This window comes from Schistocerca gregaria, chromosome 3 (assembly GCF_023897955.1).
Source record: "Schistocerca gregaria isolate iqSchGreg1 chromosome 3, iqSchGreg1.2, whole genome shotgun sequence".
Taxonomy (NCBI): Eukaryota; Metazoa; Arthropoda; class Insecta; order Orthoptera; family Acrididae; genus Schistocerca; species Schistocerca gregaria.
In genome coordinates this window covers 408,201,685-408,273,773 of record NC_064922.1, presented here as the reverse complement: position 1 = coordinate 408,273,773, position 72,089 = coordinate 408,201,685, and the positions used below count along the sequence as shown (strand labels likewise).

Sequence of the window (72,089 nt, the reverse complement as noted above, 5' to 3'; positions counted from 1 at the left end):
TTGGGTTTCTTTTCCCTCTTCCGGATTCCTCCAGAATTATCGCCTTCTGCAGTTTCTGCCTCCATAAACGAAAAAGGTGTTCCTGGTCTGCTAGAGGGTGGACAGAAGCTGCGATGGGCTCTGTCATTCAGTTCGCAAAAGCTGAAGAAGATGAAGTAAATATTACTAATCCTTTCTTTTTGAGTAAAATTATGGTCAGGCTTAAGTGGTGATCACCTTTTGTAGTAAATCTATTGACGAATTTATTGGTTACAACTTTGGTATTTGGTCGAGAGCATGGAGCACAATAGGATCCAGTAGTACAAAGTATGATGTATCAGGCAGCGTAACTTGCTGTGACAGTACGCTAGAGAGAGAGAGAGAGAGAGAGAGACAAAAATATTGTTTATTACTCTGTGGCGGTCAGTGCTCATATAATTATTCTTAGGATACAGAGCCTTTGTTCATGTTAAGAGTAATTTTACAAGAGCCATTTTTGTGATGTAAAAATCGACGCCATTGCGAGTTTTTGATTCACATTGTAAAATACACTCCTGGAAATGGAAAAAAGAACACATTGACACCGTTGTGTCAGACCCACCATACTTGCTCCGGACACTGCGAGAGGGCTGTACAAGCAATGATCACACGACGGCACAGCGGACACACCAGGAACCGCGGTGTTGGCCGTCGAATGGCGCTAGCTGCACAGCATTTGTGCACCGCCGCCGTCAGTGTCAGCCAGTCTGCCGTGGCATACGGAGCTCCATCGCAGTCTTTAACACTGGTAGCATGCCGTGACAGCGTGGACGTGAACCGTATGTGCAGTTGACGGACTTTGAGCGAGGGCGTATAGTAGGCATGCGGGAGGCCGGGTGGACGTACCGCCGAATTGCTCAACACGTGGGGCGTGAGGTCTCCACAGTACATCGATGTTGTCGCCAGTGGTCGGCGGAAGGTGCACGTGCCCGTCGACCTGGGACCGGACCGCAGCGACGCACGGATGCGCGCCAAGACCGTAGGATCCTACGCAGTGCTGTAGGGGACCGCACCGCCACTTCCCAGCAAATTAGGGACACTGTTGCTCCTGGGGTATCGGCGAGGACCATTCGCAACCGTCTCCATGAAGCTGGGCTACGGTCCCGTACACCGTTAGGCCGTCTTCCGCTCACGCCCCAACATCGTGCAGTCCGCCTCCAGTGGTGTCGCGACAGGCGTGAATGAAGGGACGAATGGAGACGTGTCGTCTTCAGCGATGAGAGTCGCTTCTGCCTTGGTGCCAATGATGGTCGTATGCGTGTTTGGCGCCGTGTAGGTGAGCGCCACAATCAGGACTGTATACGACCGAGGCACACAGGGCCAACACCCGGCATCATGTTGTGGGGAGCGATCTCCTACACTGGCCGTACACCTCTGGTGATCGTCGAGGGGACACTGAATAGTGCACGGTACATCCAAACCGTCATCGAACCCATCGTTCTACCATTCCTAGACCGGCAAGGGAACTTGCTGTTCCAACAGGACAATGCACGTCCGCATGTATCCCGTGCCACCTAACGTGCTCTAGAAGGTGTAAGTCAACTCCCCTGGCCAGCAAGATCTCCGGACCTGCCCCCATTGAGCATGTTTGGGACTGGATGAAGCGTCGTCTCACGCGGTCTGCACGTCCACCACGAACGCTGGTCCAACTGAGGCGCCAGGTGGAAATGGCGTGGGAAGCCGTTCCACAGGACTACATCCAGCATCTCTACGATCGTCTCCATGGGAGAATAGCAGCCTGCATTGCTGCGAAAGGTGGATATACACTGTACTAGTGCCGACATTGTGCATGCTCTGTTGCCTGTGTCTATGTGCCTGTGGTTCTGTCAGTGTGATCATGTGATGTATCTGACCCCAGGAATGTGTCAATAAAGTTTCCCCTTCCTGGGACAATGAATTCACGGTGTTCTTATTTCAATTTCCAGGAGTGTATATAGGGTTACTTTCTTGGGAATTGAAATAAGTGTAATGATCAAAATTATCGAGCCCATTTGTCCATTCATGAGGAAGAGAGGATAATTTTCGGAAAAATGTGTGTTACTCATATTGATTAAAAGTAAGATTATTAGTAAAAATATCCGTCAACGAAAAGGAAGCTTTTCGACAGCAGTCTGAAAAAATCGTTTTCGCTTTCACTCACCATGTCTATATTACAAGACTAACCTGGTATACGATTAGTCCATTTCAGTTGCACGTTGCTTAACTAACGGCTTCAAGGGGCAACAAAAATTTGATTTGCAGCTGTGCAACATAATTATTGAGCCAGTTTAAAGATTTAACATGCTCTCGCATTTCAATCGTTAAGAAATATAATTTTATGTTAAAAGTTTAACTCAGTAAAAGAGGTATTACAGTTACAAACTATGTATACTGTATGTCTTGAAGCACACTATCCATTTTCTTCCAGTATTTGGGAATGGAAGTGCTTCCAACAAACGCCAGTCAATTCAAAGATTTTCGAAACGTTATATCGGTGCTACAGTAAACAAAATAATGAAAAGGTTAAGGTTTGTTACTTACTACATTTTCACTGTTCGTATGCTAAAACTTCAGCATCAGGCACGACATTTTGGTTTTCACTACTTTACCACTAAATCTATTCTCAACAGATTATGCAGACAGTGTCCACACGCACCACTGAATGTACAAGCAAAATTATATCATTGTAAAACACATAGTCCAGGAGATATGATGTCATAGACACTGAGATGTGAGGAAAACTTGTTTCTGCTTAAAACGGGGCACAAATTACCAAGTGTTTGGTAACTATAAGAGCACTTACCGATTTCTGACAAAGTAAAACATAATTTCAAAGTTTTTCTATACAACTTCTTGCTTAAATGCTTAACGTCAAATATTTACAACTTTGAAACTGTTGTATACAAACGAATTCAATTCCTTAAGAAATCGGGGGTTTACACGGTGTTCCTAAACTATTCCTCTGTCTGTTACGTTTCTGACAATTATAGCTAGAAAACTAAATAACATTTAATGGTGACCTGTAAGATGTGCATTCATGCTGCGTCAAGTGAAAGGCTGGGTGTGATAGTTATTGCTTGAAAACGTGTTGATATTTGGGGCCTCTTTAGGTTTCATCATGCCACTCTGTTGAATTTTCCTCTCCTACCACACCATATACCTGTTGCACATCCTTCTCGTTCTTGATTTATATCCCTAATCGCAACGTTTGTTACTTAGTAACCATTTCTTTTGTTGACTCCGTAGGCTGTTAATGGAGAATATCTCACTTTAAGTGATTTTAGGATTCTTATTGAGGCAGTAGTTTATGTTCCCTGCTTATTTGTTATGTCATACCTGTTTAGAGATGGACATTTGTTAGAGCAAATATGGAGACTAATTTGATACGTAGATGAGATATTTATAGATATGTAAGGAAAGCACTACGTCTGTAAACTGGCCCTCCAACTTCAACCTGATTTTTAACTAATCCTAAATTATATGTCCGTTGTCACTTTATTCCCATATCTTTTAATTACTACTTTCAGAACACTTAGTGGTTGTTTCTGTCATAATGTAGCTTTACGTGACAGAGGTTCATTCAATTTAGTTTTATTAACTCAAGTAGCTACACATGCATCATACTGGAGTACGTCTATGCCAAAATTACCATATGACAGACTCACTTTTATTAAAATTTAGCATACGACTGCACACAATCCTTCATTCAAGCTCATTTGCGGTCATGTTAGGTTCTTCCTCTTTTCAGTACAAAATGTCTGCTTCTCTGCTTTAAAATTCATTAATCGTCACATGCACGCACGTAACTATGTGCGTATAGGACAAACGGATGCAATGTTGGTACTTGGATTTTCTTGCTCTTCTTAGTCCGTGGACGTGTGTCTATAAAACCATCATGTCGGTTATTAGAAGGAGCAACCATATCTTAGAACAAAGCGAAAATCATTTCCTTAGACTCGACACTGGGGCGGTGACGTCAATAGTATGGCATTCTGACTTGATAAAATAGCCTGATGGATTTTACTTCTTGTGTGAAACATTATCTCTGCATAAGAACGTTTAAATTTGGTTAAAGTAATCTTTCATAGTATTTTAAATCCCAGTAAGTACAATACCTCAATTTTCTTGCCAAATATTGTATACCAGTCGTATATTTTCAGCTTGTTTCTTCTATTACCTGTCCAATTGTTGTTTAAGATTCATTTGTCTTCGAATTCCCCTTGAGTTTTCCATACACCGACTTGCTTCACATATTCACTTTCACAAACTACTCCCTGAATTACATCCCATGTTAGCACTTTCCTTGGAGAATACTTTCTTCGTGGATATCAACCTACTTTTGAAATATTCCTTACAAAAGTCACAACGAGCAATTTGTTAGCTAATATAAAGATCACTTTCCAGCTACATTCTGCGACGACGTTACGGTCCAGCCCTTAATTCACACTGGTCTTCGACTGAAACTTCGGTACATTCAGTGCGGGATGTAAATGGATAAGCTAACGGTAAACGTATTCGTAACTCAATAAGAAGTAGTTTGATTACGAATTATAGTGTCAATGACTGTATTATTCTTCTCACGACAGAGACGAAGAAATAGCCAAGTTACATGTTCGTGAAGACAAGATAAAATGTATGGGAAAACTGAAGATGTAAGCATTGGTTAAGAATACTCTGTACTGTAGAATATCAACTGTATTGGAGAGAAATAAAGCACCTGAAAATTTAAAATATGTTCAGCTGAGGTAAAAGAATGTGGTGCATTTGGAAAAATCTTGGAGTACTGAAAACACAGTATATTAGCTAGGGTATATAAAGAATCAATAAGTTTTGGATGTGTGTTCAATACATTCCAATTGTATCTTAGTGGTTGCTAATATTACAGTAAAATAGTACTCCAAGTGATAGTAGTAGTAGTAGTTAGAGTACTAGTTTTGTTCATGCGTGAAACACTATTAGAAGAATATGGCCGTTGCAGCGGCGGGGTTAGGCTGATCCTTCTACAGAAATGACTTCGCATATTTCAGTAGTAATTCTTCTTCCGTGTTAGAAACGTATCAGTATTGCTCGACTGGACAAGCTGTAGTAGCACCATTAACATTAAATTATATAAAGATTAAAATACAGATTTTTGGTTTCAGGTTTACTGATCTATTAATTGAAAGGTAGTTTATGAGTGAAAACTTAGTTATATTGTCACTTGTTTGATACAAAAACACCGACAAGCCTGTGCTAGCCTTAAGTTACACTATGACACACAAACATAATCCTGTTCACTCGTAAAAGCCAGTTTATGGTATCTAACCCAACTTGTTAGAAAAATGATTACAAAACTGACTGTCTATGCCAGAATGCCAACTCAAATACCCCACAACTCGATCCCTTTGAACGTTCAGTTCTCGGTCTCGAATCGCACAGTACGCCTCGCGGATTTTAGTTAGTTTGAAAGTCACAGTTTGATTATATAATCGGTAATTTTTCGTGTTCATCTTACTCATTCGTTCGCGTTCACTTTGCGGCACTCTACAGTGAAGTTTAATTCACAATTTTGCAAAATTATTAAATCTACTAAGAGATCCTTACACAGGTGTCCTTACTTTGTCATGGTTGAGCTTCGAGCTGGACAGCAGACTTCATAAAACAATTCTTTAGTTAATAAAACAGATGTGAACGTACATCATGGCCAGTCTGATATCAGTACTAAATCTTGTAATCCCGCACCTGTTATCTTTGATCAGTTATAACTAAATTAGGGTTAGGAACAATGTATGAAAAGAACAAATTTATAGAACCTACAAATATCGAACTAACTTATTCTTTAAACAATACAGTTATCGTAAAACGTTTCTTGTTTCCCCAGTCCCATAAACAGGCTACTTGCACTTTACAGATTTCCGCTGAGAGTTGATTCGCTATATCTGTACACCCACGGCTCTTTTATTATATTATTTACCACTGACACATTCATTGACACTGATAATTAAACATATTAAATCAACAATAATTAATACAAGTCGTAATATTGCCAAAAGATAGGTATTGTTTTCAAAATATGTTGTTTTGAGCAGCTCCAAAGCTACGATTTTTCTGAAGCGGCGCAGGAACTTGATAGTGGCACCCCTGCACCCTTCCCCTCCGGAGTTCGAGACACGACGTCAGAAAAAAATCTAGTTTTCAGAAATACTTTCATTTTGTGGCTTACATCTTTCTAAAGAGCTTGATATACGAAACATATATGTTCGAGGAAATGTAAGACATCTCATTCGGTCTGACAAAGTGTGAGAAAGTGCAGTGCCACTCCTCTTCACACAGCAATCTTCTCCCTCACATCACTATATTTCGCTCTATGGAATTCACATGTGTCTACTTTGTAATGGAAGCCATCAAACCTATATTCAGGAAAGTGGAAATTTAAATGATTCTTCAGAAAAATCTTCATCCTTTATTAGCAAATAAATTGCCCTGTTGTGTGACACAAAACTAAATACAGCAAACTTAAAACTAGTAAAGACAAGATAAGTACAAGACAGTACACATTTCTTCAATCCTTAGGTACCAGCATTTTGTCTCTCTAATCTTGTTACAGCTTAACACGAGGTGCTTTCCTTTCTGCGAAAGAATCGGTTACCTCATCAAAGTTCCTCAAACGTTTTGCTACATGAAAACTCAAAATGTCGCTGTCTATTACTGAAAAACCTGTTAATACGAATAGTACCAAAGACTCGTGTGGCTTCAAGATGTGATTACATCTATTTTGTCCTTACTTCCTAGATGAAAGGAAATAGCTATTTCTAACATTGCAGCAGTTGTAACACACGCCAAATAAGCAAGGCTGCTTTGCCACAAATGATCATTTTTATATACATCATGTACATAAATAACACGACGGAATAAAGCTCACGAAGTACCAATATCAAATGCCTTCTAGACCTGCCTAAAGAAAAAAGCTTTACACGAGGTGCTTTCCTTTCTGCGAAAGAATCGGTTACCTCATCAAAGTTCCTCAAACGTTTTGCTACATGAAAACTCAAAATATCGCTGTCTAATACTGAAAAACCTGTTAATACGAATAGTACCAAAGACTCGTGTGGCTACAAGATGTGATTACATCTATTTTGTCCTTACTTCCTAGATAAAAGGAAATAGCCCTTTCTAACATTGCAGCAGTTGTAACACACGCCAAATAAGCAAGGCTGCTTTGCCACAAATGATCATTTCTATATACATCATGTACATAAATAACACGACTGAATATCAAATGCCTACTAGACCTGCCTAAAGAAAAAAGTGTTGTGTTAGATAGTAGTTTCACATTTCATTCATATGCTCCATTTTCTCAAGCAGGAATTCGAAATGTGGTAGCAGTATGAAATGTTTGCATAAATTAGAAATCGTCATATTCGTCTATAAAATTTGTGTGATTTTCCCGTATCTTCCCCATCCTCGTTCTAACAAATAATTTTCTCATCACTTATTCTGTAACTTTTCCTGCCACTGTCAAAATTTATTCTCTGGTTAATTTCAGTAACCCTGCCAGAGTCACCGCTTTAGTTTTCCCACGTTTATTCTCCGGTTAAACGTTATTACGTGTTCGCACGTGTTTTCGGCGCTCTTCCAAGAATAGAAGTTAAGCAGCTACTAGCGGGAGACTGTCAACTACGCTTAGTTGTGCAGTGATCTGGAGAAAATTTTCTACGAAATTTCAGTTTCTTCGATACTAGAAGATGGTATGTAATCTTGCTTACTTGTTATTCCTATTTTATTCGTTTATTTCCATTCTGGTAGTCAGAATCTATGGATATAGCTAATAATTATAATAGCGATTATCATTGAACACAAGCAACCACATAAACGAACAGCGATTGGCATTCATCAGTTCGGGTTCATTCCGCTCTGTTCTTATGGCCCTGTTCCCTTTTGTCTGCGGGATAGTTTTCTATTTCCAGATGTGACGGGTGTTTCCGTAGCAGAGACATCACGTACACTATGCACGCATTCAAAAATCAACTTACTATTCGTTCAGAAATCAACTTCCAATGGGTTCAAAAATGTTCAAATCCAGCAGGGATACGTTTCAAAATCATAGTAATAATCGATAGATTAACGTGCGCCGGGTGCTGGGCACCTTGTGAAACAACGTTTTTTTCTTCAAGAAAATAAATTTGGCACCCCCTGAAATTGCCGCCCGGGGCAGATAACCCGGTGTGAATGCGTCCTCTTCCCTCTGGATCCGGGCCTGGTTTTGTGTACTAGATTTTATAGTTCGTAAGGTGCTGACACCTCTCGGCCACAGCTGTTACTACATGAAACTGTTGCTGGGTCAGAGCTCACATCTGTCACGCTGGAACCATGACTCATGGTCTGTATCTATCAGCTCGCAACCGTGGTGCTGCAGCATGAGCAAAAAATTGACATTTCGAGAATGAGAAATATTGACAGCCGTGGTGGAACTATCGCGGGAAACGACAGAAAACCTAATTCAAGGTGGCCGGATGGAGACCAGCAAGGCCAGCCCGCTTGAAGCAATGCAGTCTCATTCGGTTTATTAATCATATACAATATTGCTCTGTATACTCATTCTTGCAAACACGTTATTTCATCATGTTAAAAGCTAGTGCTCGACTGTTCATTCATTTCTAAACACCAGTCACCATACACTGTACACAATATTATTTCTTGATGTAGGGAGCTGTGTAACACCATTCATTTCGACACCAATCACTGCAAACACTGAAAATACAGTATCACCTGCCACAGGAACGACGACGATTACGACTGGTTTTCAATACGCATACCTGAAGTTACCTTTCACTTGAGCGACAAATTTTAGTCAGCGTTCCTCTTTAATGAATGAGATTTTGAGCTCAGAAATAATATACGATGTTAAAAGTATCAATTGAAGCGCTTTAGTACTAGGGAAAAAAAAGATTAAAGCGAAAGTGTGTGGTCAAATGTCGAAAGAATCTATTATTATTATTATTAGTTACTTGTGCAGTAAATTCCTACCACTTGTTATTTAAGTAGTTGTTTACTGCAAAGAATCTTTTGCTTTCAACTTCCTTTTTCAATACATTTTTTCAGTTGGATCTTTAATGTGCTTAGGCAGTTTATTGTAGTCTATTCTTTGATAGAAAATGTCTTGAGTTTTACGTGTGTTATCTCTTGACAAAAGTAAGTTTAATCTAGGTCTTGTTCCAGAGCTGTTTATGCGGCAATTAAAGAAGTTGTTTTTGATATGCATAAATGACTGGTAAATAAACATACCTAGTTTAGTTAAAATCATCAACACTTCGAACAATAATTTTCAGTGATCTTAATGCTACTATTTCTGGTTATTATCCTTAAACCCGTTTTCTGAAATTGCACGACATTTTTGCTTTTATGTCCAAGAAATCACGTTCATAACGAAGAACTCAGCGTATGTATGTCTAGCACGTAACTAAAAGACACTGTCAGTACACACACTGTCAGTCATCTTTCTGCGTTCATGCCATTTTAACTGAGAATCAATACCGAAATTCTGTATTTGATACACAGTCTATACAGGTATCGTATAGATTCAGTTCAACTGTGTCAGTTGCTCTCTTCAAAATGAAATTCACGACATGTCTTTTCTATATCCTCAGCGTAAATTTATTGAATTTCGACCAATTTCAATCATTCCTCGAGAGTTCTATTTCCCTTTCCTGTTATTTCAGGAACAGTATTGTTCCTAATATGCTATCCCAAGGGACACCTACTACGTAAATGTGTTTAAGTTTTGACAAGTACTACTCTAAAACTTTAGTCTTATTTCAGGTTTCTGTTATTTCTACTCTTCGTACATTATCTGACGGGTACTATCGTAACTATTCATTACCTACGCCTCTTATTCCTAATAATTCCAGCCTGTTTAGAGGAATACGTTGTTTAACAGTATCAAAAGCCTTCGATGATATTGAGAAATACCTATAACACGCTCATCCCTGCAAAGAGCGTTGTGACCTACTTCAGTAATCCTACTGTAGCTGATTTTGTACATCTGTCACTTCAGAACCTAAATCTGTTGTGAGTGACTCATTTATTGTTTTTGTTTAGGAAATTTGTGTGTCATGTACGTGTTGATTGAGCGCATAGATTGATACCTCATCTAGAGTTGCAGACTTTTTTTTTAAGTTTTCGTATAGTTCTACTCACTTCATGCTCTGTGTTTGTTAATGACATCATTGTACTTAGGATTTTCTTATTTAGCAGTAATCATGTCTTTTTGGAGAATTTCTGTACGGTGTTTGGAAAACACTCCTTGACAAAGTTTACTGGCTAATATGGATCACTAACTACTTCATCCTCATGTTTGATTAGTCTGTTTGTCTGCACCTGTTCCTTCTTTTGCAACTTTAAGGCTGCTTTGCATTTATTCTTTGCATTGTAAATTATTGTGTCACTGCATGTTTCTTTGGCAGCAATCTGTACCCTCCCATAAATTTTTTGAACGTGTTGTAAAAAGTTTAAAAACATGCTTATATAAAGCTTTTCAAGAAACTGAGGTACATAGGAATCAGTACTGACTCTTTAATGCCAGATCTTAAACGTATGTTAGAGTGGGACATTTCCACTCATATGTGTACTTTTTTAAATGTTCGGTTTAAACATAAATGAGAATTTGTTACATTATTTTCCTTAAACTCTTAATCCCAGTTCTGGTTTGCTAATACTCTTGAAAAATCTTTTCTTTTGGCTTCCGATAATCTCTGCTGCAGTTTAGATATTTTTTTCTAACCTGATTTTACTGTTATAATTAAGAAAAGGTGATCAGAATGTCTGAGATCTTTTTTTAGCTACCTCATACATTCCCTGTCCATGTTTGTGGTCACCTGGTCCATTATAGGTGCTATTGCTGTAGTTACCCTTAACGTACTGTTGGCCAAGGAGCACACTACATAATTTTCAGTGGTGTTTATGAGTGTGCTAATTGACTCATCTGTGATAATTGTGTTTGAGGTCTCCAACAGAATCTTTTGAGGTGTGGTGCTGCACAAGAATGGTGAAGATTAGATGGGAGCATTACGTATCTAAGAAGAACAATTGAACAGAACTGGAAAGAAAAGAAATCTGTTACATAACTTGACTAAAAGAAGAGCCCGGTTGGTAGGACACATTCTGAGACATCAAGGAATCATCAGTTTAGTAGTGGAAGTTTGTGAGGAAAAATCTCAGAGGGAGACGAAGAGATAAATACAGTAACCAGGTTCAAATGTATGTAGGCTGCAGTAGTTATTCAGAAATGATGAGACCTCCACAGCACAGAATGGCGAGGAGAGCTGCAGCAAACTAGTCTTCGGACTGAAGAATACAACAGGAGCAACTAAACTCATATTTGTGTTAAGTTTTGTTGATGAGACTGTATCAAGAACATCATTTCGATCATTAAAAAAAGATGTCCATATTACCACTTGGTGATGGCTACACATACAAAATGTTTAACCTCTTATTAACGTTAATTAATTCAACAACTGATATTTCAAAGTGTTTGTCTGCATGAACTGTACAAAGGTCATATCTTGATTTGCACAGTGTTCCTCTGCTGACAGAAATGCATAACCCTTCACTCTGCAATGAAGGCCAACAGCAAAAAGTATGTCCTTTCATTCAGCAATAACACTACATGTGGTGTTCATGAGTATCAAAGATGTATGTGATACTTACTACAGTGTAGGTAACAGACTGGAGCTCATATTTGTACTGAGATATTTTATTTTTATTAATGGAATGTTTTCATGAAGGGCTGTTAAGTTTGTGAAATGTTCAAAATTACGTCACCCAATCGTTTAACCTTTCAGACACCTGCTTAGTGTGCACCTTGGCGTATAAGAACCTATTGAATGGATTTTTGAACTGTTGGAGACATTCTTTAGCCACTGGAACTCATCTAGATTTGCTGTAGAAAGAACTGCTTCTCCTATCCATGACAAGAAATATTTGAACACGTTTGAAACGACATTCACACCCTAGTATTTCATTAATGGTTGCTCCAGTTTTCCCGCCCCAGTGTTGGTTAGATACAGTCAGTGCTTACAGACACCACATTTATCCAAAGATCCGACTGGTGCAAACGAAATTTGCGCAACGTCATGCGCGGTTAGTGGTATTTACAACCCTGTATTAATTGACCTCATATCTCCAGTAAGGCCGATCATGACGCTGGAAAAGCTCGACAAATCGCACATCTGCACTCAAGTCAAGGAGGCTATCACGCCCACGTCATCATCTTCGCCATAAGCTCCATCTCTGTCGAAACTGTTTCTCGTTCCACCCTCTTTCCGCACATGGTACTTCTTTGTAAAATCCTTACTTAAAAGCCTAAGCAGTTTATTGCTTGATTTTCGCTCAGTTTGAATGCTCTGGTGGCCCCTACACTTCCACGCATCGCCCATGACTATTGGCTACTATCTAGCAGATGTACTTACTTATTCCTAATAATTTGCACAGTCCTAGGCTTCACTGTTGGATTGTGACGCCTTTTCCCCTTCCTGTCCGTAACTGAGGCTCTGGAAGTGGTGGATACATGTTCTTAGTGCTTATGATTAAATATTCAGATCAAGTTGTTTTTCTCTATCTCCCAGGCTTCCTACCGTCAGTCGTCAGCCATTCGCCTACTCTTGTCTCCCTACATCCAGATCAGTTCCTTCCTTGCTTCCTTCCTTCCTGCTCCTCTATAATGTTCCTGCTGCCTTCTCTGTAGTCCTAGAAGAGTGACTCTTCAGTCTTCGCACAGTTCTCCACACTACACCTACCCAATGAAAATATTTCCTGCAGGACGGACGAAAAAGTCTATTATTTACTAGAATTCGTGTCACAAAGATTGTTGAGCTAGGGTTTTCACTGGTTAAAGGGCGTAAAATATACGCCTATTTGGCGTCCATCTAACTAGGAACTGACACGAAATGTGGGCAAACATACGATGTACAAATATTTGGTTGCTGTTATATGGCGACTGTAGACACTGCTGAACTAGTTTCTGTATTGTTTCGACGTAATTTAAATAAAATTTTCAATGTTTATAAGAAGCAAAATTTCGGCCTAGGCTGCGGTTATCCAAGTTTCACAGATCAAGAGTTATTTTTAAGAAAACTGTAGGCCTACCAAAGAAGTGCTAAATATTCAACTTGCGTATCAAGAGCAGACACTAAAGCAATGGTGTAAAACAAAAAAAATATTAACATCATCCAATGCTGAATAACAACTACTTTTGCACAATATCTAACTGTGCGTATCATTCGGCAGTCATCTTGTAAGTTTTCATGTCAACGACGTGCAAGGATAAATACAGAAAAATATGAGTACCTTGCGTTTACAAATTTGTTGTTGCTTTGCAGCTGAAAAAAGTAAGAGTTCACAGCATTTCACACCAATTACTTGCAAATGACTCAAATTGGAGTTTAATGTTCGTTTGATAGAGTGCATCTTCCGATCGATGTGATTAATGGCAAAATTATGCTGAAGTAATAAACGTTACGCAGTTTGATCCCAAGCGACCTCAGTTCGTAACACCACCTCTATACCTAATCGATTCAATCATTTTTAACCACGAATGGGCCTAAGGTTGGGAAACAAGATAGTGCTTAAGAAATATACCGGGTGATTAAAAACTCAGTATAAATTTGAAAATTTAATAAACCACGGAATAACGTAGATAGAAAGGTAAAAATTGACGCGCATGCATGGAATGAGATGGGGTTTTATTAGAACAAAAAAAAAACCGAAGTTCACAAAATGTCCGACAGATGGCGCTGGACAGCAAAACGTCAGTGACTGCGCATGACAATCGTGTATACAAGGAGCTGTAATGAGAGAGAGAGAATCAGATGCGCAGCAGTCGCATCATGTTGATGTTACCTGAGACGGCGCTTTTAGTGAAGCTGTATTATCATAATAGGGAATGTGCTTGTTCAGCGTTACGATCCTATCGCCATAGGAAGGGGATTCGAACGGGTAAAGGTCCGTTGACAAATGCAGCTGTGGCGAGAATGAGTTCGAAGTTCGAAGCCACGGGTTGTTTAGACGATAGACCCCGTAGTGGCCGACCGAGCACAAGGCGTAATGCTCCTGAGACAGTTCAGGAAGAAATGGAGATTGTAGCGGGTTCGTCTGTCCACGGGGAAGTCAGCGCTCATGCAGTTGCCCGTCGCACCGGCATTCCATACATTACTGTTTGGTTGGCACTGAGGCGTACCCTCCGATGCTATCCGTACAAAATCCATCGGCATCATGTACTGTTACCTGGCGATTCAGTGAAGCGGAGGACATTTGCGGTGTGGGCGTTTCAAAAGATGTCGGAAGATGACGATTGGTTGAGTAACGTGTTGTGGACCGACGAAGCTCACTTCACGCTCCGAGGGTCTGTCAACGCCCACAGCTGCAGAATTTGGGCTACCGAAAATCCAAGAACTGTCGTGGAAACTCCATTGCACGACGAAAAAGTTACGGTATGGGTTGGATTTACCACATCTACCGTTATCGGGCCTTTTTCCTTCAAGGAAATGAGTGATTCTGGTTTTGAAACTGCTACCGTGACGGGTGAGAGGTACGCCGATATGTTACAGAATCGCATCATCCCCAGCCTGGCTGATAAACACCTACTGGAACGTTCGATGTTTATGGAGGATGGCGCTCCACCCCATATTGCTAGACGCGTGAAAGATCTCTTGCGCGCGTCGTTTGGTGATGATCGTGTGCTCAGCCGCCACTTTCGTCATGCTTGGCCTCCCAGGTCCCCATCTCAGTCCGTGCGATCACTGGCTTTGGGGCTACCTGAAGTCGCAAGTGTATCGTGATCGACCGACATGTCTAGGGATGCTGAAAGACAAATCCGACGCCAATGCCTCACCATAACTCCGGACATGGTTTACAGTGCTGCTCACAACATTATTCCTTGACTACAACTATTGTTGAGGAATGAAGGTGGACATATTGAGCATTTCCTGTAAAGAACATCATCTTTGCTTTGTCTTACTTTGTTATGCTAATTATTGCTATTCTGATCAGATGAACCGCCAAATGTCGGAAATTTTTTGAACTTTTGTATTTTTTTGGTTCTAATAAAACCCCATGTCATTCCATGCATGTGTGTCAATTTATACCTCTCTATCTACATTATTCCGTGATTTATTCAGTTTTCAAATTTATATTGACTTTTTGATCACCCAGTAAGAAAGAATTGCGGAGCAGCCTAATTGGCATCCATCCTAAATTCAAATATTAGGATAAGGTGGGGCTAAATGAATCATTTCAACATTTTAGGCCCAAAAGGGGAGTAAATATTTTATTATGCGTGTTAAATTGTAGTGGCGATTAGGCAATACTTACCGGTTTTGTACGACAAGGGTGCATCGCTTCAACGTATATTCTTCTTCATAGTGAATACAAAAATTAAAAATGTTGAAAGATCGGAAAAATTAAGATTCGTGGGACTGTTTGGATCGTAAATGGGAGTACGTGCATTATGGTAAACTATCATACTATTCTACAAATTATGGAAGATTACACTTTTTAACTGCTTCAGTAGCTGTCACATGCAGTTCCCACGGCGGAATACGCTATGACAAGCATACGCCTCAAAAATTTCGTGAAACCACAACTTGCAGTTATCAAACCTGATCCGTTCCGTTTTTCTTCACAGCTCTAGATTCGTAATATTTGATATTGCAGAAACCACAACGTAAGTTCCCTTGCTCCGACTTATCTTCAGGTGATGATGAGACTGAATCCTCTTCGGTATTTGAAGATTGCTCTTGAACATCCAGCGCATTTCCGCAACTCTTGCGCTGCTTTCTTTGGGAGTTTCTAAAATGAAATTTTCTCTTGCATCGTCTAAGACTGAGATGAAGTCGTGAAGTCAGATGGCAGTCTGAATGTTTCTCTCTATTAGCAAGTGTGGTACCGTTGAATCTCGTTAGGGTTGGTTAAACAGAAAAAAATGATGAACCTGATGTTGCTGAGCTCTGACTTAGTGAATTTCTTGAAGTAGTTGCAGGGCTTGAGTTTACTTCCGATTGTGAGTCAACATAGCGGAACACATCATTCAAGAATGTGGACGAAAGAAGGCATTTGTGCGATGGTATTTTAGTGGGACCGACTGGGAAAATTCCCGTGGACTTAGACACCTTCACAGCATTTCCTACATTAGCTCCACGTTTCCAGGTGACTTCCCAAACTAAATTTTGTAATAAATTGATTACTGTGTATAATTATCCTTCAAAAACACTTTAATCAGGAAGAAATAATTCGTATTGTATTCCTAATCAGAAAGCCCCACTGAACTGATGCAGATAGCCCCATAGATGTAGCTCGTTGTTATCTTGATCGACTTGTGCATGTTATGTAGCTAATCATCGAAAAGACTGTAACCAACATTCATGCGTTTGAACAACAGACCTTATTTTAAGCAGATTTGTTGGAACAGCAAATTTATACCGTGAGATTGTTTCGTAGTATAAAGCCTGAAGAAAAGCCCACAAGATCGCTCGATATTCTCGAGAATTGCTGAAATATTTTGTAGCTTTAGTTCCAGTTAGTTTTTTGACATTTGTACTACCCCTCTTAATGTGACATCATGACATGGTGATTATTTGTGATAGGAAACTAAAGACCGTAGTGGAGATATCGGCAGCGAATTGGCGCAGGCAAAAAAAGGTATTCTGACAAAAAACTTATACTGTTAGTGTGTACTGTTGTGGAGTTCATAAATATGTATTCGCAAAACAATAGATCTGTGTGGTAGCAGTACATTAATGTGTAAAAAAATTGGATAGGAAAGCAGTGAAGAAGCAACAAGACAGATTTGGAATAACGTGGTGTCAGTTCTTATAATATTTTAGCTCTCGCGGGGAGGTGGGTTAAGATGGAGATGGGGATTGTAATGGGCTGACACAGAAATAACCGAAAACGACAAATATTAGTGTTGAATCTACAGCATATTTACAAAACTAGGACAATAAATTAAAGTTGGAAGGAAACTAAAAAGAATAGGAGAGGAATAATGTATGTGAATCCATTACTTGAGCAAGACAAAGCGTACTGGAACTTCCGCTATAACATTCAGAAATCGCTATTGTCCTAGGGATGGGAAACTGACCCTAAAGGCGGAAGAATCAGCAGTGATCAACGGCATTAGGATGAAGAAGGCAGTGGAAACCACTGCATTGAGGAGAATTAACTTGTACCTACAAGACATGTGGTCTGTAATTGAAAAAGGGTCATGATGATCTCTCCATTGGCAAAAGATTCCAGAATAGTTCCTAATTTGGATTTCCGAGAGGGGACTGCCAAGGGGGACGTTACCATGAGAAAAAGATTATATAATCAACGGAAGGATAACGTTCTATGAATAGGGGCGTGGAATTTCAGAAGCTTGAACGTGGAAGGGAAACTAGAAAATCTGAAAAGGGAGATGCAAAGATTCAATAGTAGAGGTTAGTGAAGTGAAGTGGAAACAACACAAGGGCTTCTAGTCAGATGGGTATAGGGTAACGTTAACAGCAGCAGAAAATGGTACAACAGGAGTCATATTCGTTATGAATGGGAAGGTAGAGCGGAGAGTGTGTTACTGTGAACAGTTCAGTGATTGGGTTATTCTAATCAGAATCGACAGCAAACCAACACCGACAACGATAGATCAGCTATAGATGTCGACGTCGCAAGCTGAAGATGAAGAGATAAAGTGTGTGAGGATATTGAAAGGGTAAGACAGTATGTAAAGGGGGATGAAAATCTTATAGTCATTGGGGATTGGAGTGCAGTTATAGGGGAAGAAGTAGAAGAAAAGGTTACAGGAGAATATGGGCATGGAACAAAGAATGAGAGAGGAGAAAGAATAGTTGAGCTCTGTAACAGGTTTCAGCGAGTAATACCAGATACCCAGTTCAATAATCACGAGAGCAGGAGGTATACTTGGAAAAGGCCGGGTGATACGGGAAGATTTCAGTTATATTGCATCATGGTCAGACAGAGATTCCGATATCAAATACTGGATTGTAAGGAGTACCTAGAAGCAGACATAGATTCAGATCACAATATATTAGTGATGAAGAGTAGGCTGAAGTTTAAGACATTAGTCAGGAAAAATCAATACGCTGAGAAGTGGGATACGGAAGTACTATGCAATGACGAGATACAGTTGAAGTTCTCTAAGGCTATAGATACAGCAATAAGGAATGTCTCTTTAGGCTCAGTTTGATGTAAACAAATTGATATACTTTGCATATATCTTAACGTTATCCCCGCGTTATCTGCAGTTTGTTTGACAACTTTTGGCAGTCGGGGCGCGGTTATTAACATACACACATCTGACAACAGTGGATGTGCTCTGTTTAATGTATTTGACACATCTGTGTATTGCTGGTACTGTTATGGCTATTATTTCGATGTATTTCTGGTGAAATGGTGTGTCTTTCTTAGAGGTAAACATTATTTTGGTCTATCACGCTGGAGTCATTATAAAAAAAAATTTTCGCTTTATAATGTTTTTAATTTCACAGTTAACCTCCACATTCTCAATGGCAAGATGACAATGTGCAAAATGTAGTGGTTTTATAGTCCACTTATCCGATGGTATGAAACTGAATTAATGTCTTTTTAGGAATTACGTACGTTAATTATAAAGCTTCTAACATATTTATAACATATATCGATCTGAATATGACTATATAACTTTGCTGAAACTAGTAATCCGGATATATATCAACTGCGATCTGGGCAATTAGATTTCTATTTTGGAAGCCTTTTTTCGTATTTTATTATATTCATTACGAAAATAATACCACTGAGCTAGTCGAGCAATGGTGTCTAAATGCATCCGTTTTGCTCAATGACTGAAGAAGAGCAAAAAAAAAGTATGAAAGCGTCCCAAAACACATGACAGATGAAATGCGATCAGAGCCTCTCTCCGTAAGCGTTTACTGCCTGTGATAATGACCAGAGTGCACCATGTATATATTAGCTGCATATAGTCAACTCACAGCAACATTTCAGAAGGGAAGAGAATAAATGCGTTTTAAATATAGTGCAACAGTAGAATGCTGTAGCTTTGATATGTAAATCGATTAACTTGAGATATTGCGGCGGTAGGGAGGGGGGGGGGGGGGAGAAATTATGTGCCAACTTGTCTAAAAGCAGAGATCGCACGCAAGGAGAATGCATACTGAGCCTTCAAGTCAGCGTCAATTTGGTAACGGAGAGTGTAAAACTTGTACGGGGATACCAAGGGTACAGTGCAGTGAGCAAATCAAATGCGTGTAGGCTACAGTAGTATCACAGACATCAGGAAACATCCAAGAGATAGAGTAGCCTGGAGAGAGCATCAAACTTGTCTTCAGACTGAATACTGTAACAATAACAGGAGCGAAATATGGGAGAATTATGTGCAGCGGGCAGTTGTGTCTGCTGTAGTCTGCTGAACCAGAGAAGATTCGAATAAATAAAATGGCTTTGGGGCGACTTCCTCGCACGTCTATCGCGACCAAACAGGTAACGCAGTTCTGTTTACATTTTCTTGGCAGTGTGTCAGTCTTGCGATAGTGGACGTTCTCTTGTCAAATGGAGTGAACACTCCTGAGTACATTAGACGACAGCTGTATTCCATCTGGCGCTGACGTCTAGCTTTCACGGGAAGAACCACCAGGGTATTTTGATTTTCGTGCAAATTCTGCCCCTGAGGGCTCACAGATTATGTTTCCCGACATTTTATTGTCAACGTGCACACCCAGAAAATAAGAATTTAAGCTTTAAATACTCCCAATAGAGATACAAGTAAAGGATCCCGTATACAATGGTAATTTCAAACAATATGCACAACATTTTTTCGACAGTCCAAATTCTGTTCTGTGTACTTGCTAATTATGGAAATTACAGCGACATTCTTTCCTCTTGTTTTCAAATTTAACGCAACGTACACCGAAGCGCCAAAGAAAATGGTATAGGCATACGTATTCAAATAAAGAGATATTGTATATACAACCAGAACATAGCCCTGCGATCGGCAACGCCTGTATAAAAGATCGAGTGTCTGGCATAGTTATTAGATCTGTTACTGATGCTACAATGACAGGTTATCAAGATTTAAGTGAGTCTAAACCACGTGTTATAGTCGGCGCATGAGTGATGGGACACAACATCTCCGAGGTAGAGATGGAGTGGGAATTTTCCCATACGACCATTTCACGAGTGTGATGTGAATATCACGAATCCGGTAAAACATCAGATCTCCGACATCACTGCGGCCGGAAAAAGTCCTGGAGTGATGGAACCAACGACAACTGAAGAGAATCATTTAACGTGACAGGAGTGCAACCCTTCCCAACATTGCTGCGGATTTCAATGCTGGACCATCAACAAGTGTCAGCGTGCGAACCATCCAACGAAACATCATCGATATGGGCTTTCAGAGTCGAAGGCCCAGTCATGTACCGTTGAGGCCTGCAAGATACGAAGTTTTACGCCTCGCCTGGCCCCTTCAACACCGGCATTGGACTCTTGATCACTGGAAGAATACTGCCTGGTCGGACTAGTCTCATTTCAAGTTGTACCGAGCGGATGGACGTGTACGGGTATGGAGACAACCACATGAATCTGTGGAACCTGCATCTCAGCAGGGAATGTTAAAGCCGGAGGAGGCTCATTAATGGTGTGGGGCGTGTGCATTAGGAGTGATTCGGGACCCCTGCTACGTCTAGATATGACTCTGACAGGTGACACGTCCTTAAGCATCCTGTCTGATCAGCGGCATCCATTCATGTCAATTGTGCATCCCGACGGATTTGGGTGATTACAGCCGGACAATGCGACACCCGCACGTCCAGAACTGCTACACAGCCGCTCCAGGAACACTTTTCTGAGTTTAAACACTTCCGATAGTCACCAGGCACCCCAGACATGAACATTATTGAGCTCATCTGGAATGCCTTGCAACGTGCTGTTCAGAAGATTTACCTACCCCTCGTACTCTTAAGGATTTATGGACAGTCCTGCAGGACTAATGGTGTGTTTCCTTCAGCACTACTTCAGATATTAGTCGAGCCATGCCACGTCGTGTTGCGGCACTTCTGCTTACTCGCGTGGGCGCTACATGACATTAGGCAGGTGTACCAGTTTGTACTTCCACAAGTCTCGCTGTCACGGCTCTCCATGAAGACGGCTGCTGCACGTAACTTGCGTCTGAAGCAGCGGCTTGTATGAGTTCCTTTGGTGCGAGATGAAGATAGTGGCAAACATTCACAAGAAGTGCAGATGGTGGATGGGGATCACGCGCTCGATCTCAGTAGAGTTGGTGCTTGGGTAAACAGATTATCTGCTGCAAATGTGTACGTCAGTACGTGGGACCTCCCTCGCAGCGGCAGACCTAGAACTGCACACAATCTTCACAATGTGCAGCGTATTCACAATCTTATTTCGGCTGACAAACGCCTAACATTAACCGAAGTATCAGTGCGAGTGGTAATCGGAGAAGGGAGGGTGTGGAGAATATTGAGACAATTCAAGTTGAATAATTATTTAAATAAGTGTTTTTATGGTTCAAATGGCTCTGAGCACTATGGGACTTAACATCTGAGGACAACAGTCCCCTAGAACTTAGAACTACTTAAACATAACTAACCTAAAGACATCACACACATCACTGCCCGAGGCAGAATTCGAACCTGCGACCGTAGCGGTCACGCGGTTCCAGACTGAAGCGCCTAGAACCGCTCGGCCACTCCGGCCGGCAAGTGTTTTTGTGCACTGTTTATTTTTTTAAATCGGACTAAATAGCATAAAATAATTTCTCCTAACCCCATACTGATTCCCAGCCTCATACAAATAGCCCAGAAAATTTTTGCTTGTGATTTTTTAGTAGCTATGAAAATATTTGTGGGACTTGGGTGAAGAACGAGGGGATGAATGCAATACATAGGGCGATTCAGCTGCGCATGCTTTTTATGGAACGCAAAACACATTCAAATACAACACGGCAAATTTTCATATTCACTCCCTTACTAAGCAAAAACTATGCCTGCTACATGAAATATTAACAGGAAAGTTTTATAAGAAATAAAGTATAGTTAAATGTTGTCCTGGAATGTGCTCCTGCTGGCGGATGTAGTTCTGGGTTCATCAACAAAAATGGGCAAAAGTGACCTTCAACTGCGGTTTCCTTGAATAACTCGAAAACGGTGGCCTTTAGTGAAAACGTATCTTAGTGCCAAATTTATCTACATTAAACTTTCTACCAAAAGGCGCTGTTGTTTATCGACTACATACAAGCCATCAGTAGAGGTACCTAAAACAATCTGTATAACAGTAAGGAGGTGAACTACTCATGCATCACTTAGTAAATAGTGTAATAGTAAAAAATGACTCTGAGCACTATGGGACTTAACACCTACGGTCATCAGTCCCCTAGAACTTATAACTACATAAACATACCTAACCTAAGGACATCATACAACACCCAGCTATCACGACGCAGAGAAAATCCCTGACCCCGCCGGGAATCGAATCCGGGAACCCGGGCGCGGGAAGTGAGAACGCTACCTTACGACCACGAGCTGCGGACAGTGTAATAGTAAGGAGTGAACTATTTATGCATTGATTACACTGTGCAGTCACATTGATATGACCACCTGTCAAAGGTGACGTGAAGGTAGACAATCCGTGAGATTCTGGAAGGTACCGGTAGGTATGTAGGGCCGTGCCGACTGAAGTTCCTTGGCGACTGCGGCAGGTTTCTCGGCTGCGGACTCATGGCGCGAACAGCCCTATTGACGTTATTCCTCAGAGTCAAATGGTTAAAATGGCTCTGAGCACTATGCGACTTAACTTCTGAGGTCATCAGTCGCCTAGAACTTAGAACTAATTAAACCTGACTAACCTATCCAATCTGTATATTGAGCAAGCAGTAAAGGAAACAAAAGAAAAGTTCGGAGTAGGTATTAAAATCCACGGAGAAGAAATAAAAAGTTTGAGGTTCGCCGATGACATTGTAATTCTGTCAGAGACAGCAAAGGACTTGGAAGAGCAGTTGAACGCAATGGACAGTGTCTTGAAAGGAGGATATGAGATGAACATCAACAAAAGCAAAACAAGGATAATGGAATGTAGTAGAATTACGTCGGGTGATTCTGAGGGAATTAGATTAGGAAATGAGACACTTAAAGTAGTAAAGGAGTTTTGCTATTTGCGGAGCAAAATAACTGATGATGGTCGAAGTAGAGAGGGTATAAAATGTAGACTGGTAATGCTAGGGAAAGCGTTTCTGAAGAAGGGAAATTTGTTAACATCGAGTATAGATTTAAGTGTCTGGAAGTCGTTTCTGAAAGTATTTGTATGGAGTGTAGCCATATATGGAAGTGAAACATGGACGATAAATAGTTCAGACAGGAAAAGAACAGAAGCTTTCGAAATGTGGTGCTACAGAAGAATGCTGAAGATTGGATGGGTAGATCATGTAACTAATGGGGAGGTATTGAACAGAATTAGGGAGGAAAGGAGTTTGTGGGAGAACTTGACCAAAAGAAGGGATCGTTTGGTAGGACATGTTCTGAGGCATCAGGGGATCACCAGTTTAGTACTGGAGAGCAGCGTGGAGGGTAACAATCGTAGAGGGAGAGCAAGAGATGAATACACTAAGCAGATTCAGAAGGATGTAGGCTGCAGTAGGTACTGGGAGATGAAGAAGCTTGCACAGGATAGAGTAGCATGGAGAGCTGCATCAAACCAGTCTCAGGACTGAAGACCACAACAACTACAAACTACCTAAGGACATCACACACATCGATGCCCGAGGCAGGATTCGAACCTGCAACCGTAACCGTCACGCGGTTCCAGACTGAAGGCCCTAGAACCGTACGGCCACACCGGCTGGCTCCTCAGAATCAAGATTGGTTTTAACTCTGCCGAGCTCAGTTCTAGGCCGGTATGGTAAATCATAATGGTGTTCTTCGGACCATGCACGTACACTGCGAGCTGTGTGACGCACTGTGAAATGCCATGAAAACATTCCACAGACATAATGCTCCTGCCTTTGGCCTGGTTCTTTCTCACGATTGTTGCAGTGCCGTCTGTCCTCCGTTGGAGCGTGAAACGTGATGCATGACGAGAGGCTGGCCGTCGCCACTCAATGAACGTCCAGTTGCGATACTAGCGTGCACATTACAGCCTTCGTCGCCGATGATCAGCAGTCAGCATGGTTGCACCTCCCAGATGTCCGCGGCATACGCACATACACAGCAATGTTCGCTGAACGGTCGTTGAGGGCGCCCTGTTGGTAGCCCCTTGCTCATTTTGAGCGGTCACTTTCTAAACAGTTGCACGTCTGTTTGTCGGTTCACATCTCGCAGCTGCCGGCCGCTGTGGCCGAGCGTTTCTAGACGCTTCAGTCCGGAACCGCGCTGCTGCTACAGTCGTAGGTTCGAATCCTGCCTCGGGCATGGATTTGTGTGATGTCCTCAGGTTAGTAAGGTTTAAATAGTTCTAAGTCTAGTGGGCTGATGACGTCAGATGTTAAGTCCCATAGTGCTTAGAGCCTTTTGAACCATCTCGCAGCTTTCGTTCATCACTGTCGTCTATGGTCCGTGGTGCAACTCAGTTGCATCGGCACCGGTTTTTGGGCAGGGCCGTTTTGCCATGAAGAATATACTTCAACCACGGCGGCTCACGAACAGTTTACGAAATTAACCGTTTCGTAAATATTTCCACCCTTGGCCCAAAAACCATGATCATGGCATTTTAGAAGTCAGGTGAATTGCTCCGTTTCCTCTTTATGACAACGACTGTTTTTTTTCCTCGTTCCCCCGACACGCTTCATATAGTTTCCACCGTTAGTGCTGAAATCTGCTGTCTGTGTATACTTATTGCACATTGAGGTCAAACATAGGCGGTGGCCATATTAATGTGGCTTGATTATGTACTGTGTGAGCTCCATGTTTTCGTTTTAAATATTGCAAGTATCCACACAGATATTAAAAATACACAATCACAAATTTTCAGATTACATTAATACGGTAAAGAATATGTCTGGAGCTAGGAGAAATTATTTTATGCAATTTAGTCCGGCTTAAAAACGTTTAATTGAAAATTAATTTACACTTAAACAATTATTTTTTTGCGTTCTGATCTTGCGTGATAAACTTTACAAACGATTTCAAACATTTTGATGAGATTACAATAGAGATAAGTGATAGATTTCACGTTTATTTCAGTTTCTCTTCACCTTACTCAGCCAATATATTGCTTCCTCCTGTGTAACTTGTGAAGAGACTGTGAAGCTAAAAATTAGAGAGGGTTTTGAGCTTACTTGGCGGCTTACCAACAATTGTTCTTGCCACAAACCATACGTAACTGAAAATGGGAAAGTGGGAAATTTCTTCAGTTGTACACTCCATCGTTCATCAGACAAGGAAGTGAGTTAAACTGGTACTGTCATCCAGTTCTGAAGTACATCTGAAATTTCAGGTCTCTACCCCACGGGAAAATTGGTTTGGAATCAATTGCAAAATATCTACCAAACATTCAGACAGACAAGAAACCGAGCTAATAAAAACATGATAAAAACGTATGCGCCTAGTTGTTTACGAGAATGTTGACGGATAGCCACAAAGAAGCGAGGAAGACAGTGCGGAGAGAATTTGCGGAACAATAAGAGAATTCTGACGACTCCTTCAAGAACTATGAGGGGAGATGAAAGCTGACTGCATCACTTTGAACTACTGACGAAATGGCAAACGAAGGTGTTGCACCATGCCAACTCACCGAAGGAGAAGAAATTCAGAATTGCTCCTTCAGCAGTGAAAGTGATGGCTACGACCTTTCTTGATTCAGATGGACCGTGGTCATCAACATCACGCCATGATTATGTGGCAATCTTTAAAAGCTTCACGCTTGAACATGTCACGTACGATAACATCGGAGAAAAAGGATGTTTTGCTGTTGCACGATGACGTCTGGCCACATTCCACTGAGAGAATCATAGCTGAGATCACAAAGCTTGGATGGGCAACACTGAAGTACTCACCCCACAACAATGAGCTGGCATCGTGCGTTTACCGCCACTATGGTAAACTGAAGGAAGCAGATTTGAAGGCAGTTAAACAGTGCCTCAAAAACGTTTTGCTTCTGACTTCTACGTTGCAGATGTACAAGCCTGAGTTCTACGGTGGTGCAGGGCACCGTTAGTTGAAACGGGGGGTGGGGGGTGGGGATGGATTAAGTGAAAAAACGAACTTTTGCCTCTCAAGATCGTATCAGCATACTACAGAGTGCGGCGTGGCAACTTCTTGTTTGAAGCTCGCGCCACACAACGGCCGTTACTAATTGCGTTGTGTGGCTGAGCGCATTCGAAGGGGCGGGACCTAACTTTTCTTTTAAATAAAATATTTCTTTTACAGCGATTTTGAAGTGGAGCAGAGAGGTGGGCGCGTCCGCCGTGACGACTTACTTTTCCAGTGGCCGTTCGGTCATCGCAACCCAGCGTGAATTCAGGGCCTGCTGGCCGTATTCCTGATCGAAAAATCTCACATTGAGACGAATACTTCATAAAGACTTGAAATTTGCGAACGCTTAATCTAGCGACTTTTTTTCACGAAAACATGCATGTGAAGACTTAACAAAAACTTACCTTATGACGCCCTTGTGTTCTTCAGCGGGGAGGCACGTTTTCCTTTGTCTGGATGCGTGAGTAAACAAAATATGCGAAACTGGAGTGGCACGAACCCAACAGAAGTTCATGAGCAGCCTCACCATAAAGAACCTGTGAGCGCTTGCTGTGCATTACCCAAAATTGTCGTTATTGGCCTGTGCTTTACGTCCAGATGACTGACGAGTGTATTCCTGCCGAACTTGAAGAAATGGATTTGGAGGACGTCTGGTTCCAACAACTTGACGCCGCGGCTCACACGGGAAGAACGTCAATGATGATGTTAGGTTTGTGGAGCACTCAATTACGCGATCATCAGCGCCCATACGAAGTTTCAAATTTTACACAGTCTAGTATTTTCCACAGTCCAATAGAGCCACTGTCACGAATGATGACAACAAAAACACCCAGTCCCTGGGCAGAGAAAATCCCCAATCCGGCCGGGAATCAAACCCGGGACCCCGTGATCCAGAGGCAGCAACGCTAGCCACTAGACCACGAGCTGTGCACTAAGAACATCAATGAATCTCTTGCGAGAACTTTCCCGAGCGTCTCATCTCTTCGAGGGGCGATCTTCAATGGCAGCACGCTCGTCAGGTTTATGCCCCGTGCGACCTTTTCTTACGGGACTATCTTAAATCCTTGGTACGTACCAATCGTCCAGGGCCCCTGGACGGCCTGCGAAATACTTTTATTGCTGTTATTGTCAACATAGACATGCTGCACAAAGTGGACCGAAACTTCATATTTCGACTCTCAAAATGAACTGAGAAATTGAAGACCAATTTCAAGATATAATTTTCAAAATGTAATGGAATAAAACTTTAAATATACCCCTACGAAAAGAAAACAGATTTAAACTGATGTCTACTATATTTTCTGTTTATTGATTTTTAAAAATAAGGAAGTTCCTCCAGAGCATGCTGTATAAAAATATCAAAGATACAGAAAATAAAATTAATATTAAAAAGAAATCTGCTTTTCTTTTGGAGTGACCCTGATACGTATTTGCGATAATTTATACAGTTTATGAAAATCGCTGTTAAAAACTAGGAATCTTGACGTAAATATAGGATGAGCACATTATCTCGTTACTTTGGGCAACTACTTCTAATAGTATGTGTTGACGAGGCGCCAACTCATCTACAAGGACGTTATACTGCTCTTCGGACTCTGTGAGCTATTTACTGCTTGCAACTAACCTCAGAAGGGACATTCTGTAATTCACTGAACTAGTTCGAGACACTTCAGGGCAAATAATAGAGGGACTCAGCCTTCGTTTCGTCAACTAACATTCTTGCAGCTGTACGGCCAAATGACTGATCAGCTGAAGTTTGAAAGGCTTTTATTTGTTAGATGGTCGGCAGCGCTGGCAAGTGAGCGGTGGTTCGCTCACTTTGCCGGCCAGCCTCTCGGCCCGGCAGTGCCGGTAGCAACTTAAGCGACGATCCGCAGGCGTGGCCTTCCTCCTCACTCCAACAGTCACTCTGTGGTTCGGCGTGGACACTGGCGACCGTCAAGATTAGCGTTGCATCACCAACCTGCGCAGAAAAACAACCCTTCACTTTCAAATGATTACCGCTTACGTCATCTAACGAGCAAAACATGTGCACATCACGAAGTTAGTCACTATCCTTGAATGTCAACGACTGTATTTGATACAAATACAAAAATACGTGCCAAAATCGTTATAGTTTTAATTTTTCTGCTCGTTATACTTTCGGTTTCATAACAACCATGAAAAAACCTAACGAAAGGGTAACATTCTACGAATCGGGGCGTGGAACGTCTGAAATTTGAATGTGGTAGGTAACCCACAGTATGTGAAAAAGTAAATTTTAAAGCTCAATCAAGATAAAGTGGGACTCCGTGACGTCAAATGGGAGGAAGAGAAGGCAGTGCTCAGGTCGTTCTAGTATGATAATATCAATCTCACCAATAAATGGTACAACGGAAGTAATATTCGTTATTAATAGGAAGGTAGGATGGTGAACAAGTTACCGTGAACAGTTCAGCGATGTGGTTGTTCTCACCAGAATCGCCAGCTAACAAACACCGATAACAATATTTCAGGTATACAAGCCGACGTCCACGTAGAAGATGAAAAGATAGAGAAAGTATATGAGGATACTGAATGTGTAATTAAGTACGTGAAGGGTGATGAAAATCGGATAGTCGTGGGGGACTGGAATGCTGTTGCAGGAGAAGGAGTAGAAGGGTTACGGGAGAAGTGGGCTTAATAGTATGAACAAGAGAGGAGGAGGACTAATTGAGTTCTACAATAACATTCAACTAGTAATTGCTACTACTCTGTTCAAGAATTACAAGAGGAGGAGACCTGCTTGGAAAATCAGAGACATACAGAAAGGTTTCAGTTAGACTATATCATGGTGAGGCAGAGGTTGTGTAATCAGATAGTGGATTGCAACGCGTACCCAGGAGCAGATATATACTCAGACCAAAATTTAGTGGTGACGAACAGTATGATGGAGTTTAAGAGACTAGTCAGGAACAAGCACGGCACAAATTAATGGGACACGGAAGTATTAAGGAATGAAGAGATACGCTTGAAGTTCTCTGATGCTATAGATACTGCGATAAGGAAAAGCACAGTGGGCAGTTCAGTTGAAGAGGAATAGACATCTCTAAAAACAGAAGTTGGTAAGAAAAAAGTAGATAAAAGGAAGATAAATGTGAAGAAATCATGTGTAACACATGAAATACTTCAGTCGATCGATGAAAGAAGTAAAAAAAACGCCCAGGGAAATACAGAAATAGAGGATACATCAAAATGAATCATCCTCTTTGGCACGTCTGTATTTCTGAAACTATACAGCATATACAATGACTTTTGTTTTTTGATGAACGGGATACTTTAAAAATTTTTTTCATACCCCCCGCTCCCGAGACGCACGGGATGTCATTACGGTATTAAAATTGTTCCCACACTGCCGCGAGCAAATCTTGAGTTACAACTTCAAAAGTTGCTGTTGTGCGATGTCTCAATTCACGAATTGTTGTTGGTAATGGAGGCACTGAACAGAGTCTTTTATAAACCACTATAGGGAATAATCACATACAGTCAGGTCCGGTGACCTCGGAGGCCAGCAATGTAAGGCTGAATCATTTGGTCCAGTGCGACCGATCCATCGCCAGTAATCCTTTGACTTAAAAATTCCGGCACTTCCAGATGCCAGTGCGCCGGTAGGCCACCCTGTTGGTAAATGAAGTCGTTCGAATCAGTCTCCAACTGTGGGAAAAGAAAGTTCTCAAGCATATCGAGTTACGTGATTCCTATAACATCGTTCTCGGCAAAGAAAAATGGATCATAAATCTTACCCGGTGAAATTGCGCAAGACACGTTTCGGAGAGTCCTCTCATATTGTACAACTTCATATGGTTGTTTCGTACTCCATATTCTCACATTATCACGGTTCACCTTTCAATTTAAATGGAATGCTGCCTCGTCACTAAACACTAAGCGTGGAAGAAAACTGTCATCCTCCATCTCTCCAAGAAGAAAATTACACAAGTGTTATTTGTCACCTTCACGAAGAGCTTTCAGTAGCTGGATTTTATATGGTTTCATGAGTAAATGTCGACGCAACACACGCCAAAGGGACAACCGGGGTATGTTGAGCTGTTGATCTGCACGGCGAACGGATTTCTGCGGACTCCTTGTGAAACTATAGCGGATGCGTTCAACGTTTGTGTCAGACACTGGGGAACGGCCCGGCGATTTGTATCCACACAAACAACCTGGTTCTCAGAATTGTTCGTGTCAGCGTCTAATGCTCTGTGCAGTAGGTGGATCCACACCATACCTAGTAAGAAAGTCACGCTGAATAGTTATTAGTGGCCCGCACTGCGCAAAGCATGGAACATAAAACGCTTTCTGTTGTCCCGGCAATTTTTTACTTGAACTGAAGTGGGTGCAGACTGCTGCTGCGTATCGGGAACCACTTGAACTCGAGAGCTTGCTTTCTCCAACAGAATGTTGTTCACGCATGAATCTCAAATAACATAACAGTTATGATTTTTTAAAATCGGGTGATTTTTTTATACACCCTGTACAAGTCATTTAGGCATCAAATAAATAGAAAGTGCAGGGAAGTTAAGACAAAATGGCTGCATGAAAAAATATGATGAAATCGAACAAGTAATAATATTCGGAAGAACTGATTCAGCGTATAGAAAAGTCCAAACCACTTTCGCTAAAATTAAATAAAAGAATGGTAACATGAAGCGTGCAACCGGAATTCCACTGTCAAATGCAGAGGAGAGAGCGGATAGCTGGAATGAGTGAACTGAGGACCTCTGTGAGGGGAAGATGTTTCTGATGACATGATAAAAGAAACGGGAGTCAATATAGAATAGGTAAGGGATCCAGTATTTGAATCAGAATTTAGAAGGGTTTTGGAAGACTTAAGATCGAGTAAGGCGGACGGGATAGATAAAATTCCATCAGAATTTCAAAAATCATTGGGAAAAGTGGCAACAAAACGACTATTCACGTGGGTTTGTAGAATGTATGAGTCTGGCGATATATCACTTGACTTTGGAAAATTATCATCTACACAATTCCGAAGATTGCAGGAGCCAACAAGTGCGAGAATAATAGCACAATCAGCTTAACAGCTTACAGATCCAGGTTGTTAACAAGAATAATATACAGAAAAATGGAAAAGAAAGTTGAAGATGCGGTAGATGACGATCAGTTTGTCTTTAGGAAAGGATAGGGTGCCAGAGAGGCAATTCTGCAATTGCGGTTGATAATGAAAGCGATACTGGTAATGGAAGCGAGACCAAAGAAATATGAACACAAGGACATAGGATTTGTCGATATGGAAAAAACGTTGGGCAAAGCAGAATGGCGCGAGATGTTGGAAATATTGAAAAAAATAAGGGTGAGATACAGGGAAAGACGGGTAATATACAATAGGCACGAGAGCTAAGTGGGAACAACGAGAGTGGAAGGCCAAGAGTGTATTGCTCTATTTAAAAAGGATGTAAGACACGATTTTCGCCTCTACTCTATGTAACGAATAAACAATGACAAGAATAAAAGAAAAGTTTAAGAGCGTAATTAAAATTCAATGAGAAAGGATATCAGTGATAAGATTCGCTGATGACATTGCTTTACTCAGTTAAAAGTGAAGAAGAATTGCAGTATCTGCTCAATTCAATGAAGTCTAATAAGTACAGAAATTGGATTGAGAGTGAATCGAAGACAGACGAAAGTAATGACAGGGAACAGAAATGAGAACACCAAGAAGTTTAACATCAAGAAGTAGATATAATTAAGGTTCAAAAATGGTTCAAATGGCTCTGAGCACTATGGGACTTAACTTCTCAGGTCATCAGTCCCCTAGAACTTAGAACTACTTAAAACTAACTAACCTAAGTACATCAAACACATCCATGCCCGAGGCAGGATTCGAATCTGCGACCGTAGTGGTCGCGCGGTTGCAGACTGTAGTGCCTAGAATCGCTTGGCCACTACGGCCGGCATGAAATTAAGGACTGCTGCTATCTAGGCAGCAAAGTGATCTATGAATCCATGCCGAATGGAGCAAGTAGGGCAAAAAAGCAGTAGCAAGAAGGACATTCTTGGCGAAAAGAAGTCTGAAGGCTAGATTTGGGGAAGAAATTTCCGAGAATGTACGTTTGGAGAACATCATTGTATAGTAGTGAAACACGGACTGTGGGAAAATCGGAAAATAAGAGACTCGAAGCATCTGAGATTTGATGCTACAGAAGAGTGTTGAGAATTAGGTGGATTGACGAGGTAAGGAACGAGAAGTTTCTCCTCGTAATCGGCGAGGAAAGGAATATACGGAAAACACTGACAAGAAGAAGGGGAGCATGGTAGGACATATGTTAAAACATCACGGAGTAACTTCCATGGTGCTAGAGTGAGGTGCAGATGGTAAAGACTGTAGAGGGAATCAGAATTTGGAATACATCCAGCAAATGACTGAGGACGTAGGTTGCAAATCTACTTACAGCTAAGAGGTTGGCACAAGAGAGGAAATTGTGGCGGGCCATACCAAACCTGTCAGAAGAGTGACGACTCAAAAAAGAATATCAATCTATGTGTTGCATTATTGTGGAATGTCAGCGACTGTATTTAATATAAGTTTACAGTATCTGTTCATATCGCAATAACATTAATCTTGGTGTTCATTACTTGTTATTCTTACGGTTGTTGTTCTGGTTTTCAGTCCAAGGACTGGTTTGATGCAGCTCCCCACGCTACTCTGTTCTGTGCAAGCCTCTTCATCTCCGACCTGCAACTCACATCCTTCTGAATCTCCTTACTGTACTTATCTTTGTCTCCCTATACAATTTTTACGTCCCATACTTCTTTTCCAATATTAATTTGGTTATCGCTTGATGTCTCAGTATGTGTCCTATCAACCGCTGGTTCCCTTCTTCTAGCAGGTTGTGCCACAAACATCTTCCCTTCCCAGTTCTATTCAGTACCTGGACATTAGTTGCTTGATCTATTGTTTGCTCATGTACAGATTGAATATTATCGGGGAAAGGTTAAAACCCTGTCTCACTCCCTTTTCAACCATTGCTTCCCTTTCATGCCCCTCGACTCTTGTAACTATAGTCTTGTTTCCATACAAGTTGGAAATAACCTTTCGCTCCCTGCATTTTACCCCTACTATATTCAGAATTTTAAAGAGAGTATTTCGGTCAACATTGTTAAAAGTTTTCTCTAAGCCTACAAATGCAAGAAACGTAGGTTTGCCATTCCTTAACCCATCTGCCAGGATAAGTAGCACGGTCAGTACGGCCTCAAGTGTTCCTGCACTTCTCTGGAATCCAAACTGATCTTCCACAAGATTGTATTCTATCACTTTTTCTATCCCTCTACAAAAACCTCGAGTTTGTATTTTTGCACGGTTGCGAAAGTAAAACTTATAGTTCGGTAATATTCATACCTGTGAACACCTGATTTCTTTCGGTTGCATAATAATAATCATCATAACAATTTCAAATCCATTTGAATAGCCAACATGCGTAGTCAGTATATTATGACTTGGTGGTGTCCATCGCAGGCTGAGCAGGCAAAATCGGTAACCACCAATAAAATTAAAACAAATCCGTTTTAAAAGGATGCCTTTTATTTTTACCCACACTGATTGTCCTGCTCAATGGGTACAGGGAGCAGGAGAGAGAGGGAGAGAGACACACACACACAGAGAGAGAGAGAGAGAGAGAGAGAGAGAGAGAGAGAGAGAGCCTTCATTGATGGCAGTTAAAAATAAATGCAGCAGAGACCGCATCGTCATCCTAATTTTTCTGGCACAACATTTCATAAGATGTAATTTAGAAATTTTGCAATTATTTATAATTATTTGCAAGGTTAGGGGCGAGTGTGCTGAGACTTACACAAAAAAAATATTTCAAATGGCTCTGAGCACTATGCGACTCAACGTCTGAGGTCATCAGTCGCCTAGAACTTAGAACTAATTAAACGTAACTAGTCTAAGGACATCACACACATCCATGCCCGAGGAAGGATTCGAACCTGCGACAGTAGTGGTCGCTCGGCTCCAGACTGTAATGCCTAGAACCGCACGGCCACTCCGTCCGGCACTTACACAGAGAAAATGACATCTGTATACTAACTTAAAAAAAAGAAAATTCCTTTGTTGGATAGCTAGATACTGCGTTAGTTCTTTAAGAGTAATAACATAGACAAAATCCCTTCTTGAGTAGGTACAAGTTACAGGTCAAATACGGCAAATACTACAGTAATTCTTAAGGGTTAGTAACAGAGTTGCCATACCTAAAAGATAATACGAAGAACTTGTGAAACGCAAAAGAATTATTGTGGAACCTTCACTTTTGAATGCTGAAAAGTTCTGCAGACAGTAATATCTAGGACTAAATGATTAGGATAATAAATCTTCATAAAAGTTGTGTGATGCCTGCCTAAATCAGCCCAGAAAATGTCAGACCCTTGTTATTTTCAATTCCCGAAAAGTATACTGCAAAACTGAAAGGTGAGAAAGCGGTGCTTGAAATTTTTCTTAGTAGTTTAATCATTGCGATACAGCCCGTATGCGTGTATTATTGGTTAATACACACAGAAAGGAAAACCCCCATTAGAGATCAAAACAATATTTTTCCCAAAAACTGATTTTTCTGCCGAGATGGGCTACATATGGAACAGTGAGTTTTCGGTCACCATTTATTCGGCATCACGATGCCGCAGAAGATGATCTTCAAGTAAGCAGTGAGACCGTCATAGAAAGGAAATATTGTGCTCACCATGAACTACGGTCGTCACATCTGTCATGTCATTACCCTCAGGGACATATAGTGGGATTTTACATCCTGTAACAAGACCTGATTTCACACATTCCTTGTCAGTTTTATACAAGAGCTGTGTCGTCAGAGTAATTCATTCACTGTACGTGGTTTAGGAGAGGGAGTACTTGTGTCATGGAATTGTTTGTTTTGATTGTGTTGGAAATAAGAGAAGGTAGGGATAAGCTTCTCTCAAGGACTCTGGTAACTTTTAGTAAGTGCGACTCAGTTATGCACTGTCCGTCGGATAACAGCTGTATGTTAGTAGAGAGAATAAGGGAATTGAGACAATCCAAAGCGCTGTAAAAATTCATAAATCGTTCCTATTTCCAGAGTGCGCAGTAGGCCATACAGTGCACGATACCAGCAGTAAATCCAGCGCAACTTGTCTTGAACAGCCACTTTTTCTTAAAAGAAAAGGGGAATTCATTTTCGGCTACCCACCATTGGTAACTGGAGAAGGCCTAAGAATCTACGTACTGATGCGCAATATAAAGTACTTGCAGCAGCCTCGCCATTCAGGCACGTAGCTAAGTGTAAGTGAGAGGAGGAATGGATGGATGTGAAGAATAACATACGGCGGTCTGTAAAACCTTTATCGGGCTGTGAAGTACTTCGTTCCAGCCATTAAGGCGATACAAATGCCTTATCACTCGCTTTCTAATTGGACACTGGCCTCTAACGAATGAATTCGCATTTCAGAGAGCGGATTTGCCTGTGTGTGCTACTTTCATCGTGTCTGTACGTCACATTCTAGAAGAGAGCATCCAATTTTCTAACCAAAAGGCAGCCAGTAATCTGGCTGCGACATGTACCCTGATCTAGGTAAAGACGTATAGAGTCATACTATAAGGTAGCGGCTGGCACGCCGCAGCACTCAGTCGCTCACGCGATATGATTTAATATAAATTTAGATAACCGACATTTAAGTATTTTTATTCTTATTTGTTTGCAACGTACTCCGCCCGAAAAAAGTGAAACACCCAGAAGATATAGTTGGATCTCAAATTAACATCGTAAGTGTGCACACCAAAAAATGGTTCAGATGGCTCTGAGCACTATGGGACATCTACAGGTCATCAGTCCCCTAGAACTTAGAACTACTTAAACCTAACTAACCTAAGGACATCACACAACACCCAGCCATCACGAGGCAGAGAAAATCCCTGACCCCGCCGGGAATCGAACCCCGGGAATCCGGGCTTGGGAAGCGAGAACGCTACCGCACGACCACGAACTGCGGGCAAATGTGCACAGCATCAACAGGTATTGAGCTGCAAATCTCTTTGACAGACAGAGTTCATTAGTGTTGTTGCTGTTCAGTGTTGTTGGCAGACCCGGTGGTGTATAAAAGGCTCGTCAACAGCACCAGATGTTGAGTGATCACTGTGAAGGATACGGAGATGGCGCTAATTTTTGTCAGACAGCAGTATCACCACCTGACCGAGATTGAAAGGGGCCTCATTATACCCATCTGTCAGGCTGGTCGAATCATGCAATATCCAGATTTGTGGCACATTCGGCTGCGACAGTAGCCCGATGTTGGACTACATGGGAAGGTGAGGGCAGCATACTCGTCGTCAGAGTTCTGGTGGACCACGTGTGACAACCACGAGGAAGGATCGGCGTATTGTGCACCAAGACCATCGTAAACACTTCAAATCCTTACCTGCCTTCCGGAAACAAGTAACGGACTCCTTCCAAGGTTTTGTGTCATTCCGCACTATTGGTCGGAGACTGGCAGCAACTGGATTGTTTCTGCACTACCCGGATGATAATCGATGGCGAATATGGCAGCGACCTGGGAGAGGTCCCGTGTTTCCAGTGTTTTGGAGATGATCTGCTGTCTTACTCATGGTATTATTGTGTGGACGTCCATTGGAGAACATCTCACGTCAAGGGTGGTAGTGACTAAGGGAACTGTTCAAATGTGTGTGAAATCTTATGGGACTAAACTGCTAATGTCATCAGTCCCTAAGCTTACACACTACTTAACCTAAGTTGTCCTAAGGACAAACACACACACCCCTGCCCGAGGGAGGACTCGAACCGCCGCCGGGACCAGCCACACAGTCCATGACTGCAGCTCCTAAACCGCTCGGCTAATCCCGTGCGGCGACTGAGGGAGCTCTGACGCCATAACGGTAAGTGGCGGACGTCCTGCATCCTCATGTGTTACATCTCATGTGATGCAATTTTTCAGGAAGACAGAGTTCGGCAACACATGGCACGTCTCTCTGTGAACCGTATGAGGGATGTTGAGATACTATCGTTGCCGGCGAGATCCCCAGATCTGTCGTCGATAGAACATTTGTGGAAAATTTCGGTCGCCATCTCTGTGTCGGTACCAGAATACAGGATACCAAAGATCAAATCCAACAGTTGTGGTTCAGCTTGCCTCATTAGGGGGTACAAAGCTTATTTGACACCTTACCGACCGAATCAGTGCACGAATTCAAGCTAGAGAGGGTGCAAGATCATAGTGATAAATGAGATCACGTTATCAAGTTCCTTACAAATTTGATACTTTTTTCTGATCCTTGAAGCATTTTATTCTCTTCTTCCCTCGTAGGCGCTTCAACGTTTTTTGTCGGGTGGTGTAGTAAGGGGCACTATAATAAGAAGCTTTACTCTTTCAGAAGGTATAATTATTCCACGTTTTGTAGTTATCTTTAAATTTGATTCGTGTCTAAAGCTTTATGTTGCACGTGCTGTTTATAGCAGGATATATACTGCTAAAGCTTTGAGTGGTGCAGTAGTGTGTTATTTAATTAAAAGTCTGCCACTGTACGTACGTTTCACTTATGGTCTTGTACTTAACAGTCTTCTTTATAGATCGATGGGCTAAATCGCTCGCGTGGCACGTTCAGGCTGATTCAGCTGCCCCTTCCTATGTCATGTTATGCAAGCTGCAATTTTGTGTCTGGCTTTGAATAACCACGCGCAAATTTTCATCCTCTCTCGCTCGCTATTAGTCCTAAAGACAAAATGAATAGGACCTTCTTGTAGGAAATTGTATGTTAAATTTTGTGCTGGGTTGTTTTCACTGGAGGCCGCGGTTCTCGAGCTTTTCAAGAAAAACCTAATTTAGTGACCTTCAAGCACACGTCCAATCGACACTCATTCGTCACCAATCAAGATTTCTATTATGTTTCCCGTGGCACTTCCTCCTATCACTGTACACAACTTTTCGACCACACAAACTGGTCCCGACATTCGCTCTTTTCTCGTTTCGAATGACTAGTCGTGCATTTGTTGTGTTCTGAAATTGAGAGAAAGACTGCCTTTGTCTATTGGACAGATATTACAATGAACAAAGAAATGATGCGTACTATTTGAATTTATTTATTATGGAGAAACTCATTTCAAGTGCGAGGTCCACTTGTCGTCGCTTAACTGCGACGGTTTTGCGAGAAACCATGAGCCAGGTTCTTAAGCGCAGTAAAATCAATGCTCATAGGTTGGTCATATTTAGTTGAATGGTTGAGGGTACTTGTCTTCAACAAAGCTGCCAGTTGTCTGTAGGAATTCGTGCCAACATGAGACACGATTGGCAGCCGGTTGCCCTCAGTGCGCTGAGCCGCCGTTTCTTCTCGACATCTCGGACGAGTAAGCCCGGAAGCAAACAGAGTGCTCACTTCCTTCCCGATATGTCTGCTATTTCTCTGTCTGCGCTGCCTGTCTAAGCTGGAGCTCCCATGGCTCGGAAAACCACCCCGCACTTTTCCTGATCTCATCCTGAGGCATCTTTACTAGCTTAGATGTAGTGTTACAAGTAGGCCAGACCTTAAGTCTGTTTTTAAAGCATAAGGGGACACTGTATAGCCAGTACCCACATTAACCCCCGTCTGGGGATTCGAGACGCTGCCAGTATCGTCCATTCAAACTCAACGTGGACCGGCCAGGTCGAGCCCATCCGAAGGCAGGACGACATTGGGTTCACGGGCGACATAATAGCCACATATGCCAACGCATTCGTCTCAGGTGCCTCATCACCAACAAAACCCAAGGAAAGAGCCTGAAGGTTGTCAACCGTGCCCAGCGGAACTCATAGCTATTTCCAGGCACTCGTGCACAGGAGGCGCACTTCTTATTCTCCTGCTTCTATACAGCAAGGAATATAACATTAATCCAAACAGTCGATCGGTACTATTTATGCTCTACTGATACGCTGCTTCTTGTTTATGGTGCACTACAAAGTCAGCTCAGGCGTAACTAACGTTCTACATATGTGCCAACAGACTAGTTAGCCGACACTGGCTAATAAAGTTACATATACAGATACTATTCGCTTACGGTGTATCGATAATTTTTCCTTTTTGGACAGTCTGACTACAACAATGACACACAGTTTTCGTGCCAGCAGCGTTTCGCCTTTGTTCTCTGCGAGGCATCTTCAGTGGCGTGGAATATGTACATTTTTTTAGTATTTAATTTACACTTTGGGCGAATGTACCTATGGCTTATAAACAATTCTTGTGTTGGTTTTTGTTATGATGTAGTAATATTTTAAACTCTACTTACATGTTGCGTGGACTATTTTCTATACATTACGTTTCTGTTCCAGTTTTAGTGCCGTTCCTCTTGTTATAATTGCCACTTTCAGTTTTTTGCACACTTCTCAGCTCTAGCAACTGAACACTTGTTTTGATGAAATGTGGAAAAAACCCAAGTGGCAATTATATGAAGAGGAACGGCACCTAAACTGGAACAGAAACGTAATATGTAAAAAAATCATCCACTCAAGTTGCAAGTAGAATTTAAAATATTACATCACAACAAAAACCAACCACCAGAACTGTGTGTAACCTATAGGTACATTGCCCCAAAATGTAAACTAGATAGTAAAAATATGTACATATTCCAGGCCACTTAAGATACCTTGCAGAGAATAAAGGCGAAACGCTTATGGCAAGAAAATTGTTTTAGTCAGTTGTAGCCAGACGGTCCAAAAACTTAAAATTATCAATATACCGTAATATTACAAGCAACTGAGGAAGACGCGACTACCAAAGTTGAAGAGTATTCACTTACTCACAGAAGCACATAAGTAGAAAGTGCATCGCACTGAATTTTAAATACAGGAATGTGCTGAAAACTACAATCATGCCCATAAATTAAGGACAAATCTGATACAAGGTGAAACGACGATCTAGTGTGCGGTTTTCGGTTTTAAATCATCCCGGGGTATGACCAGGGATGCATTTGACCTGCGGTCGTCCCACAGTGGCGCTGACAGCGGTCCACACACACAGAGGTGTGTTGATGCATGTCAGAGCACGGTGCAGCGAGGAAGTTTGCAGACCTTTTCAGACGTGCTAATGGTGACAGTGTGCTGAAAATGGCTCAAAGAACACATATTGATGACGTTATGAGGGTTAGAATACTAGAGTGACTGGAGGCTGGCCAAAAACAGCAGGTCGCAGCACGGGTCCTCCGTTTGCCACAAAGTGCCCGCAGACGGCTACGGAGTACTGCAGGCAGCCTTGCTGGGGACCTTACCGCAGCCAGTGGAACAGTTGTCTCCAGACACACAGTCTACAGACAACTGCACAAGCATGGTTTAATCGCCCGGGGATCTGCAAGGTGCATTCCACTGACCCCTGGTTACTGAAGAACCTATAAAGCCTGGTGTCAAGATCACAGTACATGGTCATTGGAACAGTGGTATCAGGTTATGTTCACGGACGAGTCCAGGTATAGTCTGAACAGCGATTCTCGCCGAGTTTTCATCTGGCGTGAACAAGGAAATAGATACAAAACCCTTAATGTCCTAAAAGGGACCTGTATGGATGTCGTGGTTTGATGGTGTGGGGTGGGATTGTAATTGGTGCACGTGACCCCTGCATGTCTTTGACAGAGGAATTGTAACAAGTCAGGTGTATCCGGACGTCACTTTGCACCAGTAAGTCCGCCTTTTCAGGGGTGCAATGGTATCCACCTTCCTCGTGATGGATGATAACGCACGGCCCCACCGAACTGCCATTGTGGAGGAGTACCTTGAAACATGTCAGGCGAATGGATAGGCCTGACTTTTCTCCAGACCCAAACTCCATCGAACACGTCTGGGATGCTTTCGGTCGACGTATCGCTTCATGTATTGAAACCCCTAGGACACTTTAGGTGCTCCGACAGGCACTGGCGCAAGAATGGAAGGCTATACTCCAGCAGCTGTTCGACCACCTGATCGTAGTATTGCCAACCCGTTGTGCGGCCTGTGTACGTGTGCGTGGTGATTCAAATGTTCATTCATATAGGACAACTATCCAAGGAGTTCCTCCCAATAATATACAAACAGCAGACTCTGTACACAATTTATTAAATTGCCAGTACTAAACTCTTAAATAACAACAAATTCATAGAACTAAAAGACTTAGCAATTGGTTAAAGAGTGAGCTTTAAAAACAATAACTGCATATTGCCACCGTAAAATCAAGAACCTTTTACAATAGTGCTTTTAGAGTGAGCCTTACCACTAGAAATGCCCCCCCCCCCCCAAAAAAAAAACCGCTAAGAGCTCCCCGACATGCCTCCCACAACTGCCCATCACTTACGCACCTTGGTTATGTTCTGTAACACATGACAGATAATATCAACACAAGATAAAATTCAAAAATACAGTATAACATCCCGACAGCATATGATAACCACGGCGCCGTTAACTCGGGCGCTCTTAAAAAGTGCCAGAAGCCAACACACGCAAATATCAAACAATTATCGCTTCTTAAAACGAAACAATAAAAGCCAAGCGCACATGAATAGTCAAACCACAGTCTTGGAAGTGCCTTAACGACACCAAACGCGACTATTCCACCAAGTTAATAATAACACAGTAAAAAAAAAAAAAATACAGAACATACCACTAGATGCTGTTACACAACCAAGTTGACGAGATCGTGTTGTTCAGGTCCCAGAAGATCACATATACCAAGCAGCAGTAATTCACTATGTATATACTGTCCAAAACCGCCCTTCTTAGGCAGACTTTACCTAAAATATCGACTGCCAAATGTACCATACATTAACGCAACTCCAGGCAGGACTCCAGTTGAGCAAATAAATTAGTACTAACAAATATCGTAACGAGACACTCACAGCAAAAAGTTCCACATCACAAAAGTTCAGGAACCGCTGCTGGAGCTTCCAGGGGAAAATCTGAAGAGCCAACGGAGCCCACACCCTAACCTGCCAGACGACTCCAAAATTCAGCAACTAGTTGTCTCCGGGGCAGAGTATCACAGGACCCCACCGGACCTCCACATCAGAAAGGCAGGAAGAACAAGTACGCCGACTCCAATTAATCACCACCGCATGGACAGCACAGCGACGAGTCGCTTCCGCCCCAGACCACTCTGCTCGTATTGCGAGGCACAACAACCTTAGTGCTAGTCACTAGCAGGACAGGCAGAGCGAACTTCACGTTTCCGTGCAATACTCGGAAAACCAACTACCCTCTCGCTTTCCGCCGGCCACCGCAAACACACGACAGCTACGTCATAGCAAATCGCCACCGGAGCGCCACCCGCACCAGGACAGCGAACTATAATCGATTACAGTGCGTGCTCTGAACAAGATCACAGGATAGCGGCGCGCCCCATATCAGTGATCATATCCCATATTAATGTCGGTGTACATGCGCAGGAAACAGTGGCGTTTTGTAGTACATGTGTTTCGGGACGGTTTTCTCAGCTTATAACCAGTGCCGTGTTGTGTGTGTTCCCTGTGTGCCTATGATATCTGCACCAGTTCAGTGTAGTGCCACGTTGTGAGGCACCACATTTTGCAATTATCCTTAATTTATGAGCATGATTGTAGTACATCTGTATTTCTTATGTGAAAGCTCTTATAGCTTATTAAATGAAAGAAACGTTATTAACATTCTGCATCTTTAGTCTTCATGTCTAAATATTTATTTCTCAACATGGCCATCCTCGCGATGCCGTCATTGAGGAACGTTTGAGTTTGTTGACGGAGGTACTTCACCTCTGCTTCATCACTATCAAAGCGAAGACCTGTAATGTTTTCTTTAAGTTTTGGGAACAGATGAAAATCGGATAGGGCCAAGTCGGGACCTGTATGGAGGAAGATCGATGGCAACGAACCGAAGACGACGAATTTTTACAGATGTGGCAGCGCTCGTGCGTGGTCTGGCATTGTCATGCTGAAGGGGAGATGCTCCAGGTGTGGAAGAAGTCTTCAAATTCAAAACTCGATTACAGCACGCTGTGTCCGACTCAGGACTTACGTATATTCCACACCGCCATGTTATGTGCTACAACTCGGAGCCTTCTAGAGGCAGATTGCTGCAAATATGTAGATATGAAGAATAAAGATGTATAATTTTAATAATGTTCGTTTTATATGAGAAACTTGAATAATTTTCCCATAAAAATTCGGCAACATTACTTTCCGTCACGCCATCGGGTGTAGGGAACCACTAATACTGGCACTAAGTTTCAAGGTCACAGCTTGATTTTTTTCTAGGTGATGGTTAAAACTGTTTCTCATATTCCACATCAAAGAATGTCATTTCACTTAGGGTCCGAGGAAGGACAGCATCCTTCCGTTTTCCGTAAATATGTATTAAGTATTTTATTTTATTGTAAGTTTTAGATCCTTGACGATATCCACACTATGTATCAATGGGAAAAAGTATGTAATCTGATCGAGGCAGGCTTACCGTTCCAACGACCTGGTCCTCCAGCTCCGTGTTCTCGAGCAACGGTCGGCGCTGTGCGCTGACGCCCTCTGCAGGAAGCGGCGACAACGCCCTCTGCGCCTCTGTTGCACACAGAGGAACATCTTCTTCCTCTTCCTTAAGGTCCGAACAAAGGTGTAGTTTCAGGACTTGGTATTCCTGTGGGTGTTTTGTTCTCACAATTACGTTTTGATACACCAAAGAAACTGGAATAGGCATGCATATTCAAAATCAGAGATATGTAAACTGGCAGAATAAGGCGCTGCGGCCGGCAACCCACAGTCCATGACTGCAGCCCCTCAGACCGCCCGGCTAATCCCACGCGGCAGTGTCAGTTCCCTCCAGCACTACTTCAGATATTAGTCGAGTACATGCCACATCGTGTTGCGGAACTTCTGCGTACTCCTGGGGGCGCTACACGATATTAGCCACGTGTACCAGTTTTTTTGCCTTTTCAGTGTATATTGGTCAGTTATTATTTTCGTCCCCACAAATGGCCCAAAATCCATTTTGACCGAATCATGTTCGAAATCATAATTATTTTGATATTATCATAATGAATTTAGCCAGATATCTAATGATCAACAAATGTGCCCAAACATGGAAAGTTTTGGTTACACAGTGGTGGAAGGTTTTGTACAATATTGTGTAACTGATTGCTAGTTCCTTACTGTGTGTCTTGAACTAAAACAGAATTTCAGTCGTTGAACTGAGAGTACTGATTCAAAACACCTTTTGTATAATTTATGGAGATGCTTTTTAATTTTCCTTTGTGTTAATTCATCTCTCCGTAATCAGTCTTCAGAATGGTCTGATGCGGCCTGCCACCACTCTCTGTGCTGTCTTCATCTCAGTGAAGCATTTATACTCCTGATCCTCAAATATGTGATGGATATAATCCTATTGGAGTCATTCACTTCAGTGCTTGCCTAATGAGTCTCCCTCTTGCTCCATGGCAGCAATTCCCGAATACCTTAACAGGTGTGCTGTTTTCTATCCCTTAATATACCCTGTCTTTTCAATACATTCCTTTCCTTTTTATTTCTTATCTTTACATTAAGCTTAATTTTATACATACTTCTGTAACATCAGTGGGACTGATGGGCACTGGACATCGGGAGGAAGACGGTTCAAACCCGTCTCCGGCCATCCTGATTTGGATTTTCTGTGATTTCCTTAAGTCGTTTCAGGCAAATGCCGCGATGGTTCCTTTGAAAGGGCTCCGCAGATTTCTTTCCCAGTCCTTCCCTAATCCGAGCTTGTGCTCTGTCTCTAATGACCTCTTTGTCGACAGGACGTTAAACACTAATCTTCTCCTCCCCCTGTAACATCAAATCTCAGACTCTCTGATACTATTCCATTCTAATTTTCTCACAGCCCATGATTCACTTTCACGAATCGAAGTGTTTCAGGCTTATGTACTTGGAGTTTTCGTGTTCAAATTCCTGTCTGTGTCATCCAGCACATATTATTTTGTTTCCAAGGTAACGGTATTCGTTCTTTTAGTCTGCTACGTCTTCCCTAATTTTTTTGTTATATTTATTGTTAATTTCATTTCAGTTGCAACCTATTGCTTTCGCTTTTACTTATTTTCATCTCGATTTTATTTACTCACTCCTATAATTCTTTGTCATTTTTACTAAGGACAGTAATGTTATTAGCTAATCTTATCATGGCGTCCTTTCATCCTGAATTTTAGTCTCTCTACTGAATATTTCTTCTTCGATGCATGGGCTGAAGAGAAGAGGTGGAAGATTGCAGACGTTTCTTACAGCTTTCTTAAGACGAACAGTTTTCTATTGGAATCCCATGCTGATTGTTCCTTCTTGCTTCATTTCATTTTGTATATTACGTAGCTTTCCCTGTAAACTATTCCTATTTTGTTAGAATCCCACACTTTTTTCAGCATTTTACGTTGTCTGGTTCTTTCTAGATTGACAGGTACTCCGAAAATGATTTGTTCATCATTATTACTGTCCTCCGTTATCAAGCCTCTGTGATGTCTTCACCTTTCTTGAAGCCAAATTGTTCGTAACCTAACAGGAATTTCTTGCCATGTTCCCATTACTTATTTCAACAGCAACGTGGATGCGTGAACTGCCAAACTGATTGTGAGAAAGTTCTCACATCTCTTTGGCTTTCGGACTGTGTATGGTGTTGAATAGTTGTTTAGTTGCCCCTTTCCCAATGTCCTTGAAAATTTGGAACGAATCTCAGTTATTTGTTCTGCTTTGTTTGATGCTAAAACTCTGTAGCAATCGATATCCCATGTCTTCGAAATCGATATCATTTCTTCGACTATCAGGTCGGCAGACAGTTCTTCCCCTTACATAGACACATTCAGTGTACGCATAGACATCAAACTACGTGCTGCCAGTCTTATAAATAAAAGGGACAGCAATAGGGATAATGAAGAGAAGGAATGGAGTAAGAAGGAAGGAAAGCAAGGAACCGACAGCATGCGTACTCTAGACAAAGAAGACTTAAAGATGAGCAGACTTTTAAATTCAGAACAAGTTGAAGTGTAACGAATTCGATGTGTCACAACACTTAACGAGATATAGTAGAGGAAGGAACTAATAAAGGAAATTTATGAAAATGCTGAAATGAAAGGAGAACCTGCAGATAATAACAGGCGTTATGCAAAGAATATAAACGTTGGGGGATATGACATGAGAAAAGGCGCAAGTTTATGGTCGGAAACACGGCCTGTTTACGAAACGTATGAAAACTCTGAAGGATGTACATCTTTAGATCATAGTAGTAAAACAGCTGGGTAGGCACCTTCATCCATATTCAGCTTAGTGTCAACAATTTGGCTGCAAACACAGAGGAACTGCAGACATTACTTGACGTCTTCATTAAGCGGAGGTAGAAGACACTCGATTTCGAGCATCTGCGCAAATAGGCTGTGACGACACACGACAGATTTGTATACTATCACGAATTAGAATGATCACATACAGGGTGTTTCAAAAATGACCGGTATATTTGAAACGGCAATACAAACTAAACGAGCAGCTATAGAAATACACCCTTTGAGTTGCAATATGCTTGGGACAACAGTACATTTTCAGGCAGACAAACTTTCGAAATTACAGTAGTTACAATTGTCAACAACAGATGGCGCTGCGGTCTGGGAAACTCTATAGTACGATATTTTCCACATATACACCATGCGTAGCAATAATATGGTGTAGTCTCTGAATGAAATTACCCGAAACCTTTGACAACGTGTCTGGCGGAATGGCTTCACATGCAGATGAGATGTACTGCTTCAGCTGTTCAATTGTTTCTGGATTCTGGCGGTACACCTGGTCTTTCAAGTGTCCCCACAGAAAGAAGTCACAGGGGTTCATGTCTGGCGAATAGCGAGGCCAATCCACGCCGCCTCCTGTATGTTTCGGATAGCCCAAAGCAATCACACGATCATCGAAATATTCATTCAGGAAATTAAAGACGTCGGCCGTGCAATGTGGCCAGGCTCCATCTTGCATAAACCACGAGGTGTTCGCAGTGTCGTCTAAGGCAGTTTGTACCGCCACAAATTCACGAAGAATGTCCAGATAGCGTGATGCAGTAATCGTTTCGGATCTGAAAAATGGGCCAATGATTCCTTAGGAAGAAATGGCGGCCCAGACCAGTACTTTTTGAGGATGCAGGGACGGTGGGACTGCAACATGAGGCTTTTCGGTTCCCCATATGCGCCAGTTCTGTTTATTGACGAAGCCGTCCAGGTAAAAATAAGCTTCGTCAGTAAACCAAATGCTGCCCACATGCATATCGCCGTCATCAATCCTGTGCACTATATCGTTAGCGAATGTATCTCGTGCAGCAATGGTAGCGGCGCTGAGGGGTTGCCGCGTTTGAATTTTGTATGGATAGAGGTGTAAACTCTGGCGCATGAGACGATACGTGGACGTTGGCGTCATTTGGACCGCAGCTGCAACACGGCGAACGGAAACCCGAGGCCGCTGTTGGATCACCTGCTGCACTAGCTGCGCGTTGCCCTCTGTGGTTGCTGTACACGGTCGCCCTACCTTTCCAGCACGTTCATCCGTCACGTTCCCAGTCCGTTGAAATATATCAAACAGATCCTTTATTGTATCGCTTTTCGGTCCTTTGGTTACATTAAACCTTCGTTGAAAACTTCGTCTTCTTGCAACAACACTGTGTTCTAGGCGGTGGAATTCCAACACCAGAAAAATCCTCTGTTCTAAGGAATAAATCATGTTGTCCACAGCACACTTGCACGTTGTGAACAGCACACAGCAGAAAGACGACGTACAGAATGGCGCACCCACAGACTGCGTTGTCTTCTATATCTTTCACATCACTTGCAGCGCCATCTGTTGTTGAAAATTGTAACTACTGTAATTTCGAAAGTCTGTCCGCCTGAAAATGTACTGTTGTCCCAAGCATATTGCAACAAATGGTGTATTTCTATCGCTGCTCGTTTAGTTTTAATTGCCGTTTCAAATATACAGGTCATTTTTGAAACACCCTGTACCTATGTGCACAATAGGTTCTCGTAGCATTCACATACAGTGTGGTTGTAATTAAACTTTCTATACATGAGCTACTGTGGACGGAAAATTATCTGTCGTATGACTACCAAATTTCATTGGAATGATGTTCAGCTTGTTCGTTGCAGGATTTGCGTTGTTAATAGTGTTAGGGTAACGAGCTGCCTTAGGGTTGCAGTACTGGTACGGCGCCGTAGAGTTGAAACGCAAGCATGAGTGTGCATTAAAGTCGGAGACAACCCAGTCTGGCGGGTCGAGTGTATGAGCTCCTAGAGCCAGGAAGGTGAAAACAGCACAAGCGCTTCGGCGAGCACAGAGAAGTGTACTTCTGCGCCTGACAGGTGCATGTAGAACAACACGGATTGAGGAACATCTAGTGATATTGAAGATACTTCCAGTGGACATGTCCCAAGAAAAAGGTGCACAATATTGGCTCAAAAAAGGCGAACACAATAATACAAAGGAGATACTAAGCACAAGAGCCACATCAAATAAGAAAATAAAGGCAACCATTGACTGAGAATATAAAAAAAAATCTGTGACTGGGCATAAACAGGGAAGCGAATCTACCAGTTGGGTCTAACGCAAAAGAAATATCAAGAACATCACACTTTCTTTTGACCAAAGGTGCTACACACTGCCTGTCATGACATGGTCCATTTCCCAGCTACATAGCGAAAATACGCCTGTTCATCAAAGATACTTTGGGATGTGAAGCAATAGGCACCCAGTACCTTATCGTCTGGGAGTGTACCATTAGACAAGACGTTACAGACCGGGATAGGAAAGTCTTTGGTAATCCACCAGCCTATACAAAATAGGGAATGAGGAGCTGCCACAGACCTTGGACTTGCTAACATTCATAATATCAGCTTACAAACTTCTAGTGTACATGGCAGAGAGACAACCGAGGAGAGGCCATACATCATATCAACGAGAAGTACTAAGGCATAACATCCACGTACGATCAATCTTACGGAATCAGCCAGGAGATGACCTTCGGGGAGAACCAGAAAGTATTTCCCTTAGACCCTGAAAGTCATGTCCCACTCCAAACATCTTGGGTAGCTTGACAGCGCAGCCCCTGTGAATCTTGAGCAGTGCTGCAGCACGCCAGCGTAACCATACAGATAAAACGAGGAAATATAGTTTGATTCTGAAAACAAGAACAGCAGTGTAATATAGTGCTGTGTAACGTTACGTGGTATAGTATTGTAGTCTAGAATGACAAGTCACCAAATTAATTCTCCAGCAATGCAGTGTAGTACAGTAGAGCAGTAGTATATGCCTTCCGGATTCCAGATGAACCTATCTCTATGTATTAGGTGACCAAAGGATGGTATATAGGTTTTTAAAACCACTTTTATTACTTTTAAGTAGATATTTTACGGAGATTTTTCTTTTTCTCAGCATCACAATGCTTAATTATAGTAAGAAATTTGAAATTGTCTTAACATATTGTATACACTGATGAGCCAAAACATTATGACCACATGCTAATTAGCTTGTTTGTGCGTTTTTGGAACGAAGTACATCACTCTGCGTATCTCATCTGACAGTTTGCTGGTAGGCTTGCAGAGATACGTGGCACTAGATGTCTACGCACAGGTCATGTAATTCATGCAAAAAACAGGTCAGTGATTTGCGTACGTGGTGATGCCGCCTGATAGAAACCCAGATAGGTTACATAGGATTTACATCAGGCGAGTTTGGTAGCCGAGACATCAACGTGAGGGCACTACAATGCTCTTCAAACCACTTAGTAGGGTTTTGGCTCCGAGGTATGGACAATAATACTGCCGAAAGATTACATCGCCATCGGGGATGCAAGTTGTTCGCATCTGTCAACGTGTCTTCGATTACTATCACAGGTCCCATGCAGTCGCAGGAGAATGTCTCCCATAGCAAAACCGCTCCCACCAGCCTGCGGCCGTGGCGAGCTGGACGTTTTGATCCGCCATTCACCTAGATGACGGCGTTTATGGAGACGACCATGCACCTAGTATAACAAAAATGCGTTTCAACAGAAAAGCAGACAGGTTTCCATTGGTCGACGGTCTAATCCCGTGCCTATTGCAATCATAATTGACGATGTCGTTGGGTTAACATGTAAACACATAAGGGTAGTCTGCTGCGGAGCTCCATGTTCAACAATGTACTATGATCGGTGTGCTCCGAAACACATGTGCGTGCACCAGTATTGTGCTCTTTCGGCAGAGATGCCACAGGTAACCATATATCCCACCTTACAAAGCAGACAAGCCACCGAGCCCCACGTTCTGTGAAAAGTCGTGGAGAAACCTCCATTTTGTGCACAGTGATAGTTCAGTGTCCTTCTACTTCTTTCCGTAGAAGCTCACTACGTAGCACGTGAAAACTCGACCATTTTTTCAGTTGTCGAGATACTCGTTCACACGCACTGACTAATAGAAATCTGCCCTTTGACAAAGTCGCTTATCTCAATGGATTTCCCCATTTTCAACCCAAAACTTCGCTAAGGTGATCCCCCCGTGTCATTTTCAACATTTGGTCGGTTGTCGTATCGATAAAAATCAAGTAAAAGAAAATAGAAAGTAAATAAAATTAAAAAGAAAAATATTTCTAGGAATACCAGTTTCACGTTTGTTCCGCATCTCCAGCGTGTTGCAAGTTAAATGGCGAGCGGTGTACGTTACCCTGTTGCTCACCTTTTCGAATGCATGTACAATGTCAGCGTCATCTTTGATCTCCATAGCGTAAACGACATCTTCTTTCTTTCCGTTCCTTGCACACTGGAGGCAGAACATGCCGACTAGTCTTCTAAACTGCGAAGAGAAAGAAAAATTCGTTATGTGTTGTTCATAGCTCCTATATTAATCTAACGAAATTGCTGCGTTTAAAATGTTGGCCGGTAGGTAATCACTGAGGCTGGAACTAAATCCCATGAAAAACACTTACTTTCGTCAGTAACGGTATGTAAAGAAAGTTCTTGCAGTAAAAAAAGCTGCAGTAGAGTCGTATTTCTGGAAAATGTGAATATTAGTCCACAAATAACATCTTTTATTATCCGGCGGAAACAACACCGTTTACTAGCAAAATGCTATATATTTAAGAAAATACATAAGAATAGAAATCATTGATTCCAGGGAAGTGGGACTATGGAGTATTATAATGAAAAAATAAGAATACAAATACACTCCTGGAAATGGAAAAAAGAACACATTGACACCGGTGTGTCAGACCCACCATACTTGCTCCGGACACTGCGAGATGGCTGTACAAGCAATGATCACACGCACGGCACAGCGGACACACCAGGAACCGCGGTGTTGGCCGTCGAATGGCGCTAGCTGCGCAGCATTTGTGCACCACCGCTGTCAGTGTCAGCCAGTTTGCCGTGGCATACGGAGCTCCATCGCAGTCTTTAACACTGGTAGCATGCCGCGACAGCGTGGACGTGAACCGTATGTGCAGTTGACGGACTTTGAGCGAGGGCGTATAGTGGGCATGCGGGAGGCCGGGTGGAGGTACCGCCGAATTGCTCAACACGTGGGGCGTGAGGTCTCCACAGTACATCGATGTTGTCGCCAGTGGTCGGCGGAAGGTGCACGTGCCCGTCGACCTGGGACCGGACCGCAGCGACGCACGGATGCACGCCAAGACCGTAGGATCCTACGCAGTGCCGTAGGGGACCGCACCGCCACTTCCCAGCAAATTAGGGACACTGTTGCTCCTGGGGTATCGGCGAGGACCATTCGCAACCGTCTCCATGAAGCTGGGCTACGGTCCCGCACACCGTTAGGCCGTCTTCCGCTCACGCCCCAACATCGTGTAGCCCGCCTCCAGTGGTGTCGCGACAGGCGTGAATGTAGGGACGAATGGAGACGTGTCGTCTTCAGTGATGAGAGTCGCTTCTGCCTTGGTGCCAATGATGGTCGTATGCGTGTTTGGCGCCGTGCAGGTGAGCGCCACAATCAGGACTGCATACGACCGAGGAACACAGGGCCAACACCCGGCATCATGGTGTGGGGAGCGATCTGCTACACTGGCCGTCATCGAACCCATCGTTCTACCATTTCTAGACCGGCAAGGGAACTTGCTGTTCCAACAGGACAATGCACGTCCGCATGTATCCCGTGCCACCCAACATGCTCTAGAAGGTGTAAGTCAACTACCCTGGCCAGCAAGATCTCCGGATCTGTCCCCCATTGAGCATGTTTGGGACTGGATGAAGCGTCGTCTCACGCGGTCTGCACGTCCAGCTCGAACGCTGGTCCAACTGAGGCTCCAGGTGGAAATGGCATGGCAAGCCGTTCCACAGGACTACATCCAGTATCTCTACGATCGTGTCCATGGGATAATAGCAGCCTGCATTGCTGCGAAAGGTGGATATACACTGTACTAGTGCCGACATTGTGCATGCTCTGTTGCCTGTGTCTATGTGCCTGTGGTTCTGTCAGTGTGATCATGTGATGTATCTGACCCCAGGAATGTGTCAATAAAGTTTCCTCTTCCTGGGACAATGAATTCACGGTGTTCTTATTTCAATTTCCAGGAGTGTAGTTAACGGAACAGTACAGAGTGTGGCTTGGTGATCCATTGTAAACATTAATGGAGATACTGAAATGCTATTGAAGGAGACACGGGAATTTGCCGGTATAAGGTGCTCGCAAGTCACTTGCTGCCCTCTGACCTGATGTTGGGGACTTACTTCAACCTACTAACAGCGTCGGTGTCGAATAGTAATTGGATGAGGAAAAACTGCCTCTGATTAACGGACTGACACACCGATTGGAGGAGTGCACACTGGCCGTCAGCATACGTAGCAATCATTGTCTACTACTACCTGAAATAGGCTACATTTCGAACCTCTCTGGTAAAACTGAGTTCAAAGGAAAATAACTCTGAAATATCTGCAGACAAAGTTGTAGGAAACAGCGACTTCAAAAATCAGAAGTTACAACCACTAAGACATCAGTCGAGTCTAAAGAAGAAGGTGCGGAAAAGCAGACAGAGAGGCGAATGGTGGGAAGGCTCATGATGGGGATTACGGAGATGTGGAGGAGGAGGAAGTATAAGAAGATGAAGATATTTCCAAAGAAAAAGGGGAATTAAAATGATAAGAGGAAGAAGATGAGGGTAAAGGAGAGAAAGAAGACGGAGAAGATGAGGAGAATGGATACACGTCTTACATAATCCACAAGGCTTGCATACAGAACTCTACTTCTCATCTACGTGGATAATCTGCAAATCACATTTAAGTGCCTGGCGGAGGGTTCATCGAACCACTTTCAAAATTCTCTCTTATTCCAATCTCGTATACCGCGCGGAAAGAACAAACACCTATATCTTTCCGTACGAGCTCTGTTTTCCCTTATTTTGTCGTGGTGATCGTTCTCGCTATGTAGGACAGTGTCAACAAAATATTTACGTATTCAGAGGACAAAGTTGTTGATTGCAATTTCGTGAGAAGATTCCGTCGCAACGAAAAATTTCCTTCTATTAATGATATCCAGCCCAAATACTGTATGATTTCAGTGCACTTTCTCCCATATTTCGAGATAATACGAAACGTGCTGCCCTCCTTTGAACTTTTTCGGTGTACTCCGCCATTCCTATCGGGTAAACATCTGAGATCATCAGTCAACTAGAACGTACAACTACTTGAACCTAACTAACCTAAGGACATCACACACATTCATGACCGAGGCAGGATTCGAACCTGCGACCGTAGCGGTCGCGCGGTTCCAGACTGAAACGCCTAGAACTGTTCGGCCGGCCGTGTTCCATCCAGTTTAAGTTGTTCGTAATTATAATTCCTAGGTATTTAGTTGAATTTTAGATTTGATTGATTTATCGTGTAAAGGAAGTTTAACGAATTCCGTTTAGCACTCATGTGGATGACCTCACTCTTTTCGTTATTTAGGGTCAACTGCCAATTTTCGCACCATTCAGATTTCTTTTATAAATCATTTTGCAATTTGTTTTGATCTTCTGATGACTTTATTAGGCGATAAATGATAGCGTCATCTGCAAACAACGTACGTCGGCAGCTCAGATTGTCTCCCAAATTGTTTAAATAGATAAAGAACAGGAAAGGGCATATAAAACTCCCTTGGGGAACGCCAGAAACCACTTCCGTTTTACTCGATGACTTTCCGTCAATTATTACGAACTGTGACCTATTTGACAGGAAATGACAAATCCAGTCACATAACTGAGACAATATCCCATAAGCACGCAATTTCACTACAAATCGCTTGTGTGGTAGAGTTTCAAAAGCCTTCCGGAAATCCAGAGATACGGAATCGATCTGAAATCAGTTGGCACTCAACGCTTCATGCGAATAAAGTGCTAGTCGTGTTTCACAAATACAATACTTTCTAAAACCATGTTGACTGTGTGTTAAAAGACCGTTTTCTTCGAGTAAATTCACAATGTTCGAACACAATATACACTCCTGGAAATGGAAAAAAGAACACATTGACACCGGTGTGTCAGACCCACCATACTTGCTCCGGACACTGCGAGAGGGCTGTACAAGCAATGATCACACGCACGGCACAGCGGACACACCAGGAACCGCGGTGTTGGCCGTCGAATGGCGCTAGCTGCGCAGCATTTGTGCACCGCCGCCGTCAGTGTCAGCCAGTTTGCCGTGGCATACGGAGTTCCATCGCAGTATTTAACACTGGTAGCATGCCGCGACAGCGTGGACGTGAACCGTATGTGCAGTTGACGGACTTTGAGCGAGGGCGTATAGTGGGCATGCGGGAGTCCGGGTGGACGTACCGCCGAATTGCTCAACACGTGGGGCGTGAGGTCTCCACAGTACATCGATGTTGTCGCCAGTGGTCGGCGGAAGGTGCACGTGCCCGTCGACCTGGGACCGGACTGCAGCGACGCACGGATGCACGCCAAGACCATAGGATCCTACGCAGTGCCGTAGGGGACCGCACCGCCACTTCTCAGCAAATTAGGGACACTGTTGCTCCTGGGGTATCGGCGAGGACGATTCGCAACCGTCTCCATGAAGCTGGGCTACGGTCCCGCACACCGTTAGGCCGTCTTCCGCTCACGCCCCAACATCGTGCAGCCCGCCTCCAGTGGTGTCGCGACAGGCGTGAATGGAGGGACGAATGGAGACGTGCCGTCTTCAGCGATGAGAGTCGCTTCTGCCTTGGTGCCAATGATGGTCGTATGCGTGTTTGGCGCCGTGCAGGTGAGCGCCACAATCAGGACAGCATACGACCGAGGCACACAGGGCCAACATCCGGCATCATGGTGTGTGGAGCGATCTCCTACACTGGCCGTACACCTCTGGTGATCGTCGAGGGGACACTGAATAGTGCACGGTACATCCAAACCGTCATCGAAACCATCGTTCTACCATTCCTAGACCGGCAAGGGAACTTGCTGTTCCAACAGGACAATGCACGTCCGCATGTATCCCGTGCCACCCAACGTGCTCTAGAAAGTGTAAGTCAACTACCCTGGCCAGCAAGATCTCCGGATCTGTCCCCCATTGAGCATGTTTGGGACTGGATGAAGCGTCGTCTCACGCGCTCTGCACGTCCAGCACGAACGCTGGTCCAACTGAGGCGCCAGGAGAAATAGCATGGCAAGCCGTTCCACAGGACTACATCCAGCATCTCTACGATCGTCTCGATGGGAGAATAGCAGCCTGCATTGCTGCGAAAGGTGGATATACACTGTACTAGTGCCGACATTGTGCATGCTCTGTTGCCTGTGTCTATGTGCCTGTGCTTCTGTCAGTGTGATCATGTGATGTATCTGACCCCAGGAATGTGTCAATAAAGTTTCCCCTTCCTGGGACAATGAATTCACGGTGTTCTTATTTCAATTTCCAGGAGTGTATGTTCCAAAATCCTGCTGCATATCGGCGTTAATGATATGGGCCTGTAGTTAAGTGAATTACTCCTACTACCTTTCTTGAATATTGGTGTGACCTGTGCAACTTTCCAGTATTTGGGTACGGATCTTTCGTCGAGCCAACTGTTGTATATGATTGTTAAATATGGAGCTAATGCATCAGCATACTCCGAAAGAAACCTAACTGGTGTACAGTCTGGACCAGAAGACTTGCTTTTATTAAGTGATTTAAGTTGCTTCGCTACTCCGAGGATATTTCCTTCTACGTTACTCCTGGAACTGTGGAGTAAAAACATTCAGATCGGTTTGAAAGATTTAGATGAGTCATCACATCCTTTTTTCTTTCTGATTAACCATCAAAATAACAACTCCGAAGAGTGAAACTCTATAGTGTATGCTATTTTAGTAGGAAATGCCTTGGCTGATACACCATGGAATTAAGATAAAAGCTCGTATCTGGAAAGTAAGAAGCAGAAGGTTGTCCCCGAATATCAGCTAACATGAAGGAGATCAGAATCTGACTTTTGTCTTGTGAAAAAGGATGGTGAGGAAGGGGAGGGGGCCTACAGTAGTTTTCTGTGCTACGCCATTGGGATTAATTGGTATATATCAACTAATGAAGACGGATAATTCACAGAATTTTCTCGTTTTAGATGACACAAGTCCTTTCTGAAAGACGTGCAGTGCAATGTAAGCGAGTGGGTTGGTCAATGGCAGCAACACGTGGCTTTCAGGGACCAGATCAACGAGTAAACAAAATGCTACACGTACAGTTACTAGCTCGGAAACCTTGTAAAAGTTAAATCGTACTATCGCAAGGTTTTCAAATAACCAGTGAAGTCGTGATTTTAGATTCTAAGGAGTGAGATTAGACGAAGATCTTCTTTGGAAATACATCGTTGAAGGTCTTGTGCAGAATCTGAATGATTCACTACAAGGTTAATATACAATGCAGCTAACCCTGAAACACAGAAGCTTCTTTACTTTGCTTGGTCTTACTCTATGACTTCGTATGTCTGTGCTGTCACTACGAATATTATTAGTATAAAAAAGAGTGATGGGGCAGGTCCACGAGGTTAGGGTAGGCTCTTGTTCCGCTGTCAGGGAACTATAATTCCACCACCTCGGTACACATAGTCCACCATGGGATTTGTTGTTGTTGACAATGGTTTCTCATTCACAAGGAATTGCTACATTCATTAATAAACAATCAAAGGAAAAACAATGTGCACTTCGGTGACATATCGTCAAGCATTGCTTTATTCAGCAAGTTTCGTTTTTAACAGCATTCCAGCAGAACGAAAAAAATTGCGTGAAAAACCGCAAGTCTTCAGATGTAAGCTCAATGATTTAGTTGTGGCACTCTCCTTCTATTCTCGCGCTTTTGAGAAATTTTCCCTTTAATGTGTTGTTTAGTTGTTTACACTCTAACAATTCTTCTCGGTGTCTGTTAAGACTTTACCAACTTTCTAATCAGTGTTCTGTAAACTATTTACAAGGTAGTTCCAAGTAACGTTGGCTCACATAGTCCCACAGTACCTGATAAATAAATAAAAAAAAATACTCAAGATACTGCTGGGGCGTTTTACCCAGTACATAAATAAGAAAAACATGAATTGTGCCCTGTTTTAATATAGTCTTACAATTTTATTTCTGTGTCACTTTATCCGTGGTGCATTACATGATACATTTAACCTGTGTTCACTCTTTATCTCGCAATCTTGAAGCGTAATTGGATTAGGGATTGTCAATATTGCCGAACTGTCAGAGTAATAGCACATGATTGCAAAATACTAACATGAATTGGTGATCAAGAATGGAAAAACTGGTAGAAACCTACCTCCGGGAAGATTAGTTTGGATTCCAGAGAAATGAAGAATCACTCAAGGAAATACTGGTTCTACAGCTTATCTTAGAAGGTAAGTTAAGGAAAGGCAAACTTATGTTTGTAGCAGTTGTAGACTTAAGGGAAATTTTTGACAATGTTGCCTGGAATACTCTCTTCGAAATTCTGAAGGTAGTAGGTGTAAAAAAATGGTTCAAATGGCCATGAGCACTATGGGACTTAACATCTGTGGTCATCAGTCCCCTAGAACTTAGAACTACTTAAACCTAACTAACCTAAGGACATCACAGATATCCATGCCCGAGGCAGGATTCGAATCTGCGACCGTAGCGGTCGCGCGGTTGCAGACTGAAGCGCCAGAACCGCACGGCCACACCGACCGGCAGTAGGTGTAAAATGCAGGGGGCGAAGGCTGTTTACAACTTGTGCTGAAACCAGATACAGTTATAAGTGTGCAGAGGCATGAAAGGGGGGCAGTGGTTGAGAAGGGAGTCAGGCAGTGTAAGGCATCTGGATTATAAGGACCTTACAAGAGCTTGATCCATAATGACAGTAAGATACAGCATGACATCCTCAGATAAGAACTTTATATCAACAAAAAGCAATTGCAGTAATCTCATGTATCGAAAGCTAACACAACAATATCTACCAATAAGTGGACAGGGGCATGCATAAATAAGTTAAAGTGAAAGGAAATTTGGAGACAAACCGAGCAGGTGGTTAATGGCATTGGAAAACCCCACTTAACAGGAGACCAGCGAGCTTCAATGCAGAAAGGGATAAGGCCTGAACACTACATTATTCCTTTTAACCAAAATACAGTCGGGACTGAGGGTAAGTGGCTGGACAGCTGTATGAGGGATAATCGGCGACCTGGCAAGAAAAATAAAGTTCATCTCTAATGAGACAGCGATTGGCTGAACCCATACGGGGCGATGCCGATGTTACACGGTGGAGAGATATCCGTTAAAGGAAAGCATTTTAAGAACTAAAATTTCTAGAAATCTCTCTCATCCCGCAGCAGACCGCACAAGTGTGTGGTAACTAGTGAGGGTGTTGAGAGCTCTGCTTCTGTGAAGTGTGGACGATATGCTTCACGTATAGTTGTGACAGACAGCAAAAAAGGTAGTTGATTGTTACTCAGGGAATTTTTGTGGGCAAAGAAATTGTGCACATTGCTCCAACCCTTAGCGAGTGTGCAATAGCCATTATTTCGCCTAGGGAGAAATTAACGTCGTGTGGAATGCAGGAAAGTTGAGACTGAGTGAATTCAGTCAAGGTCAGAGAAGGGAATTAGCATTTCAGATCCAGCATGGAGACAACACCTTTTCAGATCATACTTGGTAAAGTACCATCGCGCATTAGGCCATAGTAAATGTTGAGTTGAGATTTTGCTCACTCCTGTTTGCGCACGCTTTGACCATCGAATACCAAAAGCTAGGTTACTAATCTAACCTAACATTGAGTATATGGGAGGTTTTCACTGGTTTAAAAAATAAACTCAGTGCATTGACCAGCTACACCATCAGAGATGTAAGTTAGCTGATGAAGATTGTTAATCATTTTCTCCTGTGATAAAATTTTTCACATGGAGAGATGACGATTTAAGAATCGCCAGTTCAATATGTCCAAGAGTTAAATATTTTATTATTGAGTGTTGGAGGCAACTGAACATGATTGTTGTGTATCACTTGCCCTGAAAGCACAGTGATAAATTATATATAGATTGAAAAAGAGAATAGCTGTTTTGCCTTTCTAGAATAGATCCCAGACTTTCACTTTTATTAATTTATGCGTTCTAGTTACGTGACAGTAGCATTTCTAATTATACCTAACATTTGCTGCCTTACAGGGCCAGATTCATATTTACATAGAATGTCTATTTAACACCGTGGGCTTGACAAGACAGGCCAGCCGGTGTGGCCAAGCTGTTCTAGGCACTTCAGTCTGGAACTGCATGACTGCTACAGTCGCAGGTTCTAATACTGCCTCGGGCATGGATGTATGTGATGTCCTTAGGTTAGTTAGGTTTAAGTTATAGGGGACTGATGACCTCAGATGTTGGATCCCATAGTCCTCACAGCCATTTGAACCAGTTTTGAGAAGACACTTGCGATGTTTTGTCCGTTTGTGCACTTTTCACAAATGGCGATCCTGCCAGGATTCGAAATTACAGGATTCTGATAGATTGAGGCTTTTCTTTTGGTAGGTACAAAACACATAATCCTCCCAAATAATAAGCTGACGCAAAGTGGTAAAAACATAAATGTAAATGTGACTCAACTGTTTAGGAAGTGTAGATAGAATTGTATTCATGTATTTCTTGTTTGCTGGCCCAACACATCGTTAAATTGGGTTGTGTTGAGTTCTGACTCAACTCCAGTAACCAAAATTCTATATCAAAGACGAGGAAATGGGTTCAGATATTGAATATTGGACCATGGATGATATTTTGGAGTAGAATCTAGTCATATGATCAGATGTTAACGCTTAGTCAGGTTTGGAAAATTCACGAACCGCAACGCTTAGTGGAATGTTCAAAAATGGCAGAGAATAATAGATTAAGACAAAGGGAAGTCATGGAAGATCTTGTTAGGATCGAGTTGGACATGCAACAGGTATATCAGCGTGAACAACATGAGACAGAACACGTAGAAATACCGAATGAGACCGAAAATGCAACACATTATGTTCAATATGGTCCATACAATGGACACGAGAACAGTGTGCCTAATGAATCAGACGCTGAGTTTGTAGATAGTAATTTTCAGCATATTGAACCAGACGTAATCATATTGGATGAGGCGGGTTTGCTATTGCATGAAAGAACGGGTGTTAGTGCTCCCACACTATGTTCGGATGTTCGGAAACGATGGGAACGCTTCATGAAAAACGAGATAGGTAACGGTTACATCAGATGGCAACTAGCGAAAATGGTGTAGATGAAAACGCCAAAATATTTGGAATGTTGCAGCGTTTATTACAACAATCTCAGGAATCAGAAAAGCGAATAGAAGGGCGCATAACACAAGGGTAAAAAGAATTTGATGGGCCCACAACACTGGAGTTGAAAGAAACTAACAATACAACACAAAAACCTCGTGATAATATTAAAGGCCAATTAGATAAAATGCGAACTGAAGCTAAGGAAGTGCAAGGAACTAGAACCGGTGAAAAGGGCATTCATTCCTGGGCAAGAGAAGTGTACTAGTATCAAACACATATCTTTATCTGAGAGTGTACGTTTGTATCACAGCTTTTGGTGGTAATGAGACATGGTCCGTGGGGTAACCGGAAAAAAGGGAATAGAAACTTACGTGGTGCTGCAGAAGAACATTGAAAATTAGGTAGACCTATAAAGTAAGGAATGAGGAGATTCTCCCCAGAATCAGTGATGAAATGAATATATGGAACACAGTGACAAGAAGAAGGGAGGGCATGATAGGACATCTCCTGAGACATCAGGCCACAGCTTCGACGGTAGTGCAAGAATTTGTAGAGGGTAAAAACTGTAGAGGCAGAAAGAAACTGGAATGTATCCAACAAATAATTGAGGATGAACGTCGCAACTGCTGCTCTAAGATGAAAAGGTTGACGCAGGGGAGGAATTCGTACTGGACCATATCAGACTAGTGAGAGAACTGAAAGTAAACAAGAGATTGGAATACATTTAGAGAATAACTGAGGACGTACGTTGCAAGTGCTACTCTGAGATGAAAACGTTGTCACATGAGAAGAATTCGTGATGGGTCACATGTCAAATCAAATCAGTCAGAAGTTGGCGAAAAAAAAAAAATCACAAAGACCCAGATATAACATACCCCTTACAATGAACTTCTGTGAGCTTTGTATACAGCGTGCTTGATTACTTTTGTATATTTCAACATCTTTTTTATAATTTCCACTAGTGATAAACCTTTTGGTGTACCCAATGGTCTGATGATGAATGGAGTGATCAAAACTAATCACCGTTAAGTATATGCAACTGTGACAAGAAACTGAAATAAATAATAAAATACAGTTGCTCGTCTTTTATGCCAGTGCAAAGGGCAGATTGTTATAGACCAATGCCTGAAAACATGCATCTCGCAAACGGCGTAACTGGTCGGCTGTTTGTGTGCTACAGCTGTAAGCATCTACAGAAAGGGATTGAATGACGTTGAAACCACTAGTAGATGCCAAGGTGTTGCGATAGACGCCTCATCACAGAACTTGGAGGTCGGACGCTTGCCCGCTCTGTGAAGAAGGATAGACAGCTATCTAAGGCAGATCTAAAAACAAAGTGAAATGCCGCTGCTTGCGTGTTTCGTCGCACGCCGTTCAGCATGCATTGTTGAAGATGGGGCGCAGCAGTAGATGATCCTGACTTGTTCTCACGCTGCCCCAACGATGGCGTCAATTACGAGCCGAATAGGCAAGAGCACCGTAAGTACAATCGCATCGAGACCGGACTCTGGATCAATGGAAACCTGTCGTCTGGTTGGATGAATCACCTTTATTCGTATGTAAATCAGGTACTTGGTCGTGTATGGACAAGCCGTCATCCAAGAGAACGACTGCTCGAAACATGCACAGACTATAGTCTGCTACTATCTTTCGTCACTAATACTGTAGGTACAAAAATTGATGCTGTAATTTTAATTTAGTTGTGTTTTATTTGCATTAATTACGTATTTTTTACCTATAAATCTCTTGGAAAAGTCGAGACAATATACTGGCAAAGAAAACAGGACACAAATTCGTGTCTCCCTGATTGCAACGTAGCTCTCAGAAGGTCAGAATATTTCGGAATTTGCCGTACAAGAACTACTTACGTTTGAAACTGCTCAATAACCTACACTGCACTTTTTTGGAAGGATAATTACGGCTTACGCGATCATTATTTTAAATTTTAATCTATCAAAAATCTAAAGTAAATGTGAAAAATAAACCTTAAAGGTTGTCTTTTTTAGTGTGTATTACTCTTTAAGATATAAAGGGTGAAAAAAAAAAGTTTCCGTTCCAAGCTCACAGTATCCCCTTGCCTATTTGTCTGTGCTTATAGCCCCGTATAGGAGTAGTCCTGGTTGAATACAGGGTGCAGCAACGCCATCAAACCGAAGCTTTTTGATGGCTCGCATATATCAAACATACATGTTCTAGTAAAGTCTCACCGAGCGAGGTGGCGCAGTGGTTAGACACTGGACTCGCATTCGGGAGGACGACAGTTCAATCCCGCGTCCGGCCATCCTGATTTAGGTTTTCCGTGATTTCCCTAAATCGCTCCAGGAAAATGCCGGGATGGTTCCCTTGAAAGGGCACGGCCGACTTCCTTCCCTAATCCGATGAGACCGATGACCTAGCTGTCTGGTCTCCTTCCCCAGTGTGGCTGATTTTCTAGGGCAGAATTCTTCTAAGACACCATGACAGCTGCGGTTTACGTGAACATTATTCCAGATCACCTGAATTTCTTCACGCTTTATCTCTTCCATAACCGTGTTCGCATCTTCCAGCAAGATAGCTGTAAATGTCACAGTGCCTGAATCATGCTACAATAGTTTGGAAAACGTTATAGTGAACTTATGTTGATGTCTTGGCTACCAGATTTGTTCGATCGGGTCAGAACCCTACGGGACACATTTGGGACACTGTCGGGTGCCTGTTCCATGCCAACAAACCAACGACTAATAATTCACGGGAGACTGCATAACCTGTGTATAGAAATCTACTGCCTAATACCTTCTAAAACCTAACAAGGACGTCTTGAATCTGTGTCACTGAGGATCGCTGCATCACTGTTTTATGGCCTTCCATAGAGAGATCAATATGCTACTAAGCAACACAACATAACGTTTCGGCTTTCACGTGATAGAGCACAGCAATCAGTCGTCCTTTCCTTTCAGGTTTAATTAGGCAAATTTTGATATTTGCTAGTGCCTAGTGATTATCAATGCGCTAATTCACAGTATCAATGCATGTCTCAGAACGTTAGTCCAAACAACAGGGAAGTGACGTACTAGGACATACATTGATGCTACAAAGCAGTGCATTGATAATGGCTAGGCACTAGCCGAAATATAGATCTGCCTAATACAATTGAAAGCAAAGGACGACTCACAGCTATGCTCTGTCATTTGAAAGTCTTATCACAGTCGTTTAGTGCATCCACATTCGTAATGTAAGGTAACTTATGACGTTTAGGGTTACGAATTTATGTATGAGGGTTGTCCAGAAAGTACGTTACGATCGGTCGCGAAATGGAAACCACTGGGAAAATCCGGTAAAGCTTTGCTCAGGTGTGTTAGGCAGTGTCTCTCGAAGCTGGAGAGGCGACTATGTAGGGACGTATATGGAAGGTGTGCCTGTTGTTGTTGTTGTTGTGGTCTTCAATCCTGAGACTGGTTTGATGCAGCTCTCCATGCTACTCTATCCTGTGCAAGCTTCTTCATCTCCCAGTACCTACTTCAACCTACATCCTTCTGAATCTGCTTAGTGTAGTCATCTCTTGGTCTCCCTCTACGATTTTTACCCTCCACGCTGCCCTCCAATTCTAAATTGGTGATCCCTTGATGCCTCAGAACATATCCTACCAACCGATCCCTTCTTCTGGTCAAGTTGTGCCACAAACTTCTCTTCTCCCCATCCTATTCAATACTTCCTCATTAGTTATGTGATCTACCCATCTAATCTTCAGCATTCTTCTGTAGCACCACATTTTGAAAGCTTCTATTCTCTTCTTGTCCAAACTATTTATCGTCCATGTTTCACTTCCATACATGGCTACACTCCATACAAATACTTTCAGAAATGTCTTCCTGACACATAAATCTATACTCGATGTTAACAAATTTCTCTTCTTCAGAAACGCTTTCCTTGCCATTGCCAGTCTACATTTTATATCCTCCCCAAATAGCAAAACTCCTTTTCTACTTTAAGTGTCTCATTTCCTAATCTAATTCCCTCAGCATCACCCGACTTAATTTGACTACATTCCATTATCCTCGTTTTGCTTTTGTTGATGTTCATCTTATATCCTCCTTTCAAGACACTATCCATTCCGTTCAACTGCTATTCCAAGTCCTTTGCTGTCTCTGACAGAATTACGATGTCATCGGCGAACCTCAAAGTTTTTATTTCTTCTCCATGGATTTTAATACCTACTCCAAATTTTTCTTTTCTTTCCTTTGCTGCTTGCTCAATATACAGATTGAATAACATCGGGGAGAGACTACAACCCTGTCTCACTCCCTACCCCAACAACTGCTTCCCTTTCGTGTCCCTCAACTCTTATAATTGCCATCTGGTTTCTGTACAAATTGTAAATAGCCTTTCGCTCCCTGTATTTTACCCCTGCCACCTTCACAATTTGAAAGAGAGTTTTGCAGTCACCATTGTCAAAAGCTTTCTCTAAGTCTACACATGCTAGAAACGTAGGTTTGCCCTTCCTTAATCTAGCTTTTAAGATAAGTCGTAGGGTCAGTATTGCCTCACGTGTTCCAACATTTCTACGGAATCCAAACTGATCTTCCCCGAGGTCGTCTTCTACTAGTTTTTCCATTCGTCTGTAAAGAATTCGCGTTAGTATTTTGCAGTGACTTATTAAACTGATAGTTCGGTAATTTTCACATCTGTCAACGCCTGCTTTCTTTGGGACTGGAATTATTATATTCTTCTTGAAGTCTGAGGGTAGTTCGCCTGTACCTAACTGTTGCAAATAAAAAGTTTCTGGTTTTCACTGTGGTTTCCATTTCGCAACCTATCGGTACTTACTTTCCGGACCACCCTCGTACTGTTGCAGCGCTAAGCTACATATCCAAACTCGCCGCCATATGTTTCGCATTCACTGGTTATAAAGCGCAACGTTGGTTGCGCCTGACGGAAAGGCAGCTACCTTACTTCAAGACTACAGTGGGTTTCCTCATAGAAAATGCACAGGCGTACCTCCATGGTTTTGGAAATAATAGTAAGGCGTCCTCACTAATAATTCGTGGATATCTGTGTACATGGACTTGCCCGCTCGTACTGAAACATGGCTGTGCATGTTCTGTTATATTGCAAAGCTATAATAACAATGAATGGCTTGAGGTCTGTGCTTCATGGATTGATTTCTCACCTCACGTAGATACAGTGTCACAGTATTTTTAACTCGCTGTGCTTAAATTCACAAGTAGCAGCTTTCAGAATCCCTCACGATTTTGATTTGGGCTGCCAGTGATTTTCTTAATTTTCTTGAGAGAATATTCGAATAGTTTCTTTAAAACGGTGGCTTCTAGGAGTAGACTGTCTCCGTGGTCTGTTGGAATTGTAGACGACATTTTACACTCTTTCCTTCTACATATCTTCGAAACCGGTGGAGTTAGTTTGAGTAACACATTTGGTAACGTGTTGGCCAACAAAACTGTAAGGCTTTTCACGGACGATGCTGTTGGTCGCCAGAAGACAGTAACGAAACACAAGAAGACCGAAGGTGAGTCGATGATTAGTGCACGGACTGTCCGTTGACCCTCAACGTGAGTAAAGAATTTGACGCAGTGCTCATAAAGGCGAAGTAATCCATTAGCAGTTCACATCTTGAGGAGGTTTATTGTTTAAGTTCTGTGAGTTTTAAAAACAGTCGGACAACAAATTACTTCCTGACACACACACGCTTCGTGAAGTGACTACGACGGGAAAATGAAAGAAATTCGAGCTTTACGGTGCTGTGCTTTTCTCAGAGGCAAAACGTGAGTGGAGCAGGAAAGAGGGATATCAGAGTACAACAACATGTACGATCTTCCACCCACCATAGAGTAATTGGCAGAGTGTAGTTCTAGATCTAGATACAAACATAAAGTTCTGAGGTGACAATCCTATTACAGTTCATACTGAGGCGTTACTTTCGTTTTGCCTCAGGTTACAGTAGGAACTAATTATGTTTTCTATAAGTTTTCATTGTTTGCTAGCAGCTTTAATACTTCGCTGGGTGAAAGGAATATTTGTCGCATTTGTTTATTTTTCATCATTTCAAAAAGAGGTCACACGATGTTTACATGTAGCTCATTGCTCCAGCCTGTATGAGTGTGCATGGGTATGAATGGAAGTCAAACGTAGCGGGAGCATGGACAAAAGGGAACAGTTTAAGGGAAAAGCAGTCATTGACAACATTACAAGAATAACGGCAGGCAGGCCATAGCAGCAGGCAAAGATGAAAACAGGCACGAGGGTAGGTTACAAAATTGGTGCGGGTGTGAGGTGAGTCTCCCCACCACCGCGTCTGAATAGGAACGTTTGTCGGATTTTGGCGAGTGGAGAGCACTGCGGGGCCAGCCATGAGACGGACCGGACGCTGGAGAACAGCAGCTCGCACATTTGGTGAGATAGAAATGAGGTAATATGGCTAAAAATTAACGACAGGGTATGCTCATAGCACACATTCAACACACCTTCATCGGTGCAGGTTACGGTTTTAATTTATTTGCAATAGTTTTCTCTGTAATGTGTTTGTGAAATTTTGCTTTGTGGTAGTGAGCATACAACAGGAATCATCAGTTCATGTAGCTGTTTCCCGAGTTATAAGCTTTACTTTTAGCTCAATGAGTGCAGATTGCGTATCGAATGGTAGATCGAGAAACTTCTGTCGCGACATTTAATTATTTTTGGTACTTTCTTTGTGAGTTCAGTTCGCACTTCATTTTGGCGCCAATAGTACATCATTTTTGTCCAGAATATTTTCTCTGATAGAGGTTATCTACCTTCAGCAGTGGCTTACCTTAAATTTGTAGTGGTGTAATTCATGCATGACGATAAGTGAGTCCTAATGAATGAATGACGATTTTTCCGTTAAGGACGGTGTGGCACACTTACGTATTTTTTGTGTTATTACGAAATTATGTGTCATATGTCTTTTGCGTTATTATGAAATTATGTGTCATATATGAAATTATTCGTGTAGCGTTTTCGTTTTGTCATTGTCCTACCCATGAGAGGAAACGCTGAAGTTTTGTAACTAAAGACAAATTGCAATGTGTCGGCTTCTAAAGTTTTCATCGAAGTAGAAAATAAATCTATTAAATGAGAGTCAGCATTTCAGTTAAGAAATAGTCCCCCAGTCACCTGGCACATGAAACGTGTAGGACGTATCTTATTCAGTCCGATTTTCTAAAGTTAATGAAAGACAGAAATAATCTGAAATGTGAATTTTGATAGGCTACCAGCTGCTATAGGACGGCTTTGTGTTAAACCACCCCAGAATGCGTTATCTTAGACAAACTCGATCCAGTTTCCGTTGTTCACATTTCTAATATATATATATATATCACCAGCATACAGCCAACGAGCAGTCTTATAGCATTACTATTCAGTTAAACGAATCGCTATCAGCAGTATACGTTATACATCAATGCTCTATCTCATGCACGCAAATAATAATGATCCGTTGCAAGCGTTTCATTCTTACCTAAGAAGATGTCACAGTTTACAGTACCATAATATCTCGTGCGACGAGAACGTCTAGGCCGTAAAAACGTCTTACATGAAATAGATTAGCGGTAGGTACACGACACAGTACTGCCAACTACCGGCAAAGCAGCGGATGTGCACGGCACACCACTACTTCAAAATGAACTAACAACAGTTCGTAAATGTCAGAGAATAAAGCCCGTCAACTAAAGTGAAATCGTAATAAAAATCCAAGTAGATTATCTCATCATAGAAGAAGTACCAAATAATCATTCACGCATAATTTCACTGTATTATCTCATCACAACAAAAGTACCAAATAATCAGTTATGCAAAGTTTTACTCCTAAATATTGTACAACAAATGAAATAATTTAATTAGGGAAATAATTTTTGTACTGTAGCTGTTTCCTAAGCGTAGAAAAAGGCGAAATGAGTCATTACAGTACTAGTTGATTTTAAAAAATGTCTTTAAAAAGGTAGTTGAGATAGAGATAAATAATTCACTAATCTACCTCTGAAAAAGAACAACACTATTCATCCGAATGATGTCCACACTTTTAATTAGCTTTACACATGATTTTAACTTGTATGTACTCCCAAAACAGAGGTATCTTTACCACCGATTGTCACTTTTATTGGGGAACGTATTTTTAAAAGGTCGAGAGTGTTATACACTGAACTTTCTAAATGTATTACAGGAAAAGTACAAAATTTCCGACGAAATTTCCAACATGGTCATCCGAATTTTTGGTACAATTAGTCCATCGTTCCAAGCGACAATGTGATTAAATACCTTTCCGGTTCGTCATCAATGCAGATACACATTGTTTCCTTAAACTTTCTATCAATAGTCGATGTGATAACCTATTAACTCATCTTTAGGTGAACTAAATAAATGGTAATCTCACAAGAAAAGGACTTACCTGTTTCCTTTTTTTGTGTCAGTAATTATCTGAAGTATAGTTGTTGGCTTTGGGTAGCAGAGCAAAACAATAATTTCTGCGTCAGTTGTTTCTCAAAAACAGGAAAATTTTTAAGAATGTTAAAACCTTATCTCCACTTATCGGACCTTCTCAGCGGTAAATATATACGTATGTCTTAAAAATGTAATACTTTACAGCTAAATCATTCCGAAACATACACCTTACCATCGGCAGCTGAAGCCAGCCAGCTCCTCTCCGATTATCTGCATAAACAGCGTGCGGATTCCTTCTTCGATGCCACATCACAAAACGCACGCTACTGCAGCCGCACTAGACTACACCCAAATGCCTCCTCGGACACCCGCTAACTGTCCAGCGCTAGCAATCATATCTTCGTTATACAGTGTCAACATTACAGCGGTAGTGGTTATCTCTTCAAAATATTTACATGGATAAATACGTTGACATTTGTTCCTTCAGAGTAATTTGCAGACAAAGACTTTCACTGATCACGGCAATAAAAGAAGGACACTCTGTGTACGTTATTAAAATATCAGATTATTTCTGATGTGCCTGATTGGTTCTATCCGACACTCACAGTTAACACCGGTAGAACAGAATGTAGATTTACGAATAGAAAGCACAAATACCAGCATAGATGTTTTAAGTGGGACTTTTTCTAACATACAACGTCACTATCAGACTATAACTGACTGTCCTCATCTATGTTAGTACAGTATTGGTAAAAAACACTGTAAAAGCTATTACACACGAAGCGAAACGTACAAAAACTGAGTAACTGGCATCTTTGATAGTGGAATACTGACGTCGTTGGAAAAATTTAAGCTAAACAATGTATAAATGTAGAGTGAACATATCAGAAAAAAGTAAAATTGAAAATGTTAACTCCTTGTGTGTGTGTGTGTGTGTGTGTGTGTGTGTGTGTGTGTGTGTGTGTGTGTATGTGTGTGCGAGAGTTTTAGGTAAGTATATTACTTGTAAAATAACTCACATGTTCTTTGCGCCAGTCATAGGTAGGACCCCTAGTGTCACATATACACAAATCAAAAAACGTTTTGCATCACGCCGGTTCCGAGAACTCCTGAAGATAGGCGTTGAATGTGGATATCGTATCAAAAACACAGTCCCTTTGACTCTTCAGAGATGCCAGTAAACCTGCCCAAAGATGTGAGCAACCATGCATGAGCAGTGCGTATTAGACGGAAGGGGTCAAACAGCCGATCATTTCCAGTCATTCCACCATGTAGGAGGTACACGACTCGTGTTCTCTGTAGTTCAACCATGCCTAGACGGTCAATACCACGGTTCGGCGGCATACTCATTGTTACTTTGTGCCAGGAAGGCCTCTCAACAAGGGAAGAGTCCAGGCTTCTCGGAATGAACCAAAGCAACGTCACCATGTTGAAGAATCCGTCTCGTGCAGCCACAGGACGCCCTGTTACGACTCAAACTGTGCACAGTAGGCTGCACGATGTGAAACTTTTCTTCCGGCATCCATGGCGAGGTCCATCTTTGGAACCACCACACCATGCAGAACGGTACAGATGCACCCAATAACATGCCGAAGGGACCGCTAGGAATTGGCATCACGTTCTCTTCACCGATGAGTGTCACATATGCCTTCAACCAGAAAACCGCCGGAGACGGGTTTGGAGGCAACCCGTTCCGGATGAACGCCTTAGACACACAGTCCAGCGAATGTAGCAAGGTGGAGGTTTACTGCTGTTTTGGGGTGGCATTATATGGAGCAGACGTACGCCGCTGGTGGTCATGGAAGGTGCCGTAATGGCTATAGGATACGTGAATGCCATCCTCCGACCGATAGTGCAACCATATCGGCAGCATATTGGCGAGGAATTCGTCTTCACGGACGACAATTCATCCTCCATCGTGCACATCTTGTGAAAGAGTTCCTTCAGAATAACGACACCACTCGACTAGTGTGGGCGGTATGTTCTCCAGACATGAACTCTGTCGAACAGTCCTGGGATGGATGGAAAAGTGCTGTTTATGGACGACGTGACCCACCAACCGCTCTAAGGGATCTACGTCGAATCACCGTTGAGGAGTGGGACAACTTGGACCACGAGTACCTTGATGAACTTGCGGATAGTATGCCACGACGAATACAGGCATGCATCAATGTAAGAGGATGTGCTACTGGGTATAAGAGGTACCGGTGAACCACCAGCTGTAAACCGAGCGAGGTGGCGCAGTGGTTAGCACACTGGTTTTCCGTGATTTCCCTAAATCTATCCAGGCAAATGCCGGGATGGTTCCTTTGAAAGGGCACGGCCAACTTCCTTCCCCATCGTTCCCTAATCTGATGAGACCGATGACCTCGCAGTTTGGTCTCTTCCCCCAAACAACCAAAAATAACGAACCAGCTGTAAAGGTCTCGCTGTATGGTGGTACATGCAATGTGTGGTTTTCGTAAGTAATAGAAAGGACGGAAATGATGTTTATGTTGATATCTATTCGTATATTCTGTACAGGTTCCGGAACTCTCGAAACCGAGGTAATGGAAAACATTTTTTCATATTTGTAGATTTATGAATGTTAAGCACAGATATAAGTTTAGTAAATTGTTTTCGAATTGGAACTTAGTAGCATAACTACTGTCCTTCGTGAAACAGTCACGTCGTTTAAATATCTTGGTGTAACGCTGCCAAGCGATAAGAAATGGAACGAGCATGTGAAGATTGTGGTAGGGAAGATGAATGGTTGACTTTGGTTTATCGGGTAAATATTTAGGAAAGGAGGCAGCACATAGGACTCTAGACCGACCAGTTCTTGAATACCACTCGAATGTTTGG

The 72,089-nt window shown here is 42.3% G+C and overlaps 1 protein-coding gene across 2 annotated transcripts; it reads right to left on the bottom strand.

The window, feature by feature from the left end:
• Positions 1–27,507: 27,507 nt before the first annotated feature.
• Positions 27,508–69,605, bottom strand: LOC126354546 (uncharacterized). 2 transcript variants are annotated; one of them, XM_050004286.1, is made up of 4 exons: positions 69,478–69,605; positions 50,881–50,997; positions 43,650–43,826; positions 27,508–28,182 (listed from the first exon to the last, which is right to left on the bottom strand). In XM_050004286.1, the coding sequence occupies exons 1-4, from the start codon at positions 69,553–69,555 to the stop codon at positions 27,994–27,996; spliced, it is 561 nt and encodes a 186-aa protein (XP_049860243.1). In that variant the 5' UTR covers positions 69,556–69,605; the 3' UTR covers positions 27,508–27,993. The 2 variants fall into 2 exon arrangements, with proteins under 2 accessions (XP_049860243.1, XP_049860244.1); XM_050004287.1 differs by having other exon boundaries at positions 43,650–43,784.
• Between the last annotated feature and the right edge of the window lie 2,484 nt (positions 69,606–72,089).

What these genes read in the sequence shown, in the direction of transcription:
- LOC126354546 (XM_050004286.1), bottom strand. Translation starts at nt 69,555, where the DNA reads ATGTGGCATCGAAGAAGGAATCCGCACGCTGTTTATGCAGATAATCGG. An exon ending in GCTGGCTTCAGCTGCCGATG is followed by an intron (nt 50,998 to 69,477) that starts GTAAGGTGTATG and finishes TTCTCTTCGCAG; the next exon opens with TTTAGAAGACTAGTCGGCAT. An exon ending in AGGACCAGGTCGTTGGAACG is followed by an intron (nt 28,183 to 43,649) that starts GTAAGCCTGCCT and finishes TTTTCTGCGCAG; the next exon opens with GTTGGTGATGCAACGCTAAT.